Source organism: Onthophagus taurus, chromosome 6 (assembly GCF_036711975.1).
Source record: "Onthophagus taurus isolate NC chromosome 6, IU_Otau_3.0, whole genome shotgun sequence".
NCBI lineage: Eukaryota > Metazoa > Arthropoda > Insecta > Coleoptera > Scarabaeidae > Onthophagus > Onthophagus taurus.
The window spans coordinates 31,947,545-32,019,633 of record NC_091971.1 but is presented as its reverse complement, the minus strand read 5'-3'; the positions used below and the strand labels follow the sequence as shown (position 1 = coordinate 32,019,633).

Below are 72,089 nucleotides of genomic sequence, written 5' to 3'. Positions count from 1 at the left end.
ATGGCAACACAAGTAGGAGATTTTTTTCGGACCATGAGCTAGCAGCAGAAATTACAGGAATTGATGTTAACTTAATATATAGGTTAAAAGTAATCCTAGAAACCATCTCGAGTGGATTTAAAGTCTCTTCAGATTATTTTGCTGCATACGCGAAGGAAACTGCCGAGCTCTATGTTAAACTTTACCCCTGGCATCCGATGACTCCTACATTACACAAAATACTTGTTCACGGAGCAGCAGTTATAGAAAGCGCGTTACTTCCGATTGGCCAGTTATCAGAAGAAGCGTCAGAAGCCCGAAACAAACATTTTAGATTTTATAGGTTAAATTATGCTCGAAAATTCTCAAAAGAATTCTGTAACCACGTTGTAATTAATCGACTATTATTAACTTCAGACCCGTTCATAACAGCAATGCGACCAAATCTCCCAAAAAAAAGCAAACCATTTTTAAAAGAAACGACAGCAATGTTAATTTGTGCTACATCTTATACAGAAGAACAAGATTTTTCAGATGAAAATGACAATCTGTCTGTGCACGAAAAATCGTTTAACACATCATTTTCTTCAGTATCATCATTTAGTTAACAACTTCTTATGCGTTTCGATGTTAATTTATTGTTTTATAGTAGTTAATATAACTTTGGTTTGTCTATTGTTTCGTTTTTCAAGCGATGAAGAACTGATAGTTCTCGTGAACTTTAATATTGCAGGATAGCCAATTTGTTATCCAGATTTAATAGAAAACTTATAAAACACTATAAAAAGCCTATATAAATACTTTTAGAGTTGAGTAAAGTGAAAAAATATTTTTGGCCGCGTAGATCTTCAAAATATTGTTTTTAACACATTTATGTTATTTTGATTTTTAATTTTTATTATTTCATCTGGTTCATTTTCTATCTTCAATTTGTAAATTTTTCTTGGTTTACCTTTTTTACCAATTTTTTAAAATTTAGGTTTACCTTTTCCTCTTTTCAATTCACTTTCTTTTTCACACTTTTCATTTTGAATGAAGCTTATTGGATCTTCTAGGTTTAGTTCTGAATTTGGCGATGCATTTTCTATTTTTCCTTGATTTATATTTTTACTAATGATTGGGAATTCTACCAATATTTCTTGTGTTACTTCTCTTGTTTTAACAAAAAAATCTTCAATACTTACATTTTCTCTTTTTAAAAATTTTACGTCTTTACTGAATATTACGTTTCTTTTATTTGGAATATAAATTCTATATGCTTTCGCTGTGTCGGAATATCCGACAAATATTCCTAGTACGGATCTAGGTTCAAAATTGTATTTGTTTGGAGTTTTGTTTAGAATATATACAGGATGTTCCGTTGAGGGTACGGAGCGGCTGTATGTCGATAACGGTAAGGCCTAGAGGTTTGGGAAAAAAATCCTTAGAGGCAAAGTGGGCAAGAGATATAGGTGGAAATTATTTTGAAGTTCTTTACTACAATTTGCTAAATATTAGTGAAAACCGCATCTCGATATCGCCATCCGTTCTCGAATTATAGAAGAAAATGTTAAAAACTCGAGTGCTATCAATCGGGTCCAGTTACCTCATCGAGAAAAACAAGTCACATAACCATGGTAACTGTAAATATGTCATTTACTAACGCAGAAGCGTATGATAGAGTGTATGATGATTTATTTTATATATGATGCAACTGCATGGCAAAAATAGACATTCAGACATCTCTATGAATTCGTAAATCACATTGCTGCAAAAAGTGATCCCACATAATCTGGGAACTCCGAAAATAATTGTCCACAAGATTCCTCAAGAGAATAATATGTATCTCCACCATATTGTTTTACATCAGGCCTTAACAGATACCAATTCTGATAACAGACAGGACTACTATCATTGGCTTTTAAATATGATTCGGGCAATCCAAACCTTTTATCACAAATCCTATGATCTTTCCTACCTTATCCTACCATCTTTCAACAAGCTGGTGTAAACTTACATAATATGCATTCTTGGTTCGAACAAAACCCACATTGCTTTCACCCCTTTATCTATGGAGTAGACTAAACGACCTGACTTTTCAAGAAAAACCAATAACCAGGGAAAATATGACAAAACAGTAAATGCCATTAGAAACGTGTCCAGGGCGGAGACAAACAGAATTTTTTTTCGTCGAAACTAGATTAAATAAATGCATCGAGGTTTATGGCAGGCATTTCGAACATTTGTGAGCTATTTTTGCCAAAAATGTAAGTTATTCATTGTTGATGTTTCATTGATCCGTTGGCTTTTAAACACGCCTCAAAAGTAGTTTCGAACCAGTTCTAAGCTTGGATAAAGTGTGATGGAAGATTCTAGGCAATAACATTTTTGTGCTCCCTTATTTGTTTGCTACGGTAACTTGATCCGACTAAGATGTACGCATTTTTAACATTTTCCTCTATAATTCGAGAATGGATGGAGACATCGAGATGCAGTTTTCACTAATATTTAGTAGATTTTATGGTGACTAAGAGTCTGCGAAATAAATAGCACCGTTCCATTTAACTTTTTTTCAAATATCACAAAAATATGTAATCGCTGCAGATAACGCCCTCTAGCTTATTTACTTTAAACCAAGCGGTCCTACTGAAAATATCTTTTAACCCTAGGATGCATAAACCGGGTCTCTCAGGCCCGGCGAGCATTTAGTTTCTATAGTTATTTTATTGGTTAAGTATCTTAGGGTTAAAGGAGCGTAAGGAATGCTCTTTCAAACTAGGCCGAAAATATTCAAATCAGATTAATGGTTCAGAAAATATTAAAATGTAACCATTTGAAAATGCATTAGCCTTCCCCTCCCTTATTATGACAGATATAAGAAATAGCGCAAAACAAAAGCGATGCGGTATTATCCAAACTATTAAATAATGTTGTCAAAGTTATAGCTCATCGGCTAACTTTCTGAGATAGCGGGAATTTTATGTTTCTCTATGGCAGTTACGCCCAGTAGCGGTCGGATTACGAACTTCAAAATAATTTCCAGCTATTTCTCTTGTTCACTTTGCTTATAAGGATTTCTTTCCCAATCCTATAGGCTTTACCGTTGTCGAGATACAGCCGCTCCGTACCCTTAACGGGACACCTATACAGGACTTTAGTTGTGAATTAGTCCACTTTTCATAAGGAATTTGTCCATTAATTCCATTTGAAGGGCGTCGATTTGTTATGTAATTTGCTGTGTTGATTGCTTCTGTCCAAAATGATGGTGGTAAGGTCGATTGAAGTAAATTACATCTTGCAGTTTCTACTAACGATCTAATTTTTCTTTCTGCTATTCCGCTTTGTTGGGAAGTATACGGAACTGTTAATCTTCGTTTTATACCATGTATCTCTAAGAATTCATCGAACTTTTTTTTACAATACTTACGCCCGGTTTCATAATGCGGAACTTAAAGCCACTTTAAATAAAGGCACTTTTAGGTTAAAGCCGGTTTTAATATCGATTTTAAAGTTGACGCGTTCCATAATACACTCATACGCCGATTTTAGTAAAAGGCGCTTTATGTTTTTTATTCAAGTTGGTCACACTGAATTCTAGTAAAATTTCATTCGTTACGATTGTAAACACTGCGTTTCCCTGTCACACTGTCATTTTTGAATATAAACATCGGTGAAAATCGATATTATTTCTAATATGTCTGTAATCAAGAAAAGGGGGTTGAACTTCTCTAAGGAAGAAGAGTTGATGTTACTTGAAGAAGTTGAGAAAGAGCAGGGTGTTATTGAATGTAAGACGACTAATAAACTGTCGACTTGCGAAAAAGTGAGTGACTATATAAAATAATATTGTATAATATTGAAATATGACTTTATATTGTGTGTACGAATAGAGTTGAATTTTAATTCAAAGAGTACACACTGTCGCAGCATCGATCAGCTGAAAGCGAAGTACGATAATCTGAAAACAAAAGCAAGGAAGGCTGTGGCAAGAAATCGGAGTAATCTCACTGTTACTGGTGGCGGTCCCACGAGTAGCACAGACTTTGATCCGGTAGTGGAAGCTGTATTAAGAATTGTAAATATCAAAACGATAATAGGCTTAGGAGGGCAATTTGACAGCGATAATGTAATTATTTGCTTTTCACTATACAGGTGTCCCGTATCTTCCGCATCAGAGCATTATACGGTTGTAGGATACATTATTCTGATGCGATCTTTCTAATAAAAATTTTTCGAAATGTTTATAATAACCGCACGGGAACAATTTAAAGTTATCCGCTTTTGTCCAATAGCGGACGAGTTTGATTCACCGAAAAAGTTTATTTCTCTTCGCGTGACGAATCCATTGGTGAGTACACGTAGGAAACGAGTTATCATCGGCGTAGCGGACCGGCCGAGGGTGGCACCGATTACCTGAGTCTGATTGCGATCTGCTGATTGGACGAAAAACAGTTCGTTTAAACAGTTCCCGTGCGGTTATTATAAACATTTCGAAAAAATTTTATTAGAAAGATCGCTTCAGAATAATGTATCCTACAACCGTATAATGCTCTGATGCGGAAGATACGGGACACCCTGTATAACTAACATATATTACATATAGTACAGTAAAATGATTGCAGTAATATTTTACAGATAGGAGATATTTCAGTAGAATACGTGGAAATTCCACCAACTCCAGCGACAGAAGCAAGTGAGGTTCCGGTGTCGTGTCAGACTATGGTAATGTAAATTACTGTAGGTCATGAAGTTGCTCGTAATAGTAAACATGTTTTTTTAGGAGAGTTGCGTAGGTGAATTGTGCACTCCTAGAAATGATATTACCGAGTCAATGAATCCTATAACTATACAGGTATAAAATATTCATATTTTATTTACTGTTTTTACTAACATCATATGTTTTCTAGAGTATAGTCGATACTCCACAGGTGAAAAAGGTATATCTATAGGTATCGTCGGCCTAATCTGCAGAACCCGTAAGTCCACCTTTTTTATATGTGACTTACGGGTTTTGCGGGATGATCATAGAATAATAAACACAACATATTTTATAGAGACGTTCAAGTTGGAACCAGTACGTGCCCAGTAAATTAAAAGATCCAGTTTCTAAAAAACTGACGTTAACCACACCAAATACTCTAGTAGATACAAAGATAATGTATTATGAAGCTAAAACTTTATATCTAAGAGGGGAAATTGATGCACAAAAGCAAAGGACGGAAAGAAAAAAATAAAGAAGAAAGAGAGAAGAAAGAAGAAGAAAGGAGAAATGAAGAATTTAAAATGGGAATACGTTTATTGGAGTTGGAAATAGCTCAAAAAGAGAAAGATTTGACTAAATAATGTAACACATGAGACTGTATACGATATATATATATATATATATATATATATACATATATATATACAGTGCGCGGCAAAATTATGGAACATATTCAATAAATTGATAACAAATTTTTTTTTTTCAAAAATGCCGAAACGGGTCAATTTTGGTTAATCATAACACACATTATGACACCATATTCACTTCCTGATAATCATTTTTTTATGAGTTATGACGTCATCGACAATTTTTTTAAATGGCACCACATGCATTTGTTTACAGAATCTGAAAGTATATATTTCTCTGCGACCAACGATGTAAATATCGGTATAGGTTACATAAGGAAAATTTTGAGAAAATTAGGTTTAAAGGTACAAATTTTATTTTTTTTTTCTGAACTTAAAAATAGTATTACCCATGGGTAACCATGGAAACGCTTTGTTTGGTTTTAATAATGTCTATTCAAAAACGTCAAAATTAGTTTTGTGAGTGTTTAATTGAATTGAAACAATTTTTATAGCGATTAATTCCTGTATTTTTGCATTGTTTTCTGTGTTGTAATTGTTTGTTTGTATTTTTTTGTGTTTTATGTTGTTTAGTTTTGTATTAGTTATTTTGCGTTATATTCTGATTGAGATTGTTATTTGTTGTTATTTTTTGCCGTGTTCTGTGTTCATTAGTCCAGTTTTGTTCAATATTTGTTACTGTTTTGTTTTTATTTTTGAGCACTTGTTGTTACGTATTTATTTTAAAATAATTATGGCTCATTTAAGTGAAACCCAACGCATAGAAATTTTAATTCTTATTGGATGTGGAGATAAAACCCGAACACAACAAGAGGTATGCAATTTGTTTAATGCAAAGTAGCCTGACTGAGTTATTAGTAGATCAACAGTTAGCAAAACTGACTGTTAGAGAAACTGGATATGTTAAGCACATTGCACATGCTGGACGTCCTAAAATCAACGAAAACGTGAAACTTAATATTTTGTTAGCTGTTGAAGATGATCCCCATAGTAATTCGAGACAAATTGCAGCGGATCATCAAGTTTCTCAGTGATCTGTACTACGTGTGCTACGAGCAGAGAGGTACCATCCCTACAAAGTGCAGTTAGTGCAAGAACTCAATGAAGATGACATAGATCGCCGCATGGAATTCTGTGAAATTATGCAGAATCGATGTGACCGTAATCCACTCTTTATTTATAACGTTTTATTTTCGGATGAAGCTACATTTTGCCTGAATGGCACAGTAAACCGATTAAATTGCTGATACTGGAGTAACGAAAATCCTCATTCCTCAAAAAGTGAATGTATGGGCAGGCATAATTCACAATAAAATCATTGGCCCTTTCTTCTTTGAACAAATTCTGACAGGTCAACGATATCTGGAGTTTTTGAGGAATGAACTGATGCCTGTCCTTTTAGAAGCATTCCCAAATAATAATAATCCCAACTTACTGGACGACAATATTTAGTTTCAGCAGGATGATGCACCTCCGCACTTTGCACATCCTGTTCGCGAATTTCTGAATAATAGTTTCCCTGAGCGGTGGATTGGCAGACGGGGGCCGATAGAATGGCCCCCCAGATCCCCAGATCTTACACCCCTTGATTTTTTTCTATGGGGTTATCTAAAATCAAAAGTGTACGCTGAGAAACCACTCAATGTAGACGCATTAAAAAATTGTATTAGCGCTGAAATTCGTAATATTAGTCCGAAATTTACTTATAATACTCTGAAAGAATGTATGAATAGGTTTGCTTATTGTCAAGAAGTGGGTTAGAATCAGAATTTATTTCTTTTTTATAACATAATTCATATTCTACGGACATTAAATAACTTTAAATATTAAAACTTAAAAACTTGCACATTAAAACTTAAATTATTAGTGGTTTTAATAGAGAATAAAAAATTAAAGAACCATGACAACGTACATGGTTACGCATGGGTAATACTATTTTTTTTGTTCGTAATAAAATAAAATTTCTAAAATAAAAACTAAACAACATAAAACAGAAAAAAATACAAACAAACAATTACAACACAGAAAATAATCCAAAAATACACGAATTAATCGCTATAAAAATTGTTTCAATTCATTTAAACACTCACTAAACTAATTTTGACGTTTTTGAATAGACATTATTAAAAGCAAACAAAGCGTTTCCATGGTTACCCATGTGTAAGGCTATTTTTACGTTCACAAAAAGAAATAAAATTTGTACCTTTAAAGCTAATTTTCTCAAAATTTTCCCTATGTAATCCATATCGATATTTACATCGTTGTCGCAGAGAAATATATACTTTCAGATTCTGTAAACAAATGCATATGGTGCCATTTAAAAAAAATGTCGATGACGTCATAACTCATAAAAAAATGATTATCAGGAAGTGAATATGGTGTCATAATGTGTGTTATGATTAACCAAAATTGACCCGTTTCGGCATTTTTGCAAAAAAAAATTTATTATCAATTTATCGAATATGTTCCATAATTTTGCCGCGCACTGTATATATATACAGGGTGATTCATAAGTAATGGGCCAAATTGTAAATGTACGTTCAGGAGGCCAAAATAATAATATTTTCATTAACAATAATGGGTCTTAGTCTGCTCCTTACTGAGATACAGGATGTTAAAGCGAAAAAAATAAAATAGATTTTTGTTAATAGATCAGCTACTTTTCTACATAATGACTCATAGTTGACTTATAGTTTTTGTAAGGGTAAACAATAATGTGTGAGAGGATTTGAGTTAACTCGTAGATGTCGCCACATGCGCCATATGAATTAGATGAAATCAGCTACAAATTTTTTATCGCTCATTATTTTACAACATACTTGTTTAATTTGGATAGCCCCATCATTTCTGTAGAAAAAAGCTATACTTCTTTGATCTTGAAAATATTAACGATTTTATTTTTTTATTAATTCATATGGCGCATGTGGCGACATCTACGAGTTAACTCAAATCCTCTCACACATTATTGTTTACCCTTACAAAAACTATAAGTCAACTATGAGTCATTATGTAGAAAAGTAGCTGATCTATTAACAAAAATCTATTTTATTTTTTTCGCTTTAACATCCTGTATCTCAGTAAGGAGCAGACTAAGACCCATTATTGTTAATGAAAATATTATTATTTTGGCCTCCTGAACGTAGATTTACAATTTGGCCCATTACTTATGAATCACCCTGTATATATATATATATATATATATATATATATGAAATAAACATTATTTATAAAAAGTTGAAGTCTACCAAAATGTTCATTAATAAGCAACTGCCTCACACCTCGACCCCTACCCTCAACCCTTTCTACGTTATGATCGTCATCCTGTTCAATTTCGTCTTCGTCTGCGTTAAATGGATTGGTCCATTCTCCAGGAATATTCTCATTCATGTCTATGGCCATATTATGTAGTACTGCAGTCGCAACTATCACATTCATTGTTGTTTCTAACTGCAGCCTCATGAATAAACTTAAAATTGGAAATCTTCTTTTCCACACTGCATATTGACGTTCAACCACATTCCGTGTTCTGATAATCGATTCATTGTACAAGTTCTCAGCTGGTGTTTGTCCATACATCCCATTTTGAAAGGCTTCTTTTAAACTACTGTTGTTAAATATGGTTTGGTCGTGACACGAATCAAGCCACCTCGCAACAATATTCCGAATTTTTAAACGTTCGTCAGAAACTGTCTGCACATTCAGTGCAAAAAAACCTTTTCTTGAGCGATATATTTCACCGTCTTCTCTTCCTGGTGATTGTATCTTGATAAGTGTACAATCAATAGCACCAATAACTCGTGGAAATCTTGCAAATCGATAAAACTCTTCCGCAGCCCTATTCATTTCTGCATTCGTAGAATACATTTTTACGTAGCGAGGTAATAGTGACGCTATAGCACCGGTAACTTTCTTTACTATCCTACATGCTGAGGCTTTCGATACTCCAATAAAATCTGCTACAGAAAGGAGCATATTCCCTGTTGCATAGAACCTTAGGGTTAACAATAGTCTATGCATTGCTGGTATAGAGCCCCCTCTAAAGAAAAATGCAAAGTATAAATATACCGGATATATTTTTATTATATAATACAACTCACTTGGTTGAGGGCAGCGATATTGCGTCTTCTATCAATGCCAATAACGAAACTACCGTATCTTTTGTTGGTCGAAATCTTTCAAAAAATTCAGTTTCATTATATCGTTGGAAACAATCCACTCTCATCTTGTAAACTTTACGTCTTCTCAGTACAAGTACAGGTTCATCTTCCGATGATGAACTTGAACTCGTATCCATCAAATTCATTGTATTTTGAGTGAAATGAACAGATATATAATCAGCGGACAAGCACACGCAGTGACACTTATAGGTTATATTACAGCGCTTAAAGCCGCTTTTCCTCGTTAAAGTGAGAGAATCGCGACTTTAAAATTAAAGCCGGCGTTAGGGTTAAATTAAAAATTGATTATGAAACGCGTTTTAAAGATAAAGTGACTTTAAATATTTAAAGCCGCCTTTAATTTTATTATGAAACCAGGCGTTAGTCCCGTTATCAGATTATAAATGTTTAATTTTATAACCTGTATTATTTTCGACTTGAGCTTTATACATTATAAAAATATCTTTAACTTCGTTTTTATTTCGAATAACATAAACTTCGGTATATCGTGTGTAATCATCTACAAAAATGACAAAATACTTCTTACCTCCTTTTGATCCTGTTCTCATTGGACCACATACATCAGTGTGAATAATTTGTAAAGGTTGATTCGTTCTTACTTTTGTAGATGACGGGAATTTTGTTTGCACACGTTTTCCAACGATACACCATTCACAGGATTTCAGCTTGTTTTTCTCGTTAAAATTCAAGGTTTTTGTTTTCTATAAAACTCCTTGAAGAGATTTTTCATTTAAGTGTCCTAATTTATAATGCCAGTCTTGAACTTTGCTTTCAACTTTTATTAAATTTGCTTCTTCTTCTTTTTCAATAAAGTATAGGTCTCCTTTTCTATCTGCTATTTCAAGTACATTGCTGTTTCTTTTATTAATTATAAATGCTCTTTTCTTTGTAAATTTAACAATTTGATTATTAGCTAATTTTAATTTCTTTGGCGTTTTATGTAACTGGTGTGAAGTTATCCATAAATCCCAGCAATAAACTTAAAACATTAATAATTCCGTAACCAATACGATTTGGGTAACCAAATTTCACACACAGGTCACTCTTACCCTCAAGAACAGCTAACCACCCCCATTTGGTAAAAAAAAAATTTTTCAACCCTCACCCCCGAAACAGGGATGTTTTCGCCCTGATGGGCACCTTCGAATTAAACGAAATTCTACCACATAATAGAACACACTTCTAAGTATTTTTACCAATTTTCAAAACACCGTAAACCCTAACGGTTTTCGAGAAAAAAAATCAGTATTATAAACCGCGGATGGGACTTTAGGGGTGAATTTGACCCCGATGGGCACTTCTGAAATTTATGAAATTTTAGGATGGTTTAGAGGATGCCTTTAGTAATTTAAATAAACCATTCAAACACCGTAAGGTATAACGGTTTCCGATAAAAAAAAATTGTTATTAGACACTATAGGTACACAGCGCGGCGCGAACTTTGGGGGTGAATTTGACCCCGTTGGGCACCTCCAAAATTGATGAAATTTTAGGATGATTTAGAGGATGCCTTTAGCAATTGAAATCAACCATCCAAACACCGTAAGGTATAACGGTTGTTTTTATGTACACTGACCGGCAAGAAATACAGGCCACTAAAATGTAGCCACAATTTCAAAGCTGGCTTACTCGCGAACCACTCATTCGATTTTGATGATTCTTTTTTTGATCGAAACGTTGATTCTTCTGTAATAATCCTGCGATAGAAATTTTTATTCGGATATTAATTTGAGCATATACAGGGTGCAAGAATGAGAAAACCTTTTATTCTCGAAATTTGTAATACCCTGTGGGGTGCAGCTGCTACAGCAGAGGGTGTTAACTGGAATCAAATGGTAGCCCAATCTTTTCTGAGCATTTTGTTTTTTTATTCACTCTATTATCTCTGTTACTAACGAAGATGCAGTATTTTAAAGCGATCGCCTGTGAAAACGACGAGTGACAATAGTAGCTGATGACCGTTTGTTTTATTGTTCTAAGCAATCGTGAAACGACAGCTGTAGAAGCTCGGTGTCGTCGTCAAATGGTGCATGTTGTTGATGTCAGTGAGCAATTGCGGCAAACTCTTCGTCAAAAGCAATTTGTAAATCTTGAAGGTTGTCCGGTAGGATAGGGCGACGACGAATGCGTCTCTCAAGTTGGTCCCAAAGATATTCGATAGGGTTAAGGTCCGGGCTGCACGCGAGCCACTCTATCCGTTCAATACCCTACTTCATCAAGATATTCGTTAACCACACGTGCTACGTGCGGTCGCGCATTGTCATGCATTAGCATGAATCCGTCACCAATAACATGGGAATAGAACCTCCATGCAAAGGTACTCTTTCCGAAATTGTGCAAGTCGCAAACCTTTCATTACGACGTCTCCACACTCATTCTCGACCATCAGGTGACCGGAGACAAAATCGGGACTCGTCAGTGAAGAGCACCTTACCTCATTGTTCCAGGAGCAGCCGAGGTCTTTTGGCAGGTCTTCTAGCAGTCAGATCACTTTTATCAAGTCTTCGATGAATAGTTCTTTCACTTACGTCAACCCCACGCACCATCTGAAGATGATGCCGAGTTTCTACAGCTGTCGTTCTAAAATTCCTCAGAGTGTTTAGAACAATAAATCGGTCATCAACTGCTGTTGTCACCCGTCTTCTACCGAAACCTTGCCGCCTAGTGAAATTTCCTGTTTCCACATATTGGTTCCAGGCATCCTGAACTGTTGTTCGGGGTATACCCAACGTATGGGCAACGTATTGCTGACTTTTGCCATCCTCAATTAAAGTAACAATACGCGCAACATCAGTTACTGACAACGGGATTGCTATTATGTTAAAAGACTGCAAAAATCTTTAACAACTGTCAATTTACTATTCGAAACAAATGACATACACTACCTAGCGCGCCACCTTAGATTTTTTATGCTTGTTTGTCTTGTTTTTACAGGCGTTCGCTTTAAAACACTGCATCTTCGTTAGTAATAGAGATAATAGAGTGAATAAAAAAACGAGATGTTCAGAAAAGATTGGGCTACCGTTTGATTCCAGTTAACACCATCTGCTGTAGCAGTTGCACCCCATAGGGTATTACAAATTTCGAGAAAAAAAAGTTTTTCTCATTCTTGCAACCCGTATATGCTCAAATTAAAATCTAAATGAAAATTTCTATCGCAGGATTATTACCGAAGAATTAACCGTTCGATCATCAAAATCGAATGCGCGGTTCGCGAGAAAGCCAGCTTTGAAGTTTTGGCTAATTTATAGTGGCCGGTTTTTTTTGCCGGTCAGTTTATGATGTTATGAGATGTACGGGGTGGGCAAATTTGGGTGTTATTATAGGCTATCTCAGAAACTATAAGAGATACGAAAAAAGTAGGTGCCATGTCCCGGTCTCTTTTTTCGAGACTAAGCCAATCCCGCAAACACCAAACCTCTATCTTCTTTTGTTTTTAAGTTATAGCCAAAAAGTCAAATTTTCGTGATTTTAAAAAATGCTCATATTTCGTTTATTTTTGAAATTAGAGAAATGGGGTTGATACGTTCTTAAGACACTTTTTTAAGTAGAATATACTGCCGTTGAAAAGTTTTAAATATACTTGATGATTTTTGAGATATAACACAAAGTTGTGTTTTTTTAAATACAAACTATACTTGATTATGATGTTAAAGAAAAGAGCATATTTTTAGCTTTCCAATGATGTATCGCATGTATGGTGTATTTGCAGAAAATAAGTGTTAATTTTCAATTCGAAAATAGTAAGCGCTAATGTTCAAAATTTTGATTATAGTAGGCGTGTCCGGACAGTAAATACTACCTAGTGGCTATAATATATGGTTTTGCACGAATATGACAGAATAAAGTTGGTTTTGTACCATTATTCAGGATAAGTTGGTTTTGTACCAACGAATAAAAACTTTGAATAGTTAATTTAAATTTCTCAGCATCTTATCCCTGACTTTGTTTACCAATAAAAAATGATTAGCATTTAAAGTTTGTTTATTAAAAATACAAGAAATGTATTAATTAATGAATAATTAAATATGGACAACTTCAGGAACTAAACAGTCATAAACTGTCATCTTCTTCTACTCAACTTACTGGTTGTAAGATTAGAACAGTTCGGTATCAATGAATGAAATCTTCGGTAGTATTTTCCCAGTTTTCCCCAAACATAAGATGTAGAAGTTTTTTGATATCAGCAATCTTTTCTTTTGAAATTGAGTGAGATAGAGGAAAATTAGGAATCATAAACTGGGAGCGGACTTTCGGAGAAACACCGTTTGAATGGGGATATGAAGACTTATGTATCATCTTCAAAGCGGACTCCAATATATTCTATATTTAATTTTATCGTTTTATTTAAAGATAATGCGGAACTTCTTAAACGGGAAACTTGTTTCGCAAAATTCATGAATGAAATGACAAGTAAACTCACGTTGCTATAGTAATAAGTAGTATTTAGCGTTTTCCTCGCCTACTATAATTAAAAATTTGAATTTTAATTTTTAATATTTTAAAAATTGAAAAATAACGCTTATTTTCCGCAGAAACATCATGCGTGCGATACATCATTGGAAAGCTAAAAATATGCTCTTTTCAGTAATATCATAATAAAGTATAGTTTGTATTTAAAAAAATACAACTTTATGTTATATCTCAAAAATTATCAGCTATGTTAAAAATTTTTCAACGACAGTATATTCTACTCAAAAAAGTGTCTTAAGAATGCATTAACCCCATTTCTCTAATTTGAAAAATAAACGAAATATGAGCATTTTTTGAAATCACTAGAATTTGACTTTTTGGCGATAACTTAAAAACAAAAGAAGATAGAGATTTGGTCTTTACGGGATTGGATTAGTTTCGGAAAAAGAGACCGGGACATGGCACCTACTTTTTTTGTATCTCTTATAGTTTCTGAGATAGCCTATAATAACACCCAAATTTGCCCACCCTGTACATCAGCTGTCGAGACACCAAACTTGCTTTTTCTTTTCTTCTTCATTTATCATTGCTTCTGATTCTTTAATGTATAATGTTGAACTATTAGATTGTTTGAAGACTTTCCTTTTTTGACTTAAATAACAATCAATTGTTTTATGTCCTATTTTTCCACAACAATACATCTGATAAACATACAATACACATCTACAAATATTGATAATCTTTCGTTTAATTTTTTTTTGTTCGAAATCATTTATTTGTTTAGTATCGGATTAAGGTCGTCATACAAATGAACAAAACATCATACACAGTAGATTATGATGGACGGAGATGACGTAGCAGCAGTAAAGCAGTTTACATCTCTGGGAGTAAGTATGACCTAAAATGGCGGTGAAGCGGTCGAAATAAGGAGAAACTCACTATGGGAAATGAAACATACTTCGTCATGAACCATATATGTAGATATTTCGATCAAAGGAGATTCACCAATATACAAAACGATAATCAGGACAATCTTACTCTAAAGATGGCAAAGATAGTGAATACCTTTGAAAGAAGAATCAGAGAATAATACTAGGAGCGGTCACAATCAGCGGGGAATAGAGAATGAGATTTAACCTGGAAATATATCACCAAATTATAGACATCTCGGTATGCAAGGTTTAAACGAATGCAAGGTTTAAGGGCACGTGGTGAAGATGCGGAAAAGAAGTATCTACGACCGATACAAGTGAGCAATAAGTAATTGCGACTATTCGGGGTGTACGGTCCAGGTTTTAATTAAAGAAACAACTTTTTAAAAAGCTAATATTTCGGTTATTTATTGTAACCTTCCTCAGAGCATTTTTTATTGCTACAAGAGATTAACAAAGTTAGAGTTATAAATTGTAAATTTGATAAACACTTACTTGTTTTTTGAAACTAACAATTGTAGAACAACCGAAAAACATCATCATAATTAACGGATCATAAAGGATCAAGCGAACTATTAACACAACTGGATGAATCAACGTGCGTACAAGAAGTCTGACAGGTAAAACCTCTTTTATATAAAAATAACAAGTGCGTTCTAAATTTGAAGAAAAAACTCTTGTAAGCATTGATACCAACACAAAATTATTTGGTGATCAGGAAGGTAATGCGCAAGCGTCAAAACTTTTGCGGTGAAGCCGCCTAAATTTAAAATTAAGAATATAACATTATCAAAAGATTATAAAATTGAATCAATCTAAAAAATTTTAAAAAATTTAAACAAAGACAGACTGACAAACAGTTTAAATCCTAAATCAGTGGTTAAAACATAAGTGGTCGGGTGACAATAGGGTTACATTTAATTTAATATCTCTATTTTTTACGAACCTTGTCGTTAGCGAACAATAGAGCGTATATATTACTGAGGTTCTGAGTATCAGTTTTAAAGTTAATAGAATCCTCCGTGTAATTAATATGTACCATTTCCAAAAAGAGTCTATTGAAATAGTTAGGTTCAGTATCAAGTATTTTAACATTATCAAAATCAAACCGGTGACCCGTGTCTGTAGCATGTTGGGATAAAGCACAAGTAGACTTTCTAAGATTGCAATCACTTTTATGTTTGGAGACCCTACGTTTCAGCCACTGATCCGTTTGACCAACATATTTGCCATTACATGCACCACAAGGAAACGTGGTGAAGATGGACGAAGACAGGATCCCAAAAAGAACCCTTAACCGAAGAATACAAGGAAACCAGACCTAGAAGACCAAGAGAACATGGTGGAAGAACGGAGTGAGGGAAGGGTTGCGGATATGATAGGAACGTTTGGAGAGCAATTTTGAAGGAGACCAAGGTTAGGTAGGAGAGAGAGAACGTGCGTTACACAGCATCCTTAAAGAATATCTTTGAGGTGGAACCTCTGACTATTCCAAAACTTAATGTGCTACTTCATTTAACAAAGTTTTTATATTGTCGAGATTGTTAAAATATCGTTGACAATATTTTAGAGATTTCTTGCATTTTTGTATGTACAAAGTATCCCATCGAGGTAGAAAGAATTTTTTCGTAATAGTGTTACAGAGATCCAAGAGTTGTAATTCGCATGTTAGTATTATCATTTTAGAGATTTTAATTATACAATGTGAAACGCCTTAATTATATGTTAACAATTAAACGACCTTTTTAAAAATAACAAGTGAAGAAAAAATAAAAAAAATCGTGTTATAGTCTTTATACTGCCAGCAATACAACGAAACGAACGAACGTTCGCGAGGAGTTATTCCGTAACTTATATTCGTGTAAGGTCACTCTGTGTGTGTGTTACTCTCCGTCACCGACAATCACCATCGGCAGCCACCGGTTTATCTTCAACAATGTAAGTCTGGTCTTTAAAAATTAACTTTCAAAAAACAAGATAAAATATCTTTATTGGTTATCTAAATTTTACATCGAAATTAAATAACTTATTCATTCTTCTATCGCTTTCGGATGCCACTTTCACCGAATAGAAGAATTACAAATTTATATAGCGGTTATTTGATTTTAAAAGAAAGTTTGACCTAATTCAATAGTTAATAATTAATTTGATTTATTTTGTCTATTATTTTTTCTTAATTTTTCAGGGTTGAGATTAACTATGAATCGAATGAAAGTCGTCGTAAAAATATGGCACAAATTGTCGCCGTTTGTATTAAAAATACTCTTTTGGTTACCTTTGGAATGACGCTAGGATATCCAACCATTTTAATACCAGGATTAGAAAGAGAATTTAGCGCTACTGTTAGCTTGATATCATGGATAGGTAAGAAATAATACTACAACAAAATTAATTAAAGTTAAATTAAAAGTGATAAAAAAGTAATATTTTTAACAAATATTTAAAAATAATTTAGTTTTTGGTGAATGCACTTTTTTTAGTATGGAAGAGATAAGAAAAATATTTAAACATTTTTTGTGTTAAATAAAGATAAAAAAATTGTGGAAAAAATATTCAAAAAGTAATTCTAATAATGTGTAAATTGTTTCAAATAAGTACAGTACTTTTATCGCGTTAATGTTTTTTTAAACTATTATTGACCTTAATGCGTGCTTCTTAAGATTTATTAAATTTTTCCATGTTTACTTATATTGTACATTACATCACATTTTTTCATTGCTTTTTATAAAACATTCCATTAAAAAAAAACTTTTAAATGTGTTTGTTTCGTTCTGTTATTATTTTGTAATTGTGTTAATAAGAAGATACTCAAAATTTAATATGATAAGAATGATATGTTTATTTGAGAAATATAAACTGGCAACATAGCCGTTAAACGGAAATCCCCCTTTAGTTAACAAACATAATAGTCTAGGTTATTACCTCTGCGGTTTTAAACAAGTAATTATAGTTAAGACAAAAATAAACTAATTGTGTAATATATCATGCAACGCTCCAATTATTAATTTAATAATATTTTGTTTAGATTGTCATATCTAAATGTTAAACTATTAAAATGAACTGAAATGTTTCAAGTCGAACATCAAATAGTATAAAACAATGACAATGACCTCTCCATATCAAGTTTTTGTTGTTAAAATTTTAAATATAGTAAGTAGAAATTTAATATCTAATATTTTTCTAATATTCTTTTTTAAGTTAATATTGAAAATTAAAAGTAAGTTGACACGACATGTTCATTTATCGGATGTCTGTAAATGCTTCGTCATTATGTGACTTTTTACTGCAAAGTGGAATGCAATTAACATCTATTAACTGTTCATTAAGAGAGAAGTTACTAGATTATATAACAAAAACAATTACATTTATAATTCACAAAACAGCATTACAATTTCAATATTCTACGATTAAATAACTAAATTGTTTCAAGTTTGCCAATTTTCCTCGAAAACATTGATATCACAACCATTTAAATAATAATTTCGCAAAAACTAATAGAGATATGGTTTATTTCGTGAAAGTTTCCAAAGAATTCTAAATTAAAATTGCTAAAGTGTTCCAACCTAATCCACTAAATTTGTTATTTTAATATTAGCAGATGACCACGATAATAATTTCTAACTTAAAGGTGACGAAAACAATTATTTCTCAAAAACTAATTGAGGTATCAAGAAACGAATTAATTTATTGAAATTATTAAAAAGTTTCAACCTAGTGCACTAAATTTGATATATTAATATTAACTTATGACCACGATAACTATTTTTCACTTAATGTTGACGAAATGAGTATATGCTAAATTAGAGAATACTCAGGGTTAACTTTAAACAATGATTTATCACTCATTGAGATATCAAGAAACGGTTTCATTTAGGCCCGTTACTACCAAACCAATGCTATCTGTAAGTTAAGCTATCTATAAGATACAATTTATCTCGTAGATAACAGGGTCGTGCGTACTACCACCTCCATTTATCTCATAGTTAAGAAATCCTTGAGATAACCAAGGAATCTAGGGATTTTTTGGTCTATTATGTTAAATTGACAGCTCTATGTGGTCAAAAAACCTTAAAATTAAAATTTGGAAATGGAGACTGAGAAAAGGCGACGAACTACCAATTTCATCAAAGAAGAATGCGAACATCTTCTTGAATTTGTTATCAAACATAAAAACGTAATAGACAACAAAAAAAGTGATGCAGTTACATGGCAAGGAAAGCAAAAAGTATGTATATCTCGTATTATTGTATGTTAAAATGTGATGGTAAACAATAATGGCACAGCTAACATGATGAACGACTGAAAATGCCAATTGTATACTCACTCCTGCAAAATCTGCTATGGATAGCAACATGTTACCTATTGCATAAAACCGAAGAGTCAGCAACAAACGGTTTGAAGGAGGTACAGCATTATTACTAAAATTTTGATGAATTTTACATTAAATAATAGCAATCAACAAATTACTTACGTCATAGATGGAGGTTTTATTACATCTTCTATTTGATTCAAAAGGTGATGAAAACTTTTTTTCGAGGGACGAAATCTCGTCATAAATTCAACATCTGAATGAATATTTAAATGGTCAACTCTACTCCTTACTATCCTTACATACTTCGCTTCTTATAGGAAATAATTCATTGATTTCTTCAAAAATTTGTTCTTCATCTCCAATGTCGAAGAAATTATCCATGATGGTTTTATCTAATGTTAACTATTAATAGCTTTTTATTTAAGTTTATATTACTATCCTTATTTTAACTGAAATAGTAAAACGCTCGAATTTTATACGTCAGTATAAATTCTATTTAAGATTAGGTATCCGCAGTTATCCCTTAGATAGCAACTTATCCGACACCCAATCCACGGGTTACAGATATTTCAAAAATTATCTCTTGGATAGCGGTATCTATAAGATAAATACAGTGGTAGTAACCAATTTTTAAGCCATCCGATAGATAACACTATCAGAGACATTAACCATGAATGGTAGTAGTGGGCCTTATTAAAATTGCAAAAGTATTCCAACCTAACACATCAAATTTGATTTTTTTAACGAATGACGATAATAATTTTTTAAATGTTGATGACGATGTTGTCTTCCAACTGGAGGTTTCAGTTTAAATTAAGAGAAAAACAGTATTTGTGTTAGTAACAGTATTGGTTAATAACGGAACATTCCTCGATTTAGCTTACATTCTTTTGCCATTCTTTTGATAAAATTTTTCATCACGATTTCGCATAATTGTGGCCCTATTTCATGACTAACAGCTCTTATGTTTTCTTTGAGTACTTGAATCGTTTCTGGAGAGATGCCGTAGACTTTATCTTTATCCCAAAGAAATAAGTCCAATGGTGTTAAATTGCATGATCTTGGTGGCCAATTAATGTCTCCATTTCGGGAGCTTACACGTCTAGCATATATTTTATGCAATAAAGTAATCGTTTCACGAGCAGTGAGGCATGTTGCGCTATCCTGCTGAAAATAATCGTCGTCCATATCCATATCATCAATTTCGAGCCAAAAAATTGTTCGAAAACGCAATCCATTCACTGCAACAGTCGCACCACTATCATTTTCGAAGAAACAAGGCCCAGTCACACCACCAACCCAAAAACCGCACCAAACTGTTGATTGGGATGATGCCAAAACAAAATTATTGCTGCATCTCTATAAAGAAAAAAAAACTTTAGTTGAAGAACGAAAAATAAAAACTTTAAAGAAAATGTGGAATTTGAGAAGCGATAAAATGAAGGGGTATGGGTACATTGCATCTCCTCTCCAAGTAGAGAACAATTGGAAGAGTTTTGAAAGAGGATATAAAAACAAAATTTTAACATCAAAGAAAACTGGAAGAGGTTAAATATCCTGCCCATACAACCCATATGTACCTTAGGGAGCTCGACAATGGGGAATATCGTTGACATTATGGGAAAAAATGAAAACAAGATTGTGCAATAAAAGAATGCATTGAAGATGAACAAATTGCAGGACCTTCGAACGTTTCGGTTCCTGAAGCCTAAACATGCTTTACACCAACAGTAAAAGAACCTCTAATCAATTTAACTGAACAAGTGGTGATATAAGAAAAAACAGAACATCAGAACATCATTTCTGTTCCATCCCAGAACAGAAATCGGGATCGCACCACGACTAGTGAATTAAGTAAAATCAGACAATTGCAAGAAGAAATGTTTAAATTTAAAAAGGAAAATGAAGAAAGAAAATTTAATCAAAGGCAGGAGTTAATCAAAGAAATGAAAACTCGTAACGAACTATTAACACAACTGTTAAATAAAAAATAATGAATGTCTTAAGTATTTCTTTATCTATTAATAAATAAATAATTACAAATTTCGTTTCTTAACACTGTTCCTATATTTCTGTTCTTTTTTTCGTCCTGCGTTGCTGGTTGCACATCATCCACTGAATCATGTTGTAGAACATTTGTGTTTTCTTCATCGGCCAAATTGTGTAAAACACAACATGCACGAATGAAATGACAAATTCTTTTTGGGCCACGAAGCTTCAGGTGATACAACTGCCGGCATCTTTGAGGTACTTCAGTACCTCGAACTACCTCGAATTATTGGAGATGTACACTAATTTTTCGTTTATTTTCTATGTAAATTTAATTTACTTTAATAATTCGAGGTACTTGAAAATCTCGGATATCTAAATTAATGTTATTGATTAATTTTTATTAATAAACAACTTTTACATATTTTCAAAAATTTTTTAATGTAAGAGTACAAAAATTTTACGTCATAGTAAAGAGAAAAGTAGGACGCTGGCAGCAGTTCAACACTCTGGAGGGAAGCAGTGTTAGACACACCCCTACTCGAGTGTAAGACTGATCACAGTGATCACGGACCAGCAAAATATGTTTTCTCAAAGAAGTACCTCACCCATGTCAGTCCCACAGTAGTAGATGTACAAAGAACTTTTAAGATCTACACTGATGGTTCAAAAGGACGACATGGTGCAGGCGCGGGGGTATTCTCTCAAGATCCCCCGATTCGCCTCTCGGAACCTTTAGGGTCCAGCACCACCGTCATACAAGCGGAACTAACTGCTATTAAACTTGCTGCTGACTGCATTAAACTTGAATCCAACAAGCGGGGTAAGTGTTTTACTATTTTTACAGACGGTAAACAATCTCTTCTAGCTTTAAGCAGAGTTGTTATAACGTCTGCAGTAGTTATGGATTGTCACAAAGCACTGTAGGAGGCCGCGAAATACAATCGTGTCAGAATCCAGTGGATTAAAGGGCCTTTGGTAAATCCTTAGGCTGGTTGATGTGACCAGAGTGTGTAATGGGAGGATGCACAAGGGGCCCAATGGGGCCTAAGTGTGGCGTGCAGTTTTGCATGCACTCCCCAATCCATACATACATACATACATATAAGAAATCAAACGAGCCTTACAAAAGGGTACATTGTCATTTAAAAAAATTCAAATTAAACTAAATTAAATTACATTAAAATGTATAAAACAAACAGTAGTTGTAAATAAGTAAATATACATGTACTACTGACTGTTAAATAATCTAAATAATTGCCTTCATCATCACAATATAAAAAAATTATACAATGGAGAGTTTTGGAAGACACGTGCATCATGAACAGATCCTGGAAATCCAATAAATATGTCTATCAATTTTTTTTTTCATTACATGTTCCTTGCAATATAATAGAAAAATAATCTTTGCTGTTGCAATAAACGGTCTCTTTCTTTTGACCTATCAATTTTAATATGTGTTCCATCTATTGCATCTTTAATAAGAATAAAAAGCAATTTCTTTAAAAACATCTTTCTTTTAAAATAAGGAATAACATCCTGAATTGTAACAATATGTATACTTAATTTACAAACCATACAAATAATGGTGAAAACTGACCTATCACACTAAGGAATCCTGAAATTCTTTTATAATACTCTTTGGCAGGTTTTTTTCCTCTTTAGAAGGCCATTTTATAACATCACGTGCCATATTACTTAGCCAAAGAGATACTCTTGTTATGATATCATGTAAACTACTTATTGATAGATCGACTCTATCAGCCACATCCCGGAATGACACAGTTTGATGGCCACAAACCCATAAAAAAGCTAAAAAATGCTTTTCCGCCGAAATGTGTCTGTTACCTATCACATGTTTTATTTATATCAATACTAAAAAGAATCAACTGTTTAAAACTATTACCTGCGCTTAATATTTTTTGATAAATTTCATTAACAGTAAATTTATCAATCAAAGCATAGCACAAAGCTTTGCTTATTCTAAAATGTGAAAAAAATTCAACTTTTGTGTAACTATCAACCTAAAGGATATCTAAATTTCTACAGGATATCAATCTAGGAACTATCTAAAATCAATTGAAGGGTTTAGTGTGAAACAATGACAAGTCACATTTTTTCAAATATGACTTTTGCTTATTTTCGAGTTCTACAAAAGTATAATAAGTCACGGAATAAATAGTTTGAAAATATTCAAAAGCCACAAATTCGTAGTAATGATCTTGCGTTGCTACATACGCATTTGTTTTGTGAAAATAAACAATAACAAGTCACACAAAAATTGTAACGCGTCGTGACTTAAGTGCATGTGAATCGAATAATTTTAATATAATGAACAGTGAAATGAGTGATGTAGATTCTCCAGTCGATGATAGTGATATTGATAGAGATTATGTACCTAGTGATGCAGAAAAGGTAGATACAAATCAACATTGTTAATTCTATGCAAGCAAATTGGGTTGTCATTGGGTGGCTAGTTTAGTATTGCTTTTTCAATATAGAACGATGGTATAAAAGAATCAGATGGGGAAACAGGGAGCAGAACATTAAAACGGATTAGGGCTGATACACCTGAACCTGCCCCTAGAAGTAGATGGAAACACCGAAAAGAAGACACATATCCACGATCAAAAAGAAAAATAAGAAGAAATCTGGGACAGCAGTATACTAGTGACAATACTAGTGTTGCAGCTCGGGAGTTAAGACCTCCTTGTGAGTGTAAAAAAAGATGTAGAGAGAAACTAGATGGTAATGAAAACCGTATTTTCAATGAATTTTGGAATTTGGGATCATGGGAATTGCAGAATGGGTATCTCTTTGGATGCATTGCTATAGCAAAGAAAAAGAGATCTTACAAAACAAGGCAAAAACGACAAGAATCAAGTAGAACTTCCAATGCGATTTAGGGCCGGTTTTACAATATACAGTTGACAGTAGGTTCACTGTCAACCTCCGGTTAACCGTTAGTTTGCGTTGTACGACCTACGGTTGAGTAATAAAGTTCCGGTTAAAGGGAAGTTATCCCAACCGTAGGTAAAAGTCGAGTTTGACCGGAGGGTTGATATACGCACATGCGCAGAACTTCACAAAGTTGTCATGATCTGTCATGAAAGTTGTCATCAACCGGGCGTTTAAGAATAGAATTGTTAAAAAAAGAACTTAATAAAAAATAAAATTTTTACAAAATCCAATTTGTTTTTTAAACTAAAATTAGAACTAACACTAGAAACTTTCGGGTTTTGCCGTGCGTCTTTTAATAAAAGGTTTGACGTTTCGGATGCCATGTTGCAACCTTCTTCAGAAATTGGTTCGAAGTTCGAAGATCACTTTGAACCAGTTTCTGAAGAAGGTTTCTAGTGTTAGTTCTAGTTTTAGTTCTAATTTTAGTTCAATTTACACCGATTTACACAATTTGTTTTTAATTATATAAAGAGAATTATTTTATATAAAACATCGCAAAAAAATAAAATAAAATAATCGCTTGCAAAATGATCTACGTCGAAAGTTAGGTTAGGTTAACGTAAACACGTGTGTCTTTACGTTTTTGAATGCACGCATTTCATTGGTTGAGAGTTGGCGCGCAGTGCAGCCAACATTGACCGCGGCCGGTTGACGGCAAGCTAATAAACCGGAGGTTAAAATCCTGTCATAAAACGTATCGATGTTCAACCTTCGGTTAACTGCTCAACCGGAGGTTTGATAACCGGCGGTCAACGTCTACTTTTATAAAACCGGCCCTTATTCTGTCAATGCTAATGACCAAACAGTAAACGTGTGTAAAACCGAGTTTCTGAATGTTCACGGTCTGCAAAAATCAAAGGGTAGACTGAACAACATCGTTTCAAAGAAAATAAGAGGAACTCCTGTACCAGCAAAAGATAAACGTGGCCGACATTCGAACAAACCCAATCAAATTAGTGACCAGCAAAAGCAGAGTGTTAGACAGCATATAGATTTAATACCTAAATACCAAAGTCACTATAGCAGGGCTGAAAATCTAGGGAAAGTATACCTTAACTGTGATATGACCAACCATATCGCTTCTTTATTCTGAGTATTATATTCCGTGGAGTCAACAACAACATATCAAACCTGTTCTGGAGCACACATATAGGCAGATATTTTGTACAGAATACAATATTGGCTTTAAATTACCCAAATCCGACACTTGTAAAACTTGTGATCAACTTAACATCAGAATAGACTCTGCAACAAAATTAAATGAAAATCAGGAATTGTCTCGGCTAAACATTGACCTGACGACACAAAACTAAAGCGAAAGCAATGCAGGATTTGTTAAATAACACTACTCAAGAATCAAAAAACACCAATAGAACGTTGGTAATTTCATTTGACTTACAACAGGCATTACCAATCCCGAAATTAACAATGGGTCCAGCGTTTTATTGCAGAAAAATCTGGTTATAGAACTTAGGCATTCATGATTGTACAAACGGCAAAGGGCACATGTTTCTCTGGACGGAAGATATAGCAAAAAGAGGAAGTGATAAGTCGCTTCAATCCTCCTAAAATTTCTTATGACGAAAACCGAAATTGACCACCTAATTATATTTACATATAATTGCCCAGGGCAAAATAAAAATTGGCTAATGATGAGTTTATGGTTACAACTGGTAATGGAGAATAAATTTAAAACAATAACTTACTGATAGGGACTTCGCACTTATAGAAAAGCGACACCGAAGGTATGCACCACAAGTTTTTTGTCCAAATGAATACGGCGATCAAACAAAAAAACACCTTTTGCAGTCACAGCTATGACGCAGGAAGATTTTTTAAACTTTACACCTACTCTTACAAACATAAAAAAGAGTTCGCGCTCCAATACTGGCCATAATTTAGACTTTGCTAATGCGTTTTCATTTCGATTTAGTAATAAAAATACTAATGTTTTTTACGTCAAACATTCAGTTCATGGTGAGTATGACCAGGTGTCTATCTCAAAACGAGGAAGACCAGTATACACTACACTTGATCAGTTAGATAGAAAGTATCTTGAACCAATTAAAATTTCAAAAAAAAAATACGACAATGTAAAGACATTGCTACCTTACATACCGGCTGTGAATCATGGTTTTTTCCAAAATTTACAGCCGAAAATAACTGAAAGTGCTGAAGAAACAGAGGAACCTGAAAATATTAATGGAGCAGAGCCATTTTCTTAGTTTAAACATTATTTCTTTATATTTATTTTCTTTTTTGAGTTATTGACTTATTTAGTTTTTAATTGAAAATGTTGTCGTTTGTTAGTGCAAAAGTGTTACAAGTCACAATTTTTCTAATAAAATTCTATTTATATATTTATTATAGTTTTCTATATATTTTTTTTATTATTTCAGTATCCTGGATAGATATATACAGTTGTGTTACTAATGTAAACAACCCAAAAGGTAAAAAGACGGAAACATTAATTTTATAGATTTTGTACAAATTTCAAAGTCGATTTTCCAATAATTTTATATTTGTGCCTTGTCATTGTTTCACACCAAGCCCTTCAATTATTTATAAATATCACCATGTCCAAATTATTTTATTTTTACCTCAGTGCAATAATTTCTTATGGTTGTCCTCACGTGCTTGACAACGCTATAAGAACATTTATTAAGTAATTCTACATCACTGTCAGATGAATCGCTACTAAAAAAACATTCTGCGATGATTTCATTTTCCGCGACTATTATACACTTTCTTTGATAAAAATCTGTTCGTTGCGACCACGATTTACACACTTTTCTGACCTACACTCAGTTGACAAGACGTTTTACTTACTTACACTTAATTGCACGTCATACACTATGAAATTCAAAATGAAACCTTTTGTTGTAAGACCCTTTATTAAAGTATTAAAAAATGTTGAGATAATAACTGTTCTTTGATAATATGTATAAATTCCAAATTTATGTGTTTAAAGTTAACTTTACCTAATTAAAATGCGAGAATAAATATAACTGCTATGATGGTAACTATCTGTTCTTACTATAAATCTATACAAAAGGCCACAGATGTTTGAAGGCCTCTTTGAAAACCTGCTTCGATATATGTGGTGCAGCTTCGGTGTGTTCTGAAACCAACTTGTTCGATGGGTATAACTAACTTTCGAGACTTTGGGACAAATTCTGTTTTGGATAAGCCTTTCGATAGTTGCTTATAGCAGCAACTTAATAATGCGACAGGACGATAACTTTCGCCCTACTTCAGAGATGTATTTGCTTTTAGACGATCTGTCAGTAGTATGTAAGATGAACAAGAAATTCAGGATGCATCCCATCAAAGTGAACCCTTTGAAGTGGACTGCATCTCAAAAACTAATAGAAATATTGACGTGAAAACACGATAATTTTATAATAAATTTAAATCTCCAAGATCTTTTGTTTGGCTCTTCAAATTTCGGGGTTGTAAGTTTTTGAATTTAACTCGGGTTAGTCACAATAATAATAATTGATTGAGACAGTGGTATGAAATAAAACGAATTTGAAAGCAAATGAAAGTAGTATTTATTATGTTGAAGATCATTTCTTCAAATCATGAAATGTTGGTGTTGTGATTTCTGCTAAAAATTTGAATAGTTGGAGTTGTGTATTTTTCTTATCATCGTGTGAATTAAATAAATTTAAAAAAAAACAGCACTTGAACGATGACATTTATTGTAAAAAGCTTAGTTTTCTACCGGTTTCGACTGTGCAACAGTCATCCTCAGGAAAGCGACCTGTATAAAACAAGGATTACATTAATATCTTTAAGTATTGTAAAAGAAACGTGTGCTTATTCATGTCTATCTTAAAATATGAAGAAATATAAAAATTAATACAGATAACTTACGTCAACGAACATAAAATAAAACAGGAGCTTATCGGATTACAATATGAAGGTTCCCTCACAAAAAACCTTTAATATAACTTAACTTAGAAATGATAAACTGTGAAAACTTTTAGGCGTGCAAATATGTGATTTGAGGTAATATTTCCAGTTGCAAAGTTGGAAATTAAACTAAAAATCTGTTGGCAGCACTTGAACAAAAATACACAATTGACGTTCTGGAACGATGGCGCGAAAAATTCAATATTTAAAAAATCTCTAATCATTCAAACAACATAAATTGAATTGTTGAAAATTGACAAAATGAATACAAAACAGTATCAATGTCTATCGGAAACATTTTCAAAATGAAATCAAATACCAGGGTAAAAATCTTGTGAGGAATTGTACACAAAATGCAAAAATATTATAAATTTTAACCGTCAATACAACAGAAATTTTTTGCAAAATAATAAACAAAACTTGGACAGGAGTTATATGTTAATATTGTTTGGTGATCTAAAATATTAAGATTTATGCAGTTGTATGTAAATAACAAATCTTAGTAGGATGTATGTTGTAGTATGATTGAACAGGGTAGGTATGGATTGGGTTTTACTGAGGTTAAATTGAAAACGATTGTGAGGTAGAGGAGAGGAGATGAAGAAGGATGGTGGTAACCAAGGAACCCAGATATTGCGATATTCAGACTGTTACCTTGGTCTGAAATCCTCGTTTATCTGGGGTAAAACTATGGTAATTATCAAATTATTTTGAGAACAGGTCAAAATCTACAGCAAAATATATGTGACGTCAATAAAACAAAAATAAACAAAAATCGAGAACATGAGTAAACCCTTCGAGACAGAATTAATTCAGGAACAATTTCTGGATAAGAAGTATACATTGATACCAGTTAACAATGTAGAATATGTAATTTTGTAGCTTTGCATTGTTATTATATTGGAAAAGAATATATAGTACAACATGGTTAAGTAGTATGGTGGGGATTGGGATTGGTAGACAATAGTGAATATGACCGAGATGTAGAGAAGAGAAGAGAAGAAGGAGAGGGGTGGGAAAGGGATTCTGGTAACCAAGAGACCCAGACATTGCGAAATTCAGACTGTTACCATGGTCTGAAATCCTCGTTTATCTGGGGGTTTTTTGGAAGGGGGTGTGTACGGTGTTTGGAGGTATGAGTATAAAGGTTTAGAAACTGGTTGAATCTGGTCATTTAAACACAGGATGTTTGGATTGTTGTTTTTGAACTTATTAATCTCGTAGCTTTCCAATAATTCCAGCATATAGCCTTTATTTTTACGGTGTAATATTGTAGCATGAATGTTCTCATCAAATTGATGTTCTGTATTAAAGTTCAAGTGTCTGCCAAAATTCGATGATGACTTGTTCTTATGTTCTTTTATTCTTGTATGAAGGGCTCTCCCCGTTTCACCTATGTAAGTTGCCTTGAAAGTACCACACTCAAGTTTGTATACCCCATTATCATTCAGTATATCAATTCTGTCCTTTCCATTATTTAATATTTGACCAATAGTGTTGTTCGTCTTACATGAGATGAGGATGTCATATTTCTTAAAAATATTCTTAATTTTGTTACAGACTTTACCTTGATAGTTAATGGATCTATATGTAATTGGTTGTTCCTTGTTTTGTTGATTTAGGCTAGTATAAATTTGTATAAGATTTTTGCTTTGTTGTTTCTTAATCAAATCTTCAATTATTTTGTTTGGAAAACTATTATTGTTGGCTATCTGTTTAATTATTGATAATTCTATCTGTATTTGATCTGGTGTAAGTGATGATGAAAAAGCTCTATCTATATATGAACGGAAAGCAGCTAATTTGTGGGTATGATCGTGGTGTGAATCGTATGGGATAACTATGTCTGTTTGAGTAACTTTATGATAAATTTGATATTGTAAGCCATCATTGGTCTTCTTTAATGTTAGGTTCAGGAAGTTTAAAGTATTATCTTGTTCAACTTCTACAGTGAACGTTATGTCATTGTGAAGTGAATTAATGTATTCGTGTAATTCTTCAATTGTGTTATCATTCTTATCCTTAATTATAATGAAAATATCATCTACATATCGTTTCCAGAGTAAGATATTTTTTCTAATTGGGTTTGTATCGTTAAGAATATATTTATCCTCAATTTCATTTAAAAAAATGTCGGCTAACATCCCGCTAAGGGGAGATCTCATTGGAAGTCCTTTATCGTAAACATAAATCTCTCCATCAAACAGGCAAAAATTTTGTTGCATACAGATTTGAAATAGTTTAAAAAGGTTTTTACGATCTAATTCATTGTTTAATTTGTCATTCAAAATCTCCTTAATTGAGTTAAGAGTTTCTTTAATAGGTATGTTAGTATAAAGATTAACTATGTCGAATGATATCATTGTGAATGATTCTGGTAATGTTATGTTGTTAATGTGTGTGATACGTTCATTTCTGTTTTTGATAATATGCTTGGGTTTGTAATCTGTTAGGTCATAAAAAATGTTCATTAAGAACTTTGATATTCTATAGGTGCTGGTAGGGATGTTAGGCTTATGCAATTTTGGCAGTGAATATAATCTGGGTGTTTTGGGATTCATTGGTATAAGCCGTTTCGATGTTGTGTTAAATTTTTCTAAAGTTTCCCTTACCTCTATAATTACTTTTTTAACCTGGTTGTGGAAAATAGTTGTGGGATTACGTTTAATATTTTTGAAGTTGTTGTCATTGAGAAATCTCTTCGTCTTATTTATGTAATCTTCCTTGTGTATTATAACTAGTCCTGCGTTCTTGTCGGCTTTTGTGACTATTAGGTTTTCTTGTTTTATCTTCTGTTTAATATCTCTAACCAATTTCGTTTCATTTTTTGTTCTCTCTTCATTCTTGTTGTTCTTGTTAGTTCTTCTTGTCTTCCTTTCTTCTTTTATCAAAAGTTGTCGAACTTCTCTATGTATATCTTCCTTCTTTGGGTGATTCTTAGTTGTTGATTCTAATTCTATTGCCATTCTTCTAAAATTCGTTGGTATATTTATGGCATATTTAAAGCCTTTATTGAGTAATTCTGTCTCTTGTTGGTTGAAGATAATATTACTTAAGTTGGTGACTCGTTTGTGAAATATGTGTTGTTCTGGCATCTTATTTGTCTTATTTTCTTCTCTCTGCTGTAGTCTTTTCTCTCTTCGTAAATTATCTAACTTTCTCTGTTTCCTTGTCCATTCGTGAGCTGTTCTGGATTTATGTGTTGCCCTTGTTTGATTAATAAATAATAACATTTCAAAGCTACAAAATTACATATTCTACATTGTTAACTGGTATCAATGTATACTTCTTATCCAGAAATTGTTCCTGAATTAATTCTGTCTGGAAGGCTTTACTCATGTTCTCGATTTTTGTTTATTTTTGTTTTATTGATTGAAAAATTCTTGCGACATATTTTATTGTACAGGGTGTCCCAATTTCGATGTCCGCATAGGCTATCTCCGAAACTAAAAGAGATAGAAAAAAAGTAGCTTACATGTCATGATCTCGTTTTTCGAGAAAATGCAAATGCCAAAAACTTCGAACAGCTGTCGTCTTTTGTTTTCGCCTTATCGGCAAAAACTGAAAAATTTGCGAAAACGACAATCGCGAATATCTCACTTATGATCAAAGATGGAGTATTATAAATAAAACAGCATATGGGCAACTTTTTACGAACAATTCAGTGGCGTAGGTAGAATTTTTTTCCCATCTTTTATTTTCGAGATTTTAGTCGTAACTTTATTTTTTTAAATGCAAACCATAGTTGGCTATGACCTAACATAATTTGTTATTTTCTTCTGATAACAAATATATATACAGGGTGTCTCAGCGAGACCGGTCATTAGACGTTTCTGGGGTTCTAGACAAACAAAAAATTTGAGAATGCAGACTTAAGTATTATCAATTACGTTCTCTTCATCTAAAATATTTTCAGATTTCTAGCACTTAGGTGGCACTAAGTCGCCACCTACTTTATTTTTTTAAATGGAACATCCTGTATATTTTTACATATTTGGATTTGTCTGTTTTGAAGGTTTATAAATAACTTTACTTTTTGCAATTTGAACCAGCAATTCTCGAGTTATTCGAATTTTTCTAGAAAAATTTGCTCCAGCGGACATTTGTTCAAAAAATCATAGAACACTCAATTTTTGAGATATCAATTTAGGATTCAGAACATGCTTAAACAACATGATGGAGTATGTTTTGGTGCCAAGAACGGCTGTCTAGAACGTTTGGTCACTTTACTATGGCACGTTAACTTTTCGAAATTTGGAAGCACCATAACTTCATTTTTTTAAATGGCACCCCCCATATTCTATTACTTAGTCGTCTTCAGCGTCTCATTTTACATCTTTTATATTCCATATGTCCTATGCCTAACATTAATAGTTTGAGAAATAATTAGGGTTTAAAAATAAAGTTGGTGGCAACTTCCGGTATAACCGGAAGTGCAAGAAATCTGAAAATATTTTAGACGAAGAGATCGTAATTAATAATACTTAAGTCTGAATTCTCAAATTTTTATTTTCGCCAGAACCCCAGAAACGTCTAATGACCGGTCTCACTGAGACACCCTGTATATATATATATATAGTTTGTGGGGTATATTTCTTATAGTTATTGAATAATTTTAGCAAAAATTCATTTTATTCTATCTAAAACTATTGTATGTATTTAAAAGTTAATGTTGTTATGGTGATAACCATACCATGATGAAAAACATTGTTTCCAATTATTACCAAAGTTTGTAGTAGTATTTAAAAATTCACTAACAACTCTGGCATTATGTGCTAGTGTGCCGTCATATTAAAAATATATCATTTGAGACATATTTAGTGGCAAATTGTCGACCAAAGGCTCAATGTGCTGCCTTAATATATTGAGGTATTTCCCTGAGTTTAAGTTTAGATACTATATGCCAAAATTCTATTATCTAAAAGCGCACACCATACATTGAACCCCAATTTTCTTTGAACACTCAGAGACTTCATCGGTCCATATGACATTTTGAACAAACAGCAGATTATTTATTTTTTCTAAATATCATCTACTAAATTCTAATCTTATATTGGCAACTCCGGCACGTAAATAATGAGTAAGCCCCGCTTTGTATGGTTTATATTTTTTTTTTTTTCATATTAGGGAGCAGCAACTTTTGGGTCAGACGTCTTGTTCAATTTCTCTGCAAGATGTTGATGGATTTATCGCAAGTGAAGCCAACACATTGACTTCATCCTCTCGCAGATCATTTTGGTATGTTTTTGCACGTGGTTTGGGGAAGGACCAAAAATCTATTAAATTTTCTGCTAACCGGCTGAAGGTTCTTACGTGCGGTTGCCTTCTTTCCGGATACCTTGTGAAATATCATTCCGCGGCTAACGTCGCAGTCTTATCTGATAACATATAGCATTCCATCATGTCACATTTTTCATAATTTTCGAAATTCATTGTAAAGTTTTATTCAGTTTTGTTATACTTTGACACTTAACATGCTGGTGCTTCGTACCAGCACATAATGCCAGAGTTGTTATCGAATTTTTAAATACAAACTTTGGCAATTATTTGATACATTATGTTCCATCATAGTATATATATATGGTTATCACCATAGCAACATTAACTTTTAAATACATACATTAGTTTTAGATAGAACAAAATGAATTTTTGTTAATTATTCAATAACTATAAGAAATATACCCAACAAACTATATATATTTGTTAACAGAAGAAAATAACAAATTAATGTAGGTCATAGCCAACTATAGTTTCCATTTAAAAAAATAAAGTAAAATCTCGAAAATAAAAGATGGGAAAAAAATTCTACCTACGCCACTGAATTCTTCGTAATAAGTTGTCCATATAATGTTTTCTTTATAATACTGCATCTTTGATAATAAGTGAGATATTCGCGATTGTCGTTTTCGCAAAATTTTCAGTTTTTGCCGATAGGGCGAAAACAAAAGACGATAGCTGTTCGGAGTTTTCGGCATTAGCATTTTCTCGAAAAACGAGATCATGACATGTAAGCTACTTTTTTTCTATCTCTTTTAGTTTTGGAGATAGCCTATGCGGACATCGAAATTGGGACACCTGTACAGTACGTCTCATATATTTTGCTGTAGATTTTGACCTCTTCTCAAAATAATTTGATAATTACCATAGTTTTACCCCAGATAAACGAGGATTTCAGACCAAGGTAACAGTCTGAATATCGCAATATCTGGGTTCCTTGGTTACCACCATCCTTCTTCATCTCCTCTCCTCTACCTCACAACCATTTTCAATTTAACCTCAGTAAAATCCAATCCATACCTACCCTGTTCAATCATACTACAACATGCATCCTACTAAGATTTGTTATTTACATACAACTGCATAAATCTTAATATTTTAGATCACCAAACAATATTAACATATAACTCCTGTCCAAGTTTTGTTTATTATTTTGCAAAAAATTTCTGTTTTTCAATGTATTTCTGTAATAATATTTTATTTGTTGTATTGACGATTAAAATTTATAATATTTTTGCATTTTGTGTACAATTCCTCACAAGATTTTTACCCTGGTATTTGATTTCATTTTGAAAATGTTTCCGATAGACATTGATACTGTTTTGTATTCATTTTGTCAATTTTCAACAATTCAATTTATGTTGTTTGAATGATTAGAGATTTTTTAAATATTGAATTTTTCGCGCCATCGTTCCAGAACGTCAATTGTGTATTTTTGTTCAAGTGCTGTCAACAGATTTTTAGTTTAATTTCCAACTTTGCAACTGGAAATATTACCTCAAATCACATATTTGCGCGCCTTAAAGTTTTCACAGTTTATCATTTCTAAGTTAAGTTATATTAATGGTTTTTTGTGAGGGAACCTTCATATTGTAATCCGATGAGCTCCTGTTTTATTTTATGTTCGTTGACGTAAGTTATCTGTATTAATTTTTATATTTCTTCATAGTTTAAGATAGACATGAATAAGCACACGTTTCTTTTACAATACTTAAAGATATTAATGTAATCCTTGTTTTATACAGGTCGTTTTCCTGAGGATGACTGTTGCACAGTCGAAACCGGTAGAAAACTAAGCTTTTTACAATAAATGTCATCGTTCAAGTGCTGTTTTTTTAAATTTATTTAAAAATTTGAATAACTAATGACTCATTTAGTTTTGAACTAACTGTTTAAGTTCAAATTTAATTTTTAAATTTATTCTAAAATTAAACTTATTTATTTTCAGGTTCAATAAATTTAATATGCGTCCCAATAGGCGGAACAATTTCCGGAATGGTAACGCAAGCTTACGGACGAAAACGAACAATGCAAATAGTAAACATTCCTTTTTTGTGCGCATGGTTGTTATTGTCTTTTGCAACGGATATTACGCAAGTTTTAATAGCGTTGTGTATAACCGGATTAACGGGAGGATTGCTTGAAGCTCCTGTGATAACATATGTGGCAGAAATTTGCGAACCAAAACTACGCGGCGCTTTGTCATCAACAAGTAGTTTATCAGTAATTTTAGGAATTTTATTGGAATTTCTTTTAGGCACGTTCCTATCGTGGAAACATGCCGCTTTAGCAAACTGCATATTTCCGATATTATCGTTTACTTTATTATTTTTTGTACCGGAAAGCCCGCATTGGTTAATTTTAAAAGAAAGAGAAACAGAAGCGAAAAAAAGTATTGCTTGGTTAAGAGGTTGGGTTAGCGTGAAAAACAATAAAACTGTTGAGAAGGAGTTTAATGATTTAAAAGTTCATATTGAAAGTGATAATAAAAAAAGTTTTAAAGATAATTTAAGATTGTTTTCAAAGAAAAACTTTTTGTGGCCGTTTGGTGTTGTGGCTTTAACGTTTTTCTTGGGACATTTTTCGGGAATGACTACTTTACAAACGTTTGCTGTTCAAATCTTTTTAAGCATAAACGCTCCAATCGATAAATATGTGTCGACTGTAATTTTAGGTTGCGCGGAACTTGTCGGATGCATTTTATGCGTATTTCTTATTCATAAATTAGGAAAACGCTTATTAAATTTTATTTCGTTGATCGGAACTTCGATTTGTTTCGTTGTAGTAGCAACTTACGTTTATTTAAATGATGTAAATCATTTTAACCAAAAAAATGTAAATATCACAAATTCATTGAATTTATCTTTAAATTCTGATACAGATGTGGTTTATAATTGGACGCCATTAATCTTTTTAATTTTAGCTGCTTTATTATCGCACATTGGTATAAGAATTTTACCGTGGGTTTTAACCGGTGAGCTTTATTCGAACGAAACGAGAGCCGCCGGATCCGGGTTTTCGAGTGCAATTGGTTATATCTTTGGATTCTTAGCGAACAAAACGTTTTTATATATTGTTGATGGTTTAACTTTGGCGGGAACATTTTGGTTAAATGCCGCGATCGGATTGATTGGTTGTCTTTTGCTCTATATTTATTTACCGGAAACAGAAGGTAAAAGTTTACACGAAATAGCTGATCATTTTAATGGAGGAATTAAATTAGATAATTTAGTTAAGAAAAAATGTAGTCGAAAGGATAAATTAGATATTAATGGTATGGATAATAAAGGATTTAATCCTGGGGAAGATGTCAAAAATATTGACGTTACTATAAGTAAATTATAATTCTTTTTTATGTTTGACATAAAATATAAAATTTTTAAGATTTTTATAGGTACAATTTGTTATTTGAAATTGGCATCGATTATTTTTTATGTTTATATACATATTTGATGTAGGACTGTGATATATTAAACTTTGTATTGTGTTGTTAAAGTTTATAAGTAGAAACGATAAATGTAAATATAAGTTTAAAAATATACGGTTAACTGGTTTTATTTGGGTCGTAAATAACAGAACAATCAGAAAATGCAATTAGAACGTTGAGATTCATTATTGTTATCACAACGTTATCGTTATTCATTCATAATAGCAGCCTTGTTTATAAATATACATAGTTATTCAACCGATGTTAGTTTGTGTTCGTAATACTCAGATGGCAGGATAATTTATGTGTCGCTATTCATAAAAATTTAAATTTTACTATTAGTATTTTACTACGAGAAACGCAAAATAAGTTGCATATATTTCAGTATACAAAAAAATGGATAATGTGTCCTTAGAGACTAAATAACGAATTGTTGCAGACTGTTCGTCAGTACATACCGATTTATAGGCGCCAATTTTTTTTACGTAGGTGTATGAACAGATTTTATGAGAGAAAACCCGTAGTTAAATCTTTTTAAGAAATTTATTTAAATGACTAATAGTTTGGTAATGTTGTTGTGGTTAAGAATTGAATAAATCCAATATTTTGTTCCACAATGATATTTATTTTATTTCAATCTGTACAACACGTGTTTCGCTTATCTTATATTTATTTATTTATTTATACAAATGGATACAGAACGGGACAAACCCTATAATACTGCATCACAACATTGACATAAAGAAATCAAACAGAAATATCAGCGCAATATAAGCCAGAAAAAATACATACAGAGACGCAAACCAAATGAAAATTATAAAAAAAATATTAAAAAAAAAAAATATATATATATATATGTAACAATATAAGTAACAATTGACGAGTGAAATTCGATTAAATTCCGATTAAATTTAATGTAAAATTAGACAAACTATAATCAGACCAGTCCGGTCGGCGAGGCCAGTGCAGCAGTCGTCACCATACGTCTAAATACCGGATACGTGTACCGAAAAATGTCAATTGGGAAACGATCAGCCGCTCTTGCCATTCTCATCATTGGGGAGTGGAGGAACGCATTCGTACGCGCAACCGGAGTGAAGAACAAAAAATTATATCGCAAATTTCTCGGTGCAACGTGAATATTAATCAAGCTAACGAGCCCGGCGCAATCACACTCATTGTTGAGAATTTTGAAAAAGAATAGCAAATCATTGCAGGTGCGACGCTGATGGAGGGACAGAAACCGTAAAGAAGCACAAGTAGAGTCGTAGTCATCATACACTAGATGAGATTTATAACACAAATACTTCAAAAATTTTCTCTGAACCCGCTCTAATCTATCGATATGTATGTAGTAACGAGGATTCCACACAACGCTACAGTAGTTTAGAATACTGTAAACATAAGCAAAATACAGTGTTTTAATTGCATTTATGTTAGAAAAATGCTCAGTAGACCTAATAACAAACCCCAACATGCGCCAAGCTTTATTAACTACTCCATCAACGTGCTCTCTGAACAACAATTTCTCATCAAACATGACTCCCAAGTCCCTAACACAGGATACTCGTTGTATACCATCCCGATCAAAATTGTAATCGAAATGAATGACATTTGATCTTCTACTAAAAGTAATAACATTGCATTTTGATCGGTTAAGCGTCATGAAATTAGCTTCGCAATACCGTTGCAACTCAACTATGTCCAACTGAAGCTTCGAGCAGTCGCGCGGAGACGTGATACGCAGAAAAAGTTTAAGGTCGTCAGCATACATTAAACATTGAGCATGTTTAATAATAATAATAATAATAATAATAATAAATGACTTTATTCAGACAACAATACAGGATTTACAATTATAAGTACCTTGAATAGGCGAAGTTCAGTCGAAGACTGCTTTTCAACTTAACCAAAGTAGAGTAAAAAAAAAACAAAAAATGTTGAAATTAAATTGTACTGTAACACTAGAATAATTATAATTATAATAATTATAAAGCTGGTGCGTTGAACGGAAAAACAACAAAATTGAGAAAAAAAGAAAATAATAGTAAAAATAATATTAACAATAATAACTGAAATCAAAAGTTAAGTGCGAAGTGAGGTTAACAGTTCTATAGTAACAAAACGATGTAATCAGGCTACAACCAATAGAGCCACAAGCAACAGACGCTCACACATGTTCGAACATTGTTTTAAACATTGTTTAAGTGTAATAGGAAGATTATTCCAAACTTTTGTGATTTGGTACGAAAAACATTTTTTAAAAAATTCATGTACGTGAGTAGGAGGCGTTAAAGTTCCCTTAAACCTAATGTTCAAAGTGTGTACGTCGGATCGGGTCATAATTTTGTTGTATAAGTAGGGTGGTTTCTCTAATCTAATGATTCTAAAGTACAAGCATGCAGAATGTAATACCCTTCGATGTTTCATGTTTAACCATCCCACATCCAATAGCTTATGACCGACACCTTCTCTACGGCGAATACCAAAAATTAATCTTAAGCACGAATTTTGTACTTTCTGAATTTTCCTGGTTGCAACCAATGACAAAAATGGAGAATATACAACATCACAATAATTGAAATGTGACAGTACAAGTGACTCACATAACATCATTTTCATCCTTTTGTTTAAAAGACGTCGGCTATTGTATATTAGTCTTAAATTAATATATGCTCTTTGCGTACATTTGTTAATGTAATCATTAAATTTAAGGTTTTCGTCAATAATCATACCCAGACTCTTTACCGAGTTAGTACAAGATATTTTGATATTGTTTACGGAAACATTCAGGTGGGATAATATTGACTCACGTTTATTTTTAGCTGCAAACAGGATCAATTCCGTTTTTGATGAATTTATCATTGGACTATGCCGCCGAGAGACGTCAACAATAGCCCGGATATCGCTATTAACATGATCACAGGCTGCTGCCACATCACTCGGCGAAAAAGAATAATACAATTGCGTGTCGTCCGCGTAGAAATGTGATTTACAATAATGCAAGGACTCCGAAAAACTTCTAATATAGATGGTAAACAGAAGCGGGCCCAGGACGGAACCTTGGGGTACACCTGATCCTATTTTGAGCGAATCAGAAACATTGTCGTTCAAAATAACATGCTGTGTACGGTCAGATATATAGCTATGCAGCAACTTAACCGCCATGTCATCCAACCCTATAAAATTTAAAATAGATTGCAGCATTGCATGGTTTATGGTATCAAATGCCTTTGAAAAATCTAACAAACATAAGAGAGTGGCCTTCCCCTTATCCAACTCTGTAACGATATCATCAATTATTGTTAACAGTGCAGTGGCACAACCATAACCATTCCTAAAGCCAGACTGAGTGTCCGGGAGAAGATCATTGTCATAAATATACCTCCGCAATTGAGCAACAATAATCTTTTCCGCCACCTTCGACAGCACCGGAAGTATACTTATTGGTCGAAGATGAGAGAATGCAGAAGGATTACTAATTTTTGGGAGAGGCTTGACCAACGCAATCTTCCAAGCTTCAGGAAATTTTCCCTCAGACAAACAAGCATTAATGATGTGTCTAACATACGTTACAATATGGGGACAAGCAAGTTTAATAAGCCTAATATTCAAGGTATCTATTCCGACTGCATTTGTGTTAATTGCGTTTATTGTCTGAAGCACTTCCAGATCATTTACAGGTTGAAATGAAAAATGTGCATCACCTATCTTATTGTTTTTGTAATAGTTTAACAATTCCATATCAGGAGAAAATGCAGGCAAGGTTGAATTTATATAATAATAATTTAAATCATTGGGGCGATCAAGATGTTGCGGTATTACATAATTTCCACGTGTACTCACACCGGTCTCTCTCAAAGCCTTCCAGGGATTCTTGCGCTCGCATTGTACCCGTCTCTCCAAAAAAACTTTCTTTTCCCCATCAATCGCCGCATTGGTCAAACCTCTCAACTGTTTGTAATAATCCCATGCTTGTTTTGTTTTAGTAGTTTTAAAGTCTTTAAAGGCTTTATCCCTAAGTCTCTGCATCTCCTTAATAGTCGGCGTAATCCAAGGGGCTGCGGGTCTAGTAAATCTATATCTTCTAAATGGAGCATGACAATCAATAACCGATAACATACTAGAAGTGAGGAAATTTACTTTGTCGTTTATATCAGTGAAATCAAATATTAAAAAGAACGGAATGCGATACAAGTCACCAAGAAAAGCTTCATCATTAAAATATTTGAAAGATCTTACATTTTTATATAACGGAAACTGTGGTGGCAATACAAACCCGACATCGCAAAATACCAATTCGTGATCACTAATACCATGCAAAACACCCTTATCTCGTACAATCTCTAGATCTGAAACACAAATTATGTCTATCAAAGTTTGTGAACTTGCTGTAATTCTTGTGGCAGAAGGGACTATTTGAAAGAGCCCAACAGAACTCAATAAGTCAAGAAATGCGTCTGTAGCAACTGAACTCTCTAATAAATTAATATTGATATCACCCATCAAAATTACTCTGTCATGCGTTGACACCACATTGGAAAGAGTACTTTCCAGCTCATCAACAAAACTTGAGTAGTTAAATTTAGGAGGTTTGTAAATTACACCAAGAGCAAAACGCAACTTATCTACCAGAACAGAGATCCACAGCTGTTCTATAGCATCAGATGAACTGATCAATTTAAACCTGATCTTGTTACTCACATAGAACGCAACGCCTCCCCCCCTTGTACCTCGATCCATTCTTTCCAGCACAAAACCATCAATACCAATCGCAGCCGAGTCAACATCACCAGTAAGCCACGTCTCGCTCAAGCCCACAACGTCATATTCAGAACCGTTAACTAAGTCTGTAAACTTATTAAATTTAGATGTTAAAGAACACACATTCAAATGCGCCAGCTTCATAATGCATACAAAAAAAAACAAAAAGAATTTTCTTAGAACAAAAAAAAATATATATAAATGTACTAATATAATAAAACAAATTAACGAACAAATGTAATCTAAGCAAGCAAGTACATGCAGCATATCAATGAAAACGGTCTTACATGTAAATTCACCAGTGTATTTATTATTTTTTTTGTGATCGTGTTTTGATGTGACCCTTTGGAGGATGCTGTATTCTAAGTTCATCTAACTCATTTTGATACTCGATTGTATAATATTCCCGTCCAATTTTGATAGATATCGTTAATATAAATAGTAAAAAGTAGCGGACCAAGGTGACTGCCCTGCGGGGCCCCAGATGGAACCTGAACAGGGTCGGATAGATAACCATTCACTGATACAATCTGAGTTCTGTCCCGGATATAAGATGCAATAAAACAAAGTAAATTGCCATTAATTTCAAATTTTGCCAGCTTGTTCAGCAGAAGTTCATGATTCACTCGATCGAAAGCCTTGCTGAAATCAGTATAAATAGCATCAACTTGGTATAGTTGTTCAAGTGAGTTAAGAATATAATCCGAGTATAGTAGCAAATTGCTCACGACCGAGCGACCAGCGTGAAACCCGTGTTGTCTGGGGTCAATCATACTCTTAACAGCAAAAAATAAACGTTTATATACAAGCCTCTCGAAAACCTTACTGAACTGTGGCAAAAGAGATATTGGTCTGTAATTGGACGCATCATTACGGTTACCAGACTTAAATATTGGTATAACGTGAGCTTGCTTCCAGGCAGACGGGAAAACACAAGTACTTAAGGAGACGTTGTACAAAATAGTAAGGGGAAATGAAAGTGACTTGTAACAATTTTTTATCAAGAAACCAGGAATACCATCCGATCCCGGTCCTCCGGTCCCGTCAATCTCCCTCAGTGCCATCTCCACCTCCGCGCGATCAAAACATAAGACTCCAGAACAACCCACAGCAATATCACAACTAGCCGGCCCAGCACCCGCCGAAGCAGTGAAAACTGAGCCGAAGCAATCTGAAAATAAAGAGCAAATGTCCTCACCGACCGTAGCAACAGAGTCACCCAGTGTCATCACCGCTGGAACACCACAGTGCTTAGGATTACTTGTAATATTTGATTCTGTACGTTGAATGTAGTTATTATAATCGGTATTAATAAGATGTTTAGCGCGACCCCTCAACAATGAGAAAGACAAATAATCGATCCGGTTCCCGTACCGCTTCCACCTCCTGTGGGCCTTTTTCTTCTCACTGAGAACCCTTATAGTGCTAGGTGTAAACCACACTGGGTATCCCCCGGGTTGTTCTTTGAATTTAGGTACATGTTTTTCAATTGCGTACCTCAAATGAAAATAAAAAACATTCAAGAGACGTTCAATGCTGCCATGCCGCAGTTCAGAGTTCCAATTTATTGATGTCAAATATTGGTTAAGTTCATCAAAGTTTGCCCTACGATAGTTATATGTAACATTTTATTTATAAGCGTCATCAGGTACAACTAAGGGAATTAAATTAGGTGTTAAAATTATAGTCAAAAGTTTAAAAAATTAATAATTACCGTCAGTTATGTCAGAGTTGCAATGCATTAAGAGAAATATACATGATGAAGGCGTCGAGAGACTTGAATTACAGTTCAAAGAAGAACAAATTGAAAAACTAAAAAACATTTTAAAAAATATTCAAATTTAAACCAATAAAAAGAAAATTGTTTGCAAGAAACAAGGTGATGTATACAATTAATTAATATAATAAAAGGTTAAAAATTACCTTAACATATGAAAGTCGTGTGCATGCTATCGTGTTTCGAAACGGTCTGATGTTAACGTTAAGGAGTTAGTGAGGGTGAAAAGTAAAATTGAACAGAGATAGGTGACAAAACCTGCAAGGAGCGGAAAATTTGACTCAAAATATATTTAAATGGTAGAAATCAACGAAATCGTACTTTACGGTGATATAAATTTATTCGCTCAACCGGTTTCGATATTTATAATATCATCATCAGGAGTTCCTATTGAAAAACAGCGAACAAAATCAAAATTACAATCATAAAAACTCAAATCAGAAAATATAAAACACATTGACACAACCTACAAAACTTACGTCGGGAATGGTCTTTTAAAACAGATTAAAAATGTTGATAACATCACAACACCAACAGTAAGTGATCGATCAACTGCGTATAATTAAACATATATGTAATTAAACTAATTAACAAACTAATGAAAAACAGCGTGTGACCGGTAAATTATAAAAGTAAGCATATACCTATATCCTTGTTTATAGATATACATAGTTATCCAAAGAATTTAGTTCGTGGTCGTGATGCCTAGATGGCAGGGTGACTTATGTGTCGCCATTCATAAAAATTTAAATTTTACTATACGCGCCCTAACGTATTACTACGAAAAACGTTAAATAAGTTGCATATATTTTAGTATTTCTTGCATAGAGAAAAATCGATAATGTGTCCTTCAAGAATAATACCGAATTGTTGAGACTATTAGTCGGTAGGTACCGATTTGTAGACGCCAAATTTTTTAAGTAGGTGTATGAACTGGTTTTACAAGTGGACACCAACTGCATTGAATTTTTTTAAGAAATTTGTTTAAAAGACTATATTTCATATACTGAGTAAGGCATTGAAATTGAGACTACCTAATAATAACTCATAAAACTACAATTTTATCAAAAAAGTTTCATTAAACTTTCATCGTATAAAGGGGGAAAGTATTTTGAACGATTTTTATTGCATTTTAGAATCGCCATCAATATTTTTCATTTGTTAAGTATGCTTTTCTAAAGCCCTTACTACACGATCAATATTGACAACACCTTAGCATATTGACAATAATATTGACAAAAATAATAAAGAATTGATTATTATTGAAAAATTTTAGTGACGGTAAATATTGATGGAGTATTGATAAAAATCCGAATTTTTTGATTTTCGAGCGTCAATATTGAAAATTGGGGGGGGATATTGACAATAGTATTGACCGTGTAGGGTTGGCACCAATATTTCTATCACTACTCAGTGTAATAAATTCAACATTCAAAATTAAATACCTGCTTTTATTTAATTGTAACAATAACAAAACATGTCTATCAACACATTGAAAAACATATGTTATTTTACCCTTTAAAGGGCAAATCATTTTTTCGTTTTTAGAAACGATTTAGTTGTGATCTCTATAGAAGCCACTAACCGTTAAAGGGTTAACCCAGATGATTTGAAAACAGGTTTAATTCTTATTTTCTACATTACACTCAGTTCAGTTCAAGTCGCGCGCCTTTGAATAAGTGGTGAAAATGACCAACCCATTAACTGATGTTGTTGACTTTGAAGACGATGAAGATGCTGTTGGTTCATCTAGTTCATTCAGTTGGTCTTGTAGGACATATATAAAGGTTTGACAGCTTTCTATTACAGCTTTGCTGATAGTTGCTGGGGACATTATAACAGAAAACGTCAAGTCTTCAAAATTTCTTTCTGTGGCCAAGTACCTCAGGGTTAAGGCTAATCTTTCCCTAACACTTGTATTTTCTCTCATATTGCGATCCTGTCTTTTCAAAAATAGTTCAACCATCTGTAACAGTTTGTTAAAGGAACTTTCATCCATTCAAAAGTAGTTCTTGAAATCATCAACATCGCAGAGGTTGATTTCTATCAACAGTACTAGATAAGAATATTCATCTCTCTTCTTCTACCATTCTTTATCCAGTGTTTGCGTTTCACTCGAAGAGTAGTTCCAAGCGTCAAAATAATAGCTACGCAATCTTTTGTACGATTATCCTTATTTCGAAAGGAAAAACCGGCAAATAACCGAGTAAAACTACGTAGATTCACCCTGTTCGTGGTAAAAAGGTAACTTATTGAGCAAACTGATTGACAAAACTATTGACAATAATATTGATCGTGTAAGGTAGTGAAGTATTGAGACTGTTGTATTGTCAATACTGACATTGTCAATACTGACATTGTCAATACTGACATTGTCAATACTATTGATCGTGTAAGGGCCGCTAAAGGGTACATGTTTTTTGAGAAGCATGTTTTTCGAAGAAAGGGCCAATTGAAAAGTTACCTATAATTCCACACAATATATTAACTGCCCAACGTCGTTAGTAATTCATTTCACGTAACCAATAAGAATTTTCTAGTAACCAATAAAGCAGACTTGCACCCAATAACAAAATAAAATTGACTTTTGGATATCATTCCTGAAGTTCTTGATGCAAACAGCGTACTGGTGAAATTTATGGCAATGTAAAAATCTAAGTACACTGCGTTGGGATACAGCAGTCATAAAAAATTACGCGAGAAGAAATATATGGATTATTACGAACAACAGCTTAAACATTGAATTTCTTGTAGCACCTTCTTCTCTATTGAAGATCTTACACAAGATAGGATGTGTCTGTCAGAAATCTTTGTTCGAATAAATTTTGGGCAACATTAATATCTTTGACTGCTCCATAAACAAAAGTCATTTTAGTTTTTTCAGCAATCGTGTCCCTTTCCATGCATAATTGAAATAAGCAATAAAGTTACTATTTTACGACATAAGTAATTTATAATTTGCAATTATAAGTAGTTAGCAGGATTTGTCATGTTTTTTGTTATTATGTATTCATGATTTTCATTATGTTCAGTCAACACAATAAAGTCACCTTAAAAAAGTTCATTAATATACAGGCTGTTTCTAAATTAATGCGAAAGATTTCAAGGAGTGATTTTTCAGCAAATATTAAAGAGAGTCTTTCATATAAGTTTTTGTTCAAAACTTCTTCCCCACCGAGTTACAGTACTCTAAAGTTAGGGGAAAAATTGTTTTTATTTAATAAATCCACTATGGAGGAATTTAGAAGATTGAAATTTGACAGGTAACTGTTGTTAATAATAAAATGACACTTTTTGACGATTTTTATAACCCGAAAATGTTATTACAAGAGGCTGAAAAAATAAAGCCCATAATACTTTGTATTAGAACGTTTTAATACGTCTACATTTTTCTATTTAAAAACTTGATTTAAATAGTGGAATTCAATACGCAACTTTTTTGTCTCTTGACATTTTCTCCTAAAATTGTTAGTTTGATCACAAAAAAATAAAATAATATACAGGCTCAAGTGAATTAATTCAGAAATTGATTATTATTAGTCAAAGAAATGAACTTATGTCAAATTAACAATTTGTTAGTTGTAAAATGTCAAGAAATAAGAAAGTTGTAGATTTTCCCTTAATTTTAGAGGGCTATAAGTTGGAGGAGGAGGGGTTTTGAACAAAAAGTTATATGAAAAACACCCGTAATTTTCGCTAAAAAATCATCCCTTGAAATCTTTCACACCAATTTAGAAACAGTCGTTAATAAAATCAGAAATCATACTTCGTTTTTACTTATTTAATTGATTCTAATTAATATTTCTTAATTTTCATATTTGTATTTTAACCAAAGAATTCTAAACGACGAAATAATAAAGAACGAATTTGTATACGTGAAATCGTCTATGCAAACTCGAGTAGTTGCAAAAAAACTTTGTTTATACTACCTACTCGTTTAATATGTGGAGGAACGTTCGGCGCTACCACGTCTGGAATTAAGTCTGCAATAGGACGAACAAAAATCAAAACTCACATTTAATTAGCAAGGCAATTTTTAGTTCTCTGTTATAAAAAAAGGACAGATATTTTTTAAAATATTTAGATGTAAGTTTAATGTAATTCAATATTTTATATGTTAAACAATTTCGTGTTCAATCACATAAATTCAATTAATCTTTTATTCTGAGTATGCAACTTCTACTACAAGTTGGATTTCCAATTTTATTCAATTCATTCATAAATGATGTTTTTCTCGTTTGCCGTTAGAGGCAGCACGAGCTAGAGCAACCCAACTCGACCGGTTGGATAACTATGTATATCTATAAACAAGGCCTATATGGTTAAGTGTCATATGAAGTTAGCTAGTAAAAATGGGGGGGGCGGTAAATTCAAAATTATAAATTAATCTTTGTTCTACTTTAAGAAATCCAACAAGCAAAAGAAAATTCCTAGTCTTCGTTTATATATAATCTATAATCATTTATAAAATTTCTTGGGTATTCGACTATTCAAAAAATTCGCCATGTAAAAGGATAAGGGGAGAAGAAGGGATAACACACAATGGGTAGGAGAAAAAGGAAAAGGTGGAAAGGAGTAATAAGGAAGGTAGCCAAGGAATCCAGAAACGGTGCGATATGAAAGTGCTACCATGTTTCATATCCTTGTCCGTCTGGGGGTCTGGGAGGGGTGTATGGTTGACGAAGTTCCATATATAATGCCTAATGCCTTTAGGTCAACTGCAGCTGATCATTCAAACATTCAATTTCGGGGTTGTTGTTCTTAAATTTTCCGATCTCATAAGCCTCCAGAATCTCAAGTAAATATCCCTTATTTTGTTGATGTAATAATCTACTGTTGTCTCTATCATGGAAATCATGGTTGAGTTCTAGTAAATGTCTGCTAAAATTGGAACTGGTTCTGGTTTTATGTTCTTTTATCCTGGTACGTAAAGATCTACCAGTCTCACCTATGTAAACTGCCCCACAAGTCCAACAGTCGAGTTTATAAACACCATTATTGTCTAATTTATCTATAGCGTCTTTGTTCCTCGTCAACGTTTCACCAACAGTATTTCTTGTTTTGAAAGTTAGGTTTATATTGTGTTTATAAAACACACGTTTTAGTTTTTGTGAAAAGTTACCTTGATAATTCATTGACCTGTAAATGAGGTTTCTATGATTGGATGCATATATCAAGGACGTGTGATTAGTTATGTTTGGTGTTTGGTGTTGTTTACGAACCAACTTATCAACAATGTGCAATGGAAATCCGTTCTTTATAGCGATCTGTTTTATAATACCAATTTCTTTATTCAAATTATCCTCGTCAAGTTCTGAGTTGAACGCTCTATGCGTAAAGGCTCTGTAGGCAGCTATTTTGTGTGTATAATTATGAAACGAGTCGAAAGGTATGGTGACATCAGTTTGGGTCGGTTTTCTATATATGTCAAACTTGAGATTGTTATTTATTTTGGAAATTGTAAGATCGACGAAATTAAGTGCATTGTTTTGTTCTCTTTCAATCGTGAATTTTAAGTTGTTATGTAGTGAATTCAAAAATAGATGAAAGTCATTAATAACGGTTTCATTATTCGTATCCAGGATAACAAAAATATCATCGACATATCTAGAACAGGTGACAATGTGTTTGTTAAACGGGTTCATATTATTGTTTAAAATAAAATCGTTTTCTATTGAATCCAGAAAAAGGTCTGACATGAAACAACTCAGAGGTGAGCCCATAGGTAATCCCTCTTGAAATCTGTAAATATTATTATTGAACGAACAGAAATTCTGTTCAATGCATACTTGAAAGAGTTTATGAATACTGTCAGATAATAAATCGTTCTTTAAGCCAGCCGTTAATAACTTTTTAAGTAGAATAAATCAAAAAATATTTATTAAAGGAATACGGAAAATAATCTATTTTGGAAAAAATTTGTATAATCGTTAATTAAGAGGTCTTATTAGATTTGCAGTGTGATCTAATAAAATATTCCTCGTACAGGTCCATCTTTTTGGATTTCTTTAGATCTTTTAGGAGGGAAATATTAGAAAGATTAGATTTATGTCCCATTGCAGTTAAATGTTTGAAAAAGGTAGAATTATTTTTTGAAATTTTTTGAAACACTTTTATGGTTTTGATCGAATTTGTGTTTATTGTTGACAAGTAATTGACCCAATTTATTACTGGCAGAAAATACAGAAGTAATGTTATGAAATTTAAAAATACGGGAGAAAGAGTTTTATAAGTTTGGATGAAAAGGAATAGAAACAAAATTAAGTTTTTCATTAAATCTTGGGAAGATCATCCTATTGGTAAAATTATTTTGGGTTTTGTTATAGATGTTTTGAATTTCTTGAAGAGAGTAACCATTATTTAATCCGATCTTGATTATCTTTTTTAGTTCGATGATAAAGTCAGAAAGTTGTAAGGGAAAATTGATAAGCCTATTGAAGAGGAAACGAAATGAAGCAAATTTATGACGTGAACTGGAGAAGGAGGATTTCGGGATAATAATTTCAGTGGCGGTGTCTTTACGGAATATGCTGAAACTGAGTGATGATCTTGAAAAGTCTTTGGAAATAGTAATATCTAAGAAAATAATTTTAGAATCTTTTTCCAATTCAGTGGTGAATTTAAGCGCACTAATGTTGTTAAAGATATTAGTGAGGGCAGTTAATTGAGCCTTATTACCATTAAAGATAATCAAAATATCATCAACATATCTCTTATAGAAAACTATATCCTTGGTAAATAGGGAATACTTCTCCGAGAGGAGAATCTCCTCAAACCTGTTCACAAAAATATCAGCCATGATACCGGAAATTGGAGAACCCATGGGTAAACCATCGGTCATGCGATAATGTTTACCATTGAAGATAAAGAAGGTTTGTTCACAAACTAATTTAATTATAGAAGCAAGATGAAAAATGTCTTTATATTGAACATTATTAAATCTCTTTATATTAATACATAGGAAATCTTCGATTATATTAATGCAATCATTAACAGGTACATTAGCATAGTACAGATTCTTTATATTGAAAGAAACTAAAATAGATTTATTGTTAATTTGGACTTTAGAAAGTTGTTTTATGAGTTCTGAAGCGTTTTTAGTGGTGTAAATAAAATTCTTTGAAAATTGTTGTATAAGAATTTCTGTAAGTGTTTAGCGATTAATTCATTAGGTATGTTAATATTGGATATGATGGGTCTAATGCTTTTTTCAGTTTTATGTAGCTTAATAAGAGATTTGAGTGTAGGAGACAATGGATTCATTTAGGTAAGGAGATTCGTGTTGATGTCGAATTTTTTCATACTTTCTTTACAGGTGTTAATAAGTAACTTTAGGTTATTGTTGTATTTAAGTGTAGGGTCTTTGTTAATGTGATTAATGTTATTCTGTATAAAAAATTCACAGGTTTTGGAGATATAAACCTCTTTAGGGATAATAACCAAACCTGCATTCTGGTCTCCTGGTGTGACAATAACATTCTTATTATTAATTTTTTGTTTTAATATTCTAACATCCCTCAATGTGACTGAAGGTCTATTTTCGGAAGTTTTGTTAGCTTTTGAAATTACATTAGTGAAGTCTCTACGAATATCATTAAAAGTGGTAAATCTCTGTGAATCTGTGATTCTAAAGTGATTGTCAGTTCTACATTATCAATCTTCCCAGGAAGAGCAAATTTATGGCCTAAGTTAAAAATATTGATCTCTTTATCTGTGAACGTAACATCACTTAAATTAGTGAATCTGGGTGCAAAATTAATGGCATTTAAATCTTGAATGGGTGGAAGAAAAGTTATGCTGCTGTCAGAGCAGAATTTATTCGGATTTGATGTCCTAAGAAGAGCGATTAAAGTGATGGAAAAAGTCTCGAAAAGGTGCCTTCAAAACCGATATTATATGGAATCTTTTAAAGCCACTAAAGACAGGAAGTTAAGAAGTTACTTCTAAAGTTGTCTTAAATGTGCAGGCAAAACATAATTTTTCGGAGTCATCAAGTTCTCTAAGCATTGAAAAATGTAATATTATTATGATGAAAATTTATTCATAAATTTCAGTGCTACAATATTGTTTCCCCTCGAACGAATAAGTCATCTTCAGGCACGACGTCGTAAATTTAGGGGCAAAACTTGCGTAGGATACGTACGTACATTGGAATGGTAATATAAAAATCTTCAGTAAAATAGCAAAATGTTGCAAAGAGAAAGAAAGAGAAAGTTCAAGGTATTCCGACAAAATTGAAAATATTACCAATTAAATTTTAAAGGGTTAAATATTAAAAAATGAAGTAAAGTGAAAAGATAATGAAAATTTGAACTATACCGGATGTCCCTCAGAAGTGGCTCACCCCAAATTTTTTTTTTATTATTAATGATATAAGAAAACCATTTAGAATGCAGGCCGTTAAAACGGATTATTACGACATGAAATCATTCTCTTTGTACTTCCGGTTATACCGGATGTGAGTACTAATTTCGCTATTTTTTTAAATCTATAATTTTTTTTTCTTCTGTTGGGTAGACAGCATAATTTCACATAACTTTTACTTGAAAACATTTTCACGATCGCTTATAATTTTTGAAAAAAAAAAATATTTTCGTTATTTTTTAACGTTTTAGTACCTTCGGATTACAACTTTTGACTCATAGTAGCTAGGTTAATAGTATAAGTTACGCTAAGTTCCTCTTGATGTACTGTTTCTCGAGCAGTGATCACTGCTATGCTTTAGTCAGTGGTTCTTTTTTAATAATGGTGTAAATTAACAGTTGTATTAAATTAGTTTTAAAAGAAAAACGCGAATAAACAATTAAATTTAATTCAATCATAAGTTCAAAAAAACTAATTTTCTAAATTTGCAAAATGCTCCTCGCCTCGATTTTGACATAATTGTATCTTGTGTATTGTAGATCTAACAACTCGACGTTATTCCTGCGGAGATATTTGGGTAATACAGTTTGTGACTCGATTTGAAGGGGTTAGTGCAAAAAGGGTATAAGTGTAAGTAAAATTTGAGATTTTGGTATAAACGCAGTTATGTACAGTTAAAGATGTGTTCTTTCAGGGCAAACAGGATATAAGTGCATTTTGACACTCCTAGCACCATCTATGGACAAGCAAATAAAGATACTGAAATAAAATACCGGAAATGTTTGAGCATAAAGGGTATAAAGTCACTTATACCGTTTTTGCACTGAATTAAATACATAGGTTGGTGCGTCAATGTGACAGGTATCTTTCGTGTATTTCAAAGTTTTCAGAAAGTGTTTTTACTGCTTTCATTGTGAATTTCGTTGTGTAACTAATGTTTACTTGATGGTTTAATATACAACATAAATCAGAACAATGGATGATCATCAAGGTAAGTTCAAATAAGCCAATAAGTTTTTAGGTTAGAATTTATTCTTAAGGATTTTACTGTTGTAGAAGAAAGTGTAGACCTTACACCTAAAAAAACACGGAAGAGGCAAAGAAACGAATGTGAATGGAACCGTAATAATAAGAAGAGGTTACGGACTGCAGGCTTGGAATATTTAGGCCATAGGAAAGTTATACATGCTAAGAGGGAGCTAAAAGAATATAACCATTTATGCAGATATCGGTGTAACGAAAATATTTCAATGGAACAACAACAAGAACTTTTTGATAACTTTTATAAGCTACCGAGTTATGACTTACAAACTGCTTTTCTTTCCTCCTGTATTAAAAAAGAAACAGTTAGAAGGAAAAATGTGAGTGCCTAAGAAAATAGAAATTTTAGTACAACAATAACATTATTAAACAAAAGAGTTTGTAAGCCATTTTTTCTCAAAACGTTTGACATATCCAATAGAAGATTTACATCAGTTTGTAAGAAAACTAACAGTTTAGGAATCTGTCAAACTGATCAGAGGGGAAAAGCTTCTAGCATTAATAAGATTGATGAAGCTAGTCGTTCCTTTGCAATTCAACATATTAACAAATTTCCCAGATATAAAAGCCATTACTCTAGAAAAGACAATACAAACACCAGATATTTGGCACTTGGTCTTAATATAGTAAAAATGTATACGTTATATACCGAATTTTGCAATGAGAACCGAAAACCCCCTGTAAAATTGTCGTATTACAGAAATTTATTCAATACAAAATTTAATCTCAAATTTCATAAACCACACAGCGACACTTGTACAAAATGTGACAGTTTACAAAATCTTATTAAACATTCCCAGGATGAGACAGTTTTACGCACTAGTAAAGTAAAATTAGAGGTGCATCAACGAAAAGCAGAAAAAGCAGTAAACTGCAAAGCAATAGATATAGAAAATCACAAACTTTCAGCAGACACCGTAGTAATATGTTTCGATTTACAACAGACTCTTCCTACACCTTTACTTACAAATTCAAAAACATTTTATCTTCGGCAGTTATGGACATATAATTTTGGTGTACACAATTTAGTCACCGGAAAATCAGATATGTACACTTGGGATGAAACGGTTGCCTCCAGGGGTTCCCAGGAGATCGGATCATGTCTTCTTGAATATTTCAAATCACTGCCCCAAAACATAACCAAAGTTATCGCTTTTAGTGACTCCTGCGGAGGACAAAATAAGAACAAAAACGTGTGCAAGCTGCTAATGTTTCTGGTTAACTCTACTAATATTGAAGAAATCGACCATACATTTTTGGAATCAGGGCACACGTACATGGAGTGCGATAGAGACTTTGCCCTTATTGAAAAAAATAAGAGAAAGAATCCTCAAGTATTTGTTCCCGATCACTGGCATGAAGTTATTAAAAAGTCATCAACGAAATTCGCTGTTCATAAAATGACACAAGAGAAATACAGTTTTGAACAGCTGAAAGCTATACGTGATCCAAAAAAAGATACTTCTGGACATCCTATTAAATTTCGAGAAATAAACCACTTCAGATACGACAAACGACAAGAAACGTTTTCTTTTGAGTTTAAAGACACCCTAGAAATATCATTTCCCTTTAGGAAATGTATATGCACCTCGGCTTTTCCTGGACGTCCATCGTTTTCCATATTTACACAGCTTCATACAGAGGCTAATAAAATCAAGTTTGACAAATGGAAAAATCTACAAACCCTTCTGGAATTTATTCCTCCAATATACCATCCATTTTATAAAAACATGGCTCATGAAGAACCACTGAAAAAGATGAAGAAGAAAACAAAGAAAACATCACGAGAGGCGCCAAAGAAAACTAAAAATATAGAAGTGCCTTCCAGCTCAACTGCCATATCCAACGATGACAGTGATTCTGATATTGCATCTTATCTAGATTCTGATTATGAGTAATATTACTATTTTATGTACCAACGTTTATCGATTACCTTTGTTACTTTCTCTTGTATTTACTTAATAAAGTTTTTTTTGTGGTGAAAAATTGTTTTACGCAAAAAGGGTATAAGTGCGAAAACCTTTGAAAAAGCATGTAGCCATGCATCGTGATTCAAACTTTTCTTCTCTAATAAAATATGAACAATTTTCACATACATCTGGCAGTTTATACAGACTCATATTTTATTGTTGAATTTTAAAAGTTGAAGTAACTTTAGGATCAAATAACTCAACAACACAAAAAAGCTATTTATTTTCTAATGCCGCACGAGACCTTACAGGTGTATTATAAACCTCATTTTTGATTTTGCCCCATAAAAAAGAATATAAAGGTGTGAGGTCAGGCGACCTGAAAGGTTTTAACCAAAATAAAGTAAACAATCCAAATTATAATGTATAATGGACATTGTAAGTTACTATCCGCTACAGAACATTTAGCGTAAAAGAACAAAAAATATTGAAAAATAATAATAAAAGATCAAAAATAATTGAATTAAATTTAATTGTTTGATCGCGTTTTTTTTTTTAAACTAATTTAATACAACTGTTAATTTACACCATTATTAAAAAAGAACTACTGACTAAAGCATAGCAGTGATCATTGCTCGAGAAATAGCAAATCAAGAGGGACATAGCGTAGTTTATACTATTAACCTAGCTACTATGAGTCAAAAGTTGTAATACATTTTCCAAACTTACTAAAACGTTAAAAAATAACCAAAATAATTTTTTTTTCAAAAATTATAAGCGATCGTGAACCTTTTTTCAAGTAAACGTTATGTGAAATTATGCTGTCTATCCAACTGCAGAAAACAAATTATAGATTTTAAAAAATAACGAAATTAATACTCACATCCGGTACAACCGGAAGTATAAAAAGAATGATTTCATGTCGTAATAATCCGTTTTAATGGCCTAATTAATTATGCATTCCAAATAATTTTCTTATATCACTAATAATAAAAAAAATATGGAGGTGAGCCACTTCTGAGGGACACCCGGTATAATAAAAATTTGGAAAGTTTTCGAAAAAGATATAACGAAACCAAAATGTAGCAGGTCGCACGATTTACAAAAAATTTTTTTACGTACGTTTTTCTTACGTACATTTACGACTAAATTTACGACGTCGTGCCTGAAGACGACTCATTCGTTTGAGTCGAAACAATATTGTAGCACTGAAATTTATCAATAAATTTTCATCATAATAATATTACATTTTTCAACTTTTAATATAATGATGAACCTGAAGAAACCATTGGCTATTCTCTAAGCACGTTATCGATGAGAAGTACTGACAGTGATGATGAAGATGTTGTGCAACAAACATGTTTAGAAGATTGTGCCAAGGTATATTTCGCGGGATACATATTAAAAAAGTATGTCGATGTTCTTGTGAAATGTGCCATGATTTTATTAACGAAAGAAGGTAAAAGAACATATAAAAAATCGATGAGTAAACGATGTTTATTTTAATTTTTTTAATTTGAATTTTAATGCTTTATTCACTAATTAGAACATTAATATGCAAAGAATGTAAAAAGTATCGTAAAACTTTAAAAGTTGTTTTAGAAACAATAAAATTGCTATTTTACAACATACATAAGTAATTTGCAACTATAAGCAGTTAGCGAAATTTGTTATGTTTTTGATATTATTCATTATTTACATTATGTTCAGTTAACACATAACTGAAAAAGTTCAATAATATACAGGTGTGTCAAATGTCTGGTAAGATAGCCAATAGCTTCGCCATTTGTGGTTTTAAAGAAAAAATTTTCAAATAAAAGTTTCTTTATTAATTGTGGCGCATTTTTTGGCGATATTTGCTTGTTTACATTATTTTTTGTATCGTTGCTATGGCAACCAACATTGTTGATCACACATTATTAATAATTCATAATTGTTGAAACTGTCATTTTTTGACATTTAAAGCTGTCAACGGCGTTATTTCGGTGCCTACTTTGATTGTAAATTACTAATTTAATATTTTCAGACAACGCATTTTTCTCGATTTTTTTCTTATACAACCATATGATTTGATATGTTCATCGTATAGAGGGACTTATCCTCTATCAAAGTATGCAAAAAAAATATATGCATCCCATTTAAAATAACAATATTGGTTGCCATAGCAACGAAACAAAATACAATACAAACAACCAAATATCGACAAAAAATACGCCACGATTAACAATGATACTTGTATTTGAAACACTTTTCTTTAAAACCACAAATGGCGAAGTTATTGGCTATATTCCAGACATTTGGCACACCTGTATAATAAAATCAGAAATACTTCGTTTTATTTATGTAATTGATTTTAATTAATATTTCTTAAATTGTATTTTAATTTTAAATAGAATTTTTAACCAAAAAATTCTCAACGACAAAATTATAAAGAACGAATTTGTATACGCAAAGTCGTTTATCCAAACTCGAGTAGTTGCAAAAACCTTTGGATATACTACCATTCGTTTGATATGTGTGACCGCATTAAACTGTCGGTCGGCCGATTCTCAAAGGAACGCTCGGCGCTACCACGTCTGCAATATGACGAACAAAAATCAAAACTCACCTTTTGTAGTTCTACTACAATGTAACCTTTCGCAAGGCGCGTCTATTTTTATTACACGTGCAGGTGCGTAGTGTACAATGTACACATAGGAAAATTTCTTCTTTTGTTGGAAATTTACAACTTATTTCAGAAAAAGAAACAATACAAAAAATACACGACACTTTATTGTTATATTTTATGTGTTTACACTATAACATAATGGACAACTAATCAGTTATGAGTCAGAGCCTGAATGCACTTCGCAATTCGAGCAAGTTATCATTGTTTTTGAGCGTTTTGTACCGGGTGGGCCACTAAGAAAGGACGCCGGCTATATCTCAGAAACTGTTGATCGCATAGTTTTCAGACAAAAAAATTCTTATACAAAGTGACCCATAGAAACTACTGGAAATTATTTTCAACTTTGTAAAACTACCGCTAGGGGGCGTAATGCCAACGACAAAATTTTAAATGTAGTTTTTCGTAAAATTTTGATAATAAACTTCATTCGGCTATAACATTTTTAGAATCTTTAGATAATTTCTGACAACTTTCGTTAGTCAATTTTTTTGCTTACTGCTTAAATAAGTGAGGTACGGGGTGGGTGTTACATTTACTATTATAAAAGTAGCCCTAACCTTGGAATTGTTCATCCGAATACATCAAAATTGGTCTTGTTGGAAAGAGGAGGAATTTTTGTATTCGATGACATCCAAAATTAGCCGATTTCCTTTCTAAGTCAAACGATAGGTGGCGTAATTTGTCAGTTCTATTTATTTTTACAATTTTCTTGAAAAATTCAAATGGAAACGTATATTTTTGACAAGGTATATGAAAAGAGCGTTAAAAAGAACGTCATACAGTGAAAACCGCAATATCGTACGTGTTTTAGTCTTAGAGATATTCAAAAAAAGAGGGATAAATTAAAACGTAACTACGTTTGGGTGATTATTTAATATCATAGTAAGCTTTCAAAGAACAACTACCTACAACAAGTTATAACAATAATAACGTTTTATATGTAAAACTTACAAGCAAACAATTTTACTACTTTTTTTGTTCACTTATATAATACGTCGAAGGGTGACCTGAGTAGGTAGTATCAAAATATTCTCATTGATCTTAGCGGGCCATGATAAAACAAAATCCGATTGTTTAATTTTATGGCGTCAAGTCAAACTGTTGTTACTGTCATTTAGTGTTTTCTCTGTCGTGTGAGCAACTTAATTTAGCTATTTTAAAAATGCCGACCAATGAGGAAGCGTATGATATGCTTGCGAGTTACTTTGAATGCATGCAGAATGCAACTATTGCTGCAAGACATTACGCAGTTCGTTATCCACAACGGCGGCATTATAACAAAAATGTTTTCATCCGTATAGCCTATCAGTTAAGGACTACAGGAAGTATTCATCGTCCTACATATCGTAGAACACGTAGAAGTCGCACTGAAGAAAACGTAATAAATGTTTTAGCGTATGTGGAATTCAATCCACAGCTTAGCACAAGAACAATCGCTGATGATTTAGGTGTTACTCGGACGACGGTCCGACGTATTTTAAGAGAATACAGGTAGGTATAAAAGAATATATGAAAATACTACATGTTTTATGAAATCGACCAGCGAGAATACGAACTAACACATTTTAATGTAGGATGCACCCGTACCACGTAGTTCTCCATCAGGCTCTGACTGCAAGAGATTATGATATTCGTCTGGATTACTGCCACTGGTTAATAAACATGTTAATAGAAGATCCTCAACTGCTTTCAAGGATACTGTGGACTGACGAGGCCACATTCAATAGTGATGGTGGTGTAAACCTGCATAATATGCATTACTGGTCGCGTAACAACCCTCATTGGATGCGAGAAATACAGCATCAAGGCCGGTGGAGCGTAAACGTTTGGTGCGGGATTTTAGGAGAACGCATTATTGGTCCTTACATATTTAACAATAGGCTAAATGGTGCAACGTACCTCAATTTTTTAAGAAATGAACTGCCAATTCTTTTGGAAGATGTGCCTTTAGCTACTCGCAGAGACATGTTTTTTCAGCACGATGGATGCCCGGCACATTTCTGCGCAAATGTGCGACAATTTTTGAACGAAACATTTCCTAATAAGTGGATAGGCAGAGGAAGTTTATATTCTTGGCCAGCAAGGTACCTCTTACTTGGCAGTTTTTAAACATTACAAGTCTGTAGTACCTATGATTCTGTGATACATCTAACTAATAATTTATGTTCTCTAGATCGCCCGATTTAACATGTTTAGATTTTTATTTGTGGGGGCGAATAAAAGACCTCGTCTTTACAACCAGGCCTACGACTCGAGAAGACATGATCGAACGGATAGGAAATGTTATCCGCAATATTTCATTACCGGAAATAGAGGCTGATAGTTGGATAAAGTTGTTCTTTGAAAGCTTATTATGATATTAAATAATCACCCAAACGTAGTTACGTTTTAATTTATCCGTCTTTTTTTGAATATCTCTAAGACTAAAACACGTACGATATTGCGGTTTTCACTGTATGACGTTCTTTTTAACGCTCTTTTCATATACCTTGTCAAAAATATACGTTTCCATTTGAATTTTTCAAGAAAATTGTAAAAATAAATAGAACTGACAAATTACGCCACCTATCGTTTGACTTAGAAAGGAAATCGGCTAATTTTGGATGTCATCGAATACAAAAATTCCTCCTCTTTCCAACAAGACCAATTTTGATGTATTCGGATGAACAATTCCAAGGTTAGGGCTACTTTTATAATAGTAAATGTAACACCCCGTACCTCACTTATTTAAGCAGTAAGCAAAAAAATTGACTAACGAAAGTTGTCAGAAATTATCTAAAGATTCTAAAAATGTTATAGCCGAATGAAGTTTATTATCAAAATTTTACGAAAAACTACATTTAAAATTTTGTCGTTGGCATTACGTCCCCTAGCGGTAGTTTTACAAAGTTGAAAATAATTTCCAGTAGTTTCTATGGGTCACTTTGTATAAGAATTTTTTTGTCTGAAAACTATGCGATCAACAGTTTCTGAGATATAGCCGGCGTCCTTTCTTAGTGGCCCACCCGGTACATATAAATTGCTTACATTTGCATTTTTGTGTAGTATTTATACATACTTTACACCTCCCTCGTTTTCTAGATTGAGTTGGTTGTGTTTCAGACGTTCCGCAATTAGCGCCCATGTAGGATATTTGCAAAAACGCTCGAATATACTTTGGCAACGTAATTATGTGAGTTCTCATAATTAGTTGCTCTTTCATTAAAACAATTGCTAAATTACTTAAGAAAATTCTTCGTCGACACTGATTTCCCGCAGAATGTTTTGTGAAATACAATATTTGCGAGTTTATTCGTTAGGCAGCGCACATATTATCAACCGTATCTACTGCTCCTTTTGTTTGATTATAACTTAAAATTATTTCGGGTTTATGTGATTCTTCGTCAACTTCCGGTAAGTCTTGCATCGTTGATAATAATATAACGGCTTTGTTTTTTCTTGGGACATAAGATACTAATACAGTATCTTTTTGAAAGCAAAAATAAAGACGATTGAGGCTGACGATTTTTATTTAGGTTCCTCTTCCAAAATATTTAACAATCCATCTCTCAAATTATCATTTCGTGATATTATGAATAAAAATGAAGAGATCATTCGAGTAAAAATTGACTAAATAAATCATAAGTTTTCAGCGTTAGTTTCGTGTTTTAAAAATAAAGATTTAAAAATATTTTGTACACAAACTCACTTAATCTCACTAATTTAGTTTTCTTTAAATTTTTAAGCATCTCAACAAATTTTCAACCGTATCCCTCGAAAGACAAATTAACTCTAAAGGAATATCTGCTAAAGAAAACTTTATTTATACGGAAATTACGTCATTCTACCCCTTAAATACAATTGTGTGTACTTTGTACACAAACGCGCCTGCCGGAAGGTTAAATCGGAAATAATTATGTTAATTTTTTTAATTTTAACTGAGAAACATCTTAATTGATTTTTTAAATTAGCAAGTAAATTTTTGGTTCTGTTATAAAAAAAAGGACAGATATATTTTTTTAAATATTTACATGTAATTTAATGTAGTTTAACGTAATTAAATATATTGTATGGTACACAATTCCGTGTTCAATCACATAAATTCAATTAATTTTTTATTCTGAGTATGCAACTTATACTACAAGTCGGATTTCTAATTTAATTCAATTCATTCTTCTTGATGTTTTCCCGTTTGCCGTTAGAGGCAGCACGAGCTAGAGATATCTATAAACGAGGATAGTAGTCTAGCTGTTTCGATTATTTTGCGGAGCTGTGTTATAGCTACTGTAAAATAGGTGGCGGTATGTATATCAATAATCCAATTCCAATTATTTTTAGAAATTTGTATCACTATTTTAAAATCGTAATTACAACTAAAAATATGTTACAAAAATATTAATAATATAAAGAAATCAAAAAAAACTTACCCTTACTTGCTTTTTCTTAAATCTTCTTATCTATTTTCACTATTTTAATATCGTCATTACAACTAAAAATATGCTACAAAATTATTAATAATATAAAAGAAATCTAAAAAAACTTACCCTTACTTTCTTCTTCTTATTTATTCGAAACTAGTAACAAGGTACAAACCTCACCTTCAGTCGAACTAAAAGAAATCGAAATGTAACAGAATAGTCACAAAAACGGAGAGTGAAATAATTCTTTATTGGCTACCAGCCAGTATGTATATGTTACAGGTAAAGGGTGCATTTCAGTTAATACACATTAGCCAGTCAATGTACACATTAACGAAACGTTTCAGTGAAACTATTTACTGATCATAGAGTGTATACATTTACTAGTGAATGTGTACAGGGTGTCCCAATTTCGATGTCCGCATAGGCTATCTCCGAAACTAAAAGAGATAGAAAAAAAGTAGCTTACACATGTCATGATCTCGTTTTTCGAGAAAATGCTAATGCCGAAAACTCCGAACAGCTATCGTCTTTTGTTTTCGTCCTATCGGCAAAAACTGAAAATTATGCGAAAACGACAATCGCGAATATCTCACTGTAATGTATAGAGAACTTGAATGCGCATGACTGCAAACAGGTTTGTGTGATTACGAGTATTAGAAGAATGAGTCGTAACAAAAGCGTCAAGAACCAAGATGGTAAAAAGACATGTAAATTAAGTGAGAATAAAGTTTAGTTTATTTCAAATCGAAGTGTTTATTATAAACCATTACATTGGCGACGAGGATTAAAATAAAATGCCAAATCAGCAAGGAGAGGAAGGTTCGAGCGGCGGAGCACAAGTATTGGGCCAGTTACGCGAATTTAAACTCCATGTATCTGATTGGAATATTTACAAAGCACGTCTCAATAATTATTTTCTGGCTAACACAATAGAAAATGACGATAGGAAAAGAGCGGTGCTACTTAATATGCTGGACGAAGACGCCTACAGGCTCGTGTTTAATTTATGTATGCCGATTGTACCGGAATTAAAATCCTTCGATGATATAAAAGAGGTAATGGATGGATATTTTACGCCGCAGACGTCGATTTTTGCAGAAAGGATAAAATTCTACGAGTCGCGGAAAGAAAAAAATGAAGCTGTTAAAGATTGGGCAACACGTGTTAGGAGTTTAGCGATCACGTGCGATTTCGGCGATTATCTGGAGGTAGCAACAAGAGATAAATTCATCACTGGATTCGAAAGGGGTGCAGTGCTCGATCGTTTGCTGGAAGAAAAGTTAACAGTGACATTTTTAAATTTATAAAAAACTTGTCTACAGTATTATACCCGTTATATAATTTGTTGAAAGATAAAGTTAAATGGCATTGGTCGCAAAAATGTCAAGAATCTTTTGACGAAATAAAACAGTTAATGTTATCGACCAAAGTTCTAGTACATTTTAATCCAGAAATGCAAATAAGATTAACAGTTGATGCTTCTTCATATGGAATAGGGGCTGTTCTCAGCCATGAGTTCGAACGGGGAAAAGATAAACCCATTGCTTTCGCGTCGCGAGTGTTAACGGCGGCCGAAAAAAAGTATTCTCAAATTGAAAAGGAAGCTTTAGCAATAATATACGGGGTACTAAAATTTAATCAGTATTTATTCGGAAAACGGGTTAAGCTAGTAACCGATCATAAGCCATTATTAACGATTTTTGGAGAAAAGAAGGGAATTCCGGAATTTGCTGCAAATAGATTGCGTCGTTGGGCGGTAATTTTGTCTAATTATCAATATGATATAGTTTATGTTCCTTCTAAAGACAACGTAGCAGATTGTTTATCACGTTTACCATGTAAGGAAGAAAATACGGTTAAAATAGAAGATGTTGAATTAGATTATTGTTATTTTTTTAGTAAAAGCGCTGACCTCAATTTAGATTTGAACTTGATAGTAGCGGAAACGAAAAAAGATCCAGTTTTGACGAAGGTTAAAGAGTTCATTTTAGCGGGTTGGCCTAAATATGTATATGATAAACGTTTAAAACAATATTTTGGTAAGCGCCATGAATTGGTAATTTCAAAAAATGCAATAATGTGGAATCACAGGGTAATTCCGCCAGAAAAATTAAAAACGAATATATTAAGAGAACTTCATGGGACGCACATGGGAGTTGTAAAAATGAAGTCTTTGGCACGTGCATATTTTTGGTGGCCTTACTTAGATGAAGCAATAGAAAAAGTTGCAACAAGTTGCGAAATATGTTCGAAATTGAGAATCAAAGATTGAGTATTATAAATAAAACATTATATGGGCAACTTTTTACGAAGAATTCAGTGGCGTAGGTAGAATTTTTTTCCCATTTTTTATTTTCGAGATTTTTGACGTAATTTTATTTTTTTAAATGGAAACCATAGTTGGCTATGACCTAAAATAATTTGTTATTTTCTTCTGATAACAAATATATATAGTTTGTGGGGCATATTTCTTATAGTTATTGAATAATTAACAAAAATTCATTTTGTTTTATCTAAACATAATGTATGTATTTAAAAGTTAATGTTGCTATGGTGATAACCATACATACTGTGATGGAACATAATGTATCAAATAATTGTCAAAGTTTGTATTTAAAAATTCGATAACAACTCTGGCATTATGAGCTGGTATGATGCACCAGCATGTTAGGTGTCAAAGTATAACAAAACTAAATAAAACTTTACAATGAACTTCGAAAATTATGAAAATGTAACATGATGGAATGCTATATGTTATCAGATAAGAATGCGACGTTAGCCGCGGAATTATATTTCACAAGGTATTCGGAAAGAAGACAACCGCACGTAAGAACCTTCAGCCGGTTAGCAGAAAATTTAATAGATTTTTGGTCCATCCCCAAACCACGTGCAAAAACATACCAAAATGGCCTGCAAGAGGATGAAGTCAATGTGTTGGCTTCACTTGCGATAAATCCATCAACATCTTGCAGAGAAATTGAACAAGACGTCTGACCCAAAAACCGCTGCTTCCGAATATGAAAGAAAAATATGTATAAACCATACAAAGCGGGCCTAACTCATTATTTACGTGCAGGAGATGTCAATCTAAGATTAGAATTTTGTAGATGATATTTAGAAAAATTAAATAATCTGCTGTTTGTTCAAAATGTCATCTGGACCAATGAAGTCTCTGAGTGTTCAAAGAAGGTTGAGGTTCAATGTATGGTGTGCCCTTTTAGATAATAGAATGTTGGCATATAGTATCTACCATAAAAACTTAAACTCAGGTAATACCTCAATATATTAAGGCAGCACATTGAGCCTTTGGTCGACAATTTGCCACTAAATATGTCTCAAATGATATATTTTCAATATGACGGAGCACCAGCACATAATGCCAGAGTTGTCAGTGAATTTTTAAATACTACTACAAACTTTGGCAATAATTGGAAACAATGGGCACGTTCAGCCGGTGTCAACTGTTAAGTTGCTATATTAGCAGTCGCGGCTGAACGATATGCTGAGTCAGCGCTGTTACGCAGCAGTTTAGTAAATAACTCAGCGTAAGTAATCTGCGCTTAGTTTGTCAGCGGTTGTGAAATTCTAGGTTAGGATTAATATTTTTTGTTTCTCTCCTTTAATTTTGAAAACTGGCAGAACTGTATAAAATGAAATGAGCCTTAAAATCAACATCATCATCCATTATCTCTTGTAATAACACAAAATTTTTAAAAATATTATTGTTGGCCATAGTTTTAGGTTATGCTGAACTGCTAATTCTCAATTGCTTGTTCAGCCGTTTTCGTTCCGCTGTATTAAAGCTCATACAAGTAACTGACTGATTTAATTCAACTGTTGACACCTGCTGAACGTACCCAATGTTTTCCATCGTGGCATTGTTATCACCATAACAACATTAAGTTTTAAATACATACAATAGTTTTAGAAAGAACAAAAAAAATTGATACATTATGTTCCATCATAGTATGTATGGTTATCACCATAGCAACATTAACTTTTAAATACATACATTAGTTTTAGATAAAACAAAATGAATTTTTGTTAATTATTCAATAACTATAAGAAATATACCCCACAAACTATATATATTTGTTATCAGAAGAAAATAACAAATTATTTTAGGTCATAGCCAACTATGCTTTCCATTTAAAAAAATAAAGTTATGTCTCAAATCTCGAAAATAAAAGATGAGAAAAAAATTCTACCTACGCCACTGAATTCTTCATAAAAAGTTGTCCATATAATGTTTTATTTATAATACTCCATCTTTGATAATAAGTGAGATATTCGCTATTGTCGTTTTCGCAAAATTTTCAGTTTTTGCCGATAGGGCGAAAACAAAAGACGATAGCTGTTCGGAGTTTTCGGCATTAGCATTTTCTCGAAAAACGAGATCATGACAGGTAAGCTACTTTTTTTCTATCTCTTTTAGTTTCGGAGATAGCCTATGTGGACATCGAAATTGGGACACCCTGTACATAAACTAGGCAGTGTATCCATTTGCCAACAGATGTTAGTAAAAGTTATAACAAAGGAAATTTACTGTATACTTTTTTTAATGGAAGGGATTGCATGTGATGCAAGTAGTAAGTAAGTACGCCACAACAAGTCCTCTGTAATGCAACATTTTGAACATCTTAGTGTTTTTATCAATGACTTTGAGTCTTTGCGGAATACCATATTGGCTGAAATCTCTCAATAAATCGGTTATTTGGATTAATTGACGTCGACTCCACCATAATTGAATGTTGAAACACAGCAATAACATTATTATCGAGGATAAATCCACGTGAAATAATAATTTTTCAAAATTCGTTTTATAATCTAAAATCATAAAGAGAACGATAAAAAATATATCTCGATTAATTTTAGACAACACTCACTTGCAATTTCTATTATAAACGGGTAAATAACCCAAATTACGCTTATAACAACCAAAATTGTTGGTGCAAATCCGCGAAATCCTCGCGAAGAGGGCCAACAATGATCTTTTCGGAAAGACTTTTCTGCAACGTAAAAACCGAGTATTTTCGACATCTTAACCAACTGAAGCTAACTACTGAAGCAATCAAATCAAACAGTAAGCAATGTATTGAACGGAATCGTTGGTTGAGCATTAAAAATTGAATTATGAGAATTGATTTACAATCAACGATGCTTTTAAAGTAAAGAAGAGGTCGAAAGTAGATTAATTAAATAAATCTATAGTACAAAAATATTTTCCTATTTATTGAATTAACCCTTAGCTACACGCGCTCTACGTTCAGACCTCTCTAAACGCGCGCGGTACTGCGTACCGCATTTGAACTTTTAACCGTTTTGTCGGTACAGTGCGAAATATTAATACCAAAACTGATTCGTATGTTTGCAAAATATCAATAGTTAGTAAAACAAACGATTGGAAAACAAATTTATAATTATTTTTTTTTAATTAAGACGACATTGCATCGTTAATACAAGATCTACATTTTGAAAATCTCTCACAATGGTTTTTGCACACAAACCTTGTGCACTCGGTACAACGTACGGTTGTTGTGTTATTTTTGTGTTTTCCGCATTCGTGGCATGGACCTCGTCTTCTTTGGTCAGGAACCGCTTGCTCCTCTGGGACATCTTGATATCTAGCCAGAAAACTTTTTATATCCTGCGGAAGGTTGGCTATCTTAGCTCTTTCTTTTAGGTGATTTTCAAGAAGGTTAAAAGACAATGACTCTAGAAAATCAGCAGTCATCATGTGATTGCCAACATATATAATATGGGAATTTACTCCCGTTATATCCAAAAATCTAAAAAACATAGTAAGCGGCCAAGGACAGTAGAATCTAACAGGACTGCTACATCCATTGTTGTGACAACCTGCCCGCAAACTACTTCACACCATATTATTTTTGAAGTTTTATGTTTTTAGACGTATTAATGTCTATCATATAACCTTTAAAAACACAGACAGTTACCAGGCGTGGCAAATACTGTGACGTAGATGGCGGGCAACCAACCCGTAGTGGGCTACAAAAATACAATGCATGTAGCAGTCCTGTTAGATTCTACTGTCCTTGGTAAGCGGCCATCTCCAGGTTCTTCTTTTAGTCGAATAATTCCCACACTTTTCGTCAACTGCATCAACACCTCCTTTTGTCGCATTGTAGTCTAATATAATAATTGGTTTTCCATTCTCCTCGTCTACTTCTCCTTCGTCGTGCATTGTGGAAATAAGAATTACGCTTTTATTTTTTTGACGTCGTCTTGGAAACCAAAAATGGAAGACCCGACTTCCCGATTTTTATTGGGCAAGAATTGAGGTGGAATCTCGGGTTTGTTTTTCTTCATTGTTGCGATGAAGCTGAGTCCATTTTCTTTCAAATATATCGCTAGCTGATAACTTGAGTAGTAGTTGTCTACTGTGACATTCCTATTGCTGTTCAGAATGGTTGATACCAACCGTTTCACTATATCCATTGGTTTGTTGGAAACTGAAAATGGCCCGTCAGGTTGCTTCCTACAATATATTTCAAATCTAAAGACATAGTGGGTTTTGGCATCTGCTAACACATAGAGTTTGATACCGTATTTCCCAGGTTTATCAAGTAAGTAAACTATAAACCCACAGCGACCTCGGAACGGGTGTAACATTTCGTCTATTGTTACAAATTCTGATAGGCAATAATTGCGTTGACAATTTTCATGTAGATTGGTGTAAAGTTCCCTAATTGGTGCCAATTTATCCGTAGCCCCTTGTTGCTGCCGTGTTCTTTTATCGTCAAATCTAAGAGATTGCAATAAAAATCTAAATCTATTTATTCCAAATGTTGCTCTGCATATCATCATCCCAGTGCCATTCGTTTTCCAAGCTCGAGATGCGTTAGCTCGGCTGCTTTTGTTTATTCCTAAAAGGAATAAAATTCCCATTAACGCCATTATTTCGAAGCGTGTTGTTATCCTACAATCCCTCTCTCTTTGGAAACCCTGACTTTCCCTTTTCTTATCAATGTATACATTAGTGTGTTCTACAATTCTGTCAATCATGTTTAGATCAAACAATTTTAAAAAGACATCCATTTCGGTAGACACATCTTTTGCATTGCGCGTAGGCCCGGGCAAAATATTTACGATATTTTTTGACTTAGATTTTGACTGAAGAGTTGTAGGTGAACTAAGCCAAAAAGTGTCACTATTTTTTCCTTGTGGCAAAAAAACTTCGAAATCAGATGTCATCGCCAGGTCTTCTTCACTCTCGTCTCCTGATTGTTCGTCGTCACCTTCGTCCCTCTCCTCCAAAATAGTTTCTTCTTCACCTTCACTATCGTCTGTGAAATCGTAAGGGTCTTCTTGCTGCTCTTGTATTTCATGGTGAGAGAGTTCTTGAAGTACCCGCTCATAATCCTCAGGCTGCACTTTTCTACGCAAATTACGCCTGGTCTTACGTTGTCCAGATGTGCTTGCCCTAAGAAAAAAGAATGAATCAACCTGAATGTATACCTGAGTTACGCCAAGTACTCTTTTGCGCATTGCGGGGACTAAATTTTTCTGCAATTACATGATTTCTTCGCTAGGTCCATATCATTAGACCGGTGAAAGATTGAGAGCGGACACGTTTCGGTTTTCTCTGTCTGAGATACAGCAACCATGTAATGCGGACAAAGAAGACTGAATCCGCGTCATCGGTTATACTTATAGAAACTTGTACTTACATTTTATGCGTAAGACACACTTCACTATAATTAAAAACTTTATAACTTTTTTCACACGCGCGTGGTACTAAACACTGCCAACGACACCTTTACAGATGTTGTGAAAGTAATAATCAAAACCTTTATTTAAACAGCGTTTTATTATTGTTCTTTACAACTGTTTATCGTAACTTAACTATTGTTCTTATAATAAACTAAATTAACCGTTAACGTCTTTTCTAACCTCCACGTACGAAACTCACTACACGAACTCTCTCGTACTTGTTCACGCGACGCGTTCGCTGACTTAACTGATGTTACCAACTACTCAAAAGGAACATAATTTCATCTCGAAGTAACGAACTTCTCGATACAGAGGGCGCTAGTTATCACATTCGGCTTCGCTACTCATGTAGTCGTCCTCGACTTCACTCGGGTCGTAAGGTATGCACCACCCCTTTAAATGATGAGCCGCGTAAATTTGACTAAATTTTCGTTGAGAGTTTTCGGCTCCTTCTATATCAACGATTCTGTACCTATCGTTTGGAAAAGTTTCTACTATCTGATACGGTCCTTTGAAATGAGGCTTTAGTTTTCGAGGTTCCCCTGTAGAGACTGGTTCTCTCTGAATCAGAACTAAATCTCCGACATTGTATTTCGTAGGTGTTCTTCGGTGTTTATCAAAGTATTCTTTCTGTTTTCCTTGCTGCTTCTCGATTAAAACCAACGCCTGGAGTCTCAGAAGTGTTCTGTCTAACATGTCTTCATCCTCTAACGCTAGAACCAGTTTATTTTTGAAAACATTCCTCGGTTGAAATCCAAATAAGAGGTCATGAGGGGTTTCTTTCGTTGTTTTGTTTTTGACAGAATTCATTGCGTACTGGATCAGTTTCAATTTTACATCCCAATCTTTCCCATCTGGTTTCTGACATGTTGTGGTCACAGCGTTGGTAATCGTTTTATTAAATCGTTCTACCTGTCCGTTGGCTCTTGGAGTAGCTACAGCTGTTTTTATATGTGCAATGTCGTGATCGTTGCAGAAGTTTTGAAATTGTTTTGACGTGAATGCCGTTCCTCTGTCAGATATTAGACGTTTAGGCGGTCCAAAAATTGAAAATATTGTTTCCAACGTTTTGATAACGTTCTTGGTGCCAGTGTCTCGTACACTCTCTAGATAACTATATTTTGTAAAATTATCAACGTAGACAAGAATATGTGTATAGCCTTTTGAACTTCTTGGGAAAGGTCCTAAATGGTCGATGTTCACGGTATGAAACGGTATCGGTATGCGTTCGATATTATGGAGCTCTCCTTCACGTTTCCCACTTTTTGTTTTATAATAACAACATTCTACACAGGATTTAATATAGTTGATAACCTTCTTTCTCATTTTTGAAAACCAATAGTGTCTCTTTATGATTTCCAAAGTCTTTTCAATTCCGTAATGTCCCATCTCATCGTGACTTGATTTTATAACTCGCCAAACGATTTCTTTTGGAACTACCCATTTTAATTTATTGTCGATTACTCTGAACAATGCATTTTGTTTAAAAATAAAATCTTTATGTACTTGTCGTTCTTCGTTCGTATTTGGTTTTCTCGTTAGTGTGTTTTTAATTTCTGCAATCTTGGTGTCTTGTAATTGCATTGTCAACAACCAGTCAAAATTTTCTGGTTTAATGTTTAGAACATCCAAGCTTACTGTTTCTGTAACTTGAGGAACTTCATACGGTGATCGACTTAAAGCATCTACGTGTTTCATGGTTTCGCCCGGTCGATGTATAACATCGAAGTCGTATTCTTGCAACTTGAGAATCCATCTAGCAACTCGTGGCGATAGATCTTTTTTCTTCATCATTGTTTTGAGCGAATTGCAATCTGTGCACAACGTAAATTTCTTTCCCAATAAATATATTCGGAACCGCTCAATGGCGTCAGTAGCTGCTAACGCTTCTAACTCGAAACTGTGGTATTTGCTCTCCAGTTCGGTCGTCTGTCTGCTGTAGTAAATGATTGGCTGTAATGGTCCTTTTTTTCACGCGCTGTAACAAAATTCCTGCTAATCCATCTTTGCTCGCATCTGAGTGTACTTCCAATTCTGCTTCGTGATTGTATAACGTCAATATCGGCCGCTCTGTTAACCGAGTCTTAAGTTCCTTGAATGCTTGTTCATGGTCGTCGTTCCAAATCCATTCAACATCTTTTCGTGTCAATAACGTCAAAGGTTTCGCTATCATTGCGTAGTTTTCCACAAATTTTCGGAAAAAACCTGTCAAACCCAAAAATTGTCGAACTTCACGGGGTGTTGTAGGTTTCTTGAAGTTCTGTACGGCTTCGACCTTTCTTACTCCTGGTCTTATTCCATCTTCAGTTACTTCTAAACCCAAATAATCGACTCTTTCCTGAAGGAATCGGCATTTCTTCTTGTTCAACGTTAATCCCTCTTCTTTGAACAGACTCAAGACGTTCTGTAATTTTTCTATTCCTTCTTCAACGGTTTTACTCGGGATGAGCACGTCATCCATGTATACTGAAACATATCCAGGTTTAAGCTTGTTAGTTACCTGTGACATTAATCTTGAAAAAACACTCGGCGCGTTAACAAGTCCAAACGGCATACGTGTAAACTCATATTGCCCGTCTGTTGTCACAAAAGCCGTAAACTTTCGACACTGTTCCGCTATAGGAATTTGATAATATCCACTCGATAGATCTAATGTTGTAAAGTACCTATTACCCGACAGCCCATCCAACTGTTCATCAATGTTCATCATCGGAACG

The 72,089-nt window shown here is 33.3% G+C and overlaps 2 protein-coding genes across 2 annotated transcripts; one reads left to right on the top strand and one right to left on the bottom strand.

Annotated features, from left to right (window-relative positions):
- The first annotated feature begins 16,442 nt into the window (after positions 1-16,442).
- On the top strand, positions 16,443-37,331 carry LOC111414148 (facilitated trehalose transporter Tret1-like). The gene is made up of 3 exons (XM_023045342.2): positions 16,443-16,768; positions 17,016-17,194; positions 35,236-37,331. Coding segments are annotated over exons 1-3 (1,578 nt in total). The 5' UTR covers positions 16,443-16,766; the 3' UTR covers positions 36,633-37,331.
- Positions 37,332-67,857: 30,526 nt separating this feature from the next.
- On the bottom strand, positions 67,858-69,147 carry LOC139430198 (piggyBac transposable element-derived protein 4-like). Its single transcript, XM_071196863.1, has one exon. It carries the CDS (start codon positions 69,145-69,147, stop codon positions 67,858-67,860), a length of 1,290 nt encoding a protein of 429 aa, XP_071052964.1.
- Positions 69,148-72,089: the final 2,942 nt, after the last annotated feature.

Excerpts from the sequence above, each read along its gene's own strand:
- LOC111414148 (XM_023045342.2), top strand. Across the intron at positions 17,195-35,235 it reads TAGCTTGATATCATGGATAG|GTTCAATAAATTTAATATGC; the intron begins GTAAGAAATAAT and ends ATTTATTTTCAG.
- LOC139430198 (XM_071196863.1), bottom strand. The coding sequence starts at position 69,147 with ATGCGCAAAAGAGTACTTGGCGTAACTCAGGTATACATTCAGGTTGAT.